Source organism: Conger conger, chromosome 1, assembly GCF_963514075.1.
Source record: "Conger conger chromosome 1, fConCon1.1, whole genome shotgun sequence".
Classification (NCBI taxonomy): domain Eukaryota; kingdom Metazoa; phylum Chordata; class Actinopteri; order Anguilliformes; family Congridae; genus Conger; species Conger conger.
Genome location: NC_083760.1, coordinates 73,550,336 through 73,621,913, shown reverse-complemented (window position 1 = coordinate 73,621,913; position 71,578 = coordinate 73,550,336). Strand labels below are relative to the sequence as shown.

The window sequence follows — 71,578 nt, the reverse complement described above, 5'->3', positions numbered from 1 at the left end:
GAGTTTGTTTTTCTCATTTTCCTTTTATGTGTGCATAAACAGTCATAATTAAATACAGAAAATTAATTTAATCACATCTCATCAAAAAGCAGGTCAGGGCATTACATGTCTTTAACATAATTACCATGTGCGTTGAGATTCAACCGGAAACTGTTCTGTCAGTACTCCACTTCAAAGGTAGACACGACCTGCTGGCACATGCAGTAGACATTGTATAATGCAATGTGCACATGCACACAAACAAACACACACACACAGACACACACTTTGTACATATACAAAGTTTGTTTCAAAATGGGAGCAGCAGGGTACAATATTGTATGAAAGCCCAAATGGATGAGAATCTCCCACACACATCATAAACAGCCATACTATGCATTGTACAGAGATAATAAGTACCAAGGTAATAAGCAAGCCAGTGCGCTATATCCATTTTGTCTCCCCTTGACTATTAACACATGCAGGCACATTTAGATGCAGAGGCAGGGTGTACATCACTTTTCTAATCCCACTGCTTACACTACCCCATACAACGATCACAATAACAATCATTATAAAAGCCCGCATGAAGCCACCTCAGGCTGCAACTCTGGGGGAGGCACGGGTTGGGGGGGAGGGAAAGTTATTAAGCCAGGCTGTTTTTTAATTTAAATGAATGTTTGAATTGCGGGAGGAAGGCAGCGAGCCGAATCGCTTTGTTTGAGGGAGAAACACCCCCAGGGACTCCTCTGCAGAAAGGCCACCCAGCGACACATTAGCAGCCTGTCGATTGTGTGCATCGCCCAAATCTTAAGAGCGTGAAAAATGCAGGAACTGCGAGCGGAGGGCTCCAAGGCTCACTGTAGAAGCGTGTGCGTCAGCGCGTGTACACAGTGAGCACGTTCATATTCTGTGTCTGTGCGTGGGGGCCACATTATAGACATATTTCATAATTAGATTAGACTTTCAAACTGCGTAAGAAATGGGGTTCATTTTCATTCATTTCATAACCTATAAAATGTATTATGGAAATCTTTGTTACGATGTAAGTACGACTCAATAAATAAGTCAGGCCAACGTTCATGCCTGCTATCTCTCCAGTTCTCTCTTAGCTTAGCAATGTATTGTCTACGTCTTCATTTAGAATACTTAATAGCAGAGATGGGGACGTGAATCAACGACTCGAGTCGCACATACACAGACTCCAGACTTGACTCGAACTTGTCCAAAAATGACAATAAGAGTCTGCTACATTGCATCGTGAAAATGACAAAGTAAATAATGTCACAGCCAATTATTATTTTTCAATTATGTACATGAAAGATATTCATTAGTTGAAACACACCTAACGTTGTTTTACGCGCCACACCGTGCGCAACCATTGCAACACCCTACGCTGTATTTCTTGCAGCATACATTTTGGAATGTACTGTAGTTGCATGCGGTTTTTAAATGATTTATAATTTTACTATGCAATAGTGCAATGGCATTCCTTAGGATGACATAGCTCCAGATTTCTTGCATAAACAATATCTATCCTCCAATACTGCACCGTGATTCAAATTTCAACATTGAGACTTGAGACTTGATTCGCACGAACATCTCTACTTCATAGTCTACTGGAGGATTGCATACTGTAGGCTGCATGATTATTCTTTGAAGTGGTCCAGTGTATTATAACACAGGCCTGGTCATAAATTAATAGGTAATGTAAATAATATAGAATAGCTGAACTTCAGTGACAAGTCAAATGCTCCTCAAAATGCCATTCATCATCAGATTCTAGAAACTTTCTCCATGGAGAATAGTGGGGAAATTAAAGTAGCACATCATCCAAAAGAATACAGATTAGATAGAATAGATTCTATTTTTTCTCATAGACTATGTGCTGGACATTCTTTCTTGCTATTAAGATAATTCCATAACAGTCCACCTCTTACTGTAGTTACCTGTAAATGCAGTATAGTTCTCTAGTTGAATCATACAGTGTTTCTTTATTTTTTATTTTATACCGAGTCTTGTTTTGATGTTTGTTTTATGCTTTTGTACATCAATGAGAGACCATGTGCTGGTTTATTGCAGCACTGTGGCCAAGGGGGAAATAGAATAAAGTGGATGCCAGTTAAATAATGCAATATGCTGAAATATCAAAATGCCAAATTAGACAACTGTTGCCAGTTCAGAATATGTCCTTCTCCCCCATTCTTCACAAGCCTCTCCTTCCTATCCAAATGCATGAAAAAGAAACTGCAGTGACAACACCTCAAACAGCATTTGAAAAAAAATCTGCTTAGTAATTACTTTGTATATGCAGAAATGCAGAAGCATTTAACACTTTGGTTTTTTTTTTTTCTGGTTTTTTTCGGCAAGAAAATAAGATGATACTTGCAATTTGACTTTGTTTTTGAGCTGTGTATGGAACTTTCATTTCTTTTGCCTACCTAGTAATTATCATTGACAAAATAAGTCATTTTCATTGCACAATGTATCCTCACAGCCTTATTGTATCATATACTTTATTGAGTTATTGTAACACATGATGGGAATCTCCATTAACATTCAATACTTGGACTGAACTTTTAAATTAGTTCAAACTAAATGAACTATGCAATAAAATAGCTTGCTGACAGTTTTTAATGCACTGGAATGGTGATGTGCAAGAATCAATTATACAAATGAATCATTTAGTAAATAGAGAGCGGCACATCTAGATAGCGACAACAACAAAAAACATGTAATTATGGAGTAATTCAGTTATGGTAGTGATTTATGTTACCTACCTACAATACTGATATTTACAAAGTAATTTCCTGAGGAGTCACTCTTCGGCAATGAGATTATGCTCAGCTCAGCCCAAACTTCCTCTGGCAGCACTATTCTCTCTGTACGCATGATCAGTATCCGATACCAAGTAATGCATTTGGAAATCTATCCTTCAAATCCAAACACATTTCCGTTGTTTTCATCCCACCTTAGCAGAAGTTATCCTTATTGAAGTGAATTATTGTACAACAGCAATTGCAGTATAAATCAATCAATATATAAATGTATGAGATATCCCCTTCCACAGTACTCACCCACCATTCTGCTCTTTGCTGATTCCACACCTTTCAAGGGCTTGAATTAGTGAATTCAGTAATGGATAGTTATGTGGCTAGTTATAGCAAATTAAACATATTCCTCTATTACAATAGTGTTAACTGTTGTTAAGGGTTTGGGTACTCAACATCCTGGCCAAATGATTTCACTTTTGGAATCTCAAACCAAAACAAACATTACTATGTATTATGAGTGTTGCTATATTGGATAAAAAAGTAACTCACATGTAATTTATCCCATGGGTCCAAGAAAAGAAGTGAACTCCAAACACCTTTTCATTGCAACACCTTTCTTGTATTGCACCCTTTTTCTGTGACTTTTCTGTAATACCACTAGAAAGATAAGTCCAAGACACATTTACATACAGTAGCAGTCAGTGCCCACATTAACATTTTGTAGATTAGATGTGATTAGATATGCCCAACTCAACAAAGTGGATGTCCATTCTTCTCCAGTGAGGTGGGACATTTTCTTTTGGCAATATGTCTATAACATGCTGAAGAGGGCTGTGTGTCCAATCTGCTGCAAATCTGATTCATATGAAGGCTACAAGAATATATGTGTATTCATGTACATGTGTGTGCAGAGGTGTGAGGGCAACTTAGAGATAAAGGTAGTGTGACAAGAAGACCCCTGGTTCATATTTACAATGACCTGTCACTTTTCACCCTCTCATTGCTGACCCTCTCATTGGATCAGGGACGTTTCAGGTTAAAAAATAATTTCCAGTATCACTTTTCCTTTAATGAAAATTAAACCAAAACTCTGCATGAAGGTAGATACATAGGAAATGCAATAGAATCCATTTTTTGATCGTATACATTTTAAATGAGCATAATTTCCCCCAGAATTAACAATGTGCTTTATTGTCTGAAGTAATGGAGCTGATATGTTGTGTTGATAATAATGATCTTGCAATAGATAATGGAACTTCAACAGGAGATCATGTTCAATGTAATATCATATGAGTTGTTTTACTGATCATGTGCTTGGATTTTCTTGAAAACTAGATATGCATGTTTTATTCTATATCTCACCCAGACACCCGGTTGATTGAAGTTGATTTTCAGATTGTCCCAGATATGTGGAAACCCAACCTACATCTCCACACAGTTTTAAAATGGACACACTGTAGGTGGTATATGGCAAGCCAGACAAGTATAAAATGTTGGCAATCATTATAACTGAGCAGACAGTGACTACAAACTTAGTTGCTATGGCAGCACCAGCCATTTATGTTATGCTCTATTGCTTCTTTTGCCAGAGAGATTTTTTAAGGCTTGATTGATGGGAAACTTTCAAATTACAATATGAGAACAAGGGAACAACGGTTCATCCAAAGTGGATCTCCTGGTGACAGCTTTAACAGAGGACCTTACTTGGACAAATACAAAACTATAATTTTTATTAAATGTAATTTTTGTTAAATGTTAGGAAGTATATTTTTAATATAATACTTATTCGTCATTTCAAAAAATGCACGAAGAGAGAGAGAGAGAGAGAGAGAGAGAGAGAGAGAGAGAGAGAGATACAAGAATAATGATATGATAACAAAGGAATTAACCTGCAGTCTATTACAGTTTTAAGTGGAGAAATTGCTTAAGTGTTTCTTACAGACAAGTATACTGTACATCTGTCTTTGCCTGCATTTAAAATAAGTAACAAACAGCAAGTATCCGCTGTTTTACTTTTTTTTATCAAGCACAGAATAACAAAGCATTGCTTTGTCTGTGGCAGCACATTTGTGTGGTGATAATTGTTTCATCATATTGCCTGCCCACCCCTGCTTTAGCCACCACACTACTGAATATAGGGCAGCACTGGCTGGGCAAGGAACTGAAACCACCTTTTCAAGTCACAAAGTCACTCTTTGAATTTTTTTCCCCTACACACCATGGTTTGAAGTTCACACATGCCTCAGAACAGAGAGTAATAACCATTTCCCCTCCGTTTTTGGAGTCGGAGGTGCTCTCTGACAGAGAGAGAGAATATGATATGAGAATGATGGGTTACAGAAAAGGAACGAAGAGAAAAATAAACATTTATAAATAAATAAAAAATATAAAATACAAATGTCTTCCAGTCACAGGCTTAATTTAAGGTTTCAAAAACACAATTAAAACAAATTTTAAAAACAAAATGCAATTTTCACAAAGGTTTGGCAAAGATGATTTTGTTTCTTTTCATCTTTCAAAGCTGGTACAGTGAAAATTGCTTTCCCTCTGTTTTTTTGTTCTTTGCCGTTAAAGCCTTTTTCAGATCAAATATGAATGTATCATGTTAGGTGGGAAACACTTTGATGGGAAAGATTAAAACTCCATTTTAATTTGTGTCTGTGAATGTTGTATTTGAGGATGAACCCCTGACTGCTGCTCCCTCTGTGTGTCTCCTCCTTGAAGCTCTATTGACATTAAAGTATGAAGGCAAAGCTTGAGACAGATTGTGATTTTACTGTTTTGCTTCCTTTTCTCATATCTACAGTTTGTGCAGAGTTCAGTGTATTGGACACTGAACTCTGAATGTATTGGCTTTTCAGATCCGGCACAGAAATAAAAAAGTCCACACTCAGAAGAGGCTTGAGCAGCTATTAGAATAACGAATAAATGTAGGCAAGCAAGGTATTGGGCAGAGGTGAACACAGACACAGGTTGCCAGTGTATCTTAGTAATGACTGAGCATGTTTGTTTTATAATATTTCCAAAGTGAAAATCCTGCATAGCATGCCTTCAATGTAAGACTTTTGTTGATTCCATTGAATCATTCATATAGCATACTACTTTACACAAGTTGGGGAAAAATTTACGTCAATGCCTGTGTTATATTTATCAAGGGTGCCAATAATTCTGGAGCCCACTGTATGTTCAGTCTCAGCGGTTTCCATTAAAGTTGTCATCGCAAAGCCGTTGCAGCACATTCCCTGAGTTAGGAGGAAGTTGTTTTTCAGTTTATTTCACAGACAACTGCCTACTGATTTTGCAAATATAACCTCAGCAGGATTTGACCACCACTGCCACAGAAACCAGGTGTTTATAATGGACAGTAATTCTGTAACTCATTCATCTGCGAAAGCAGCTTTCACAACCCATCAGTAAAGCATGGTGACTCATGAAAGTGGCTATGTTGTGCCAGCACTGAGCTTACCTACGAATCGTGAATTGTGGCCAGGTTCACTAAGGGTACTACAAAATTGCTCAGGGACCAAGGGGAGCACCAGCATGTTTGACAAGTTAATGTGAAAATTACTCTAGGGACAGCATTGGGTATGAGGTTCTGAGACTTGAATCTAGCAAAACATTATGATCATCATGCACTGTTACAGAATGTGCTTTAGGATCCACATTTTGAGGGTCATTGCATAGAGGTTTGGTGTAGAGAGAGCCACATTTATGGGGTCACACTGTAATTGTTTCTCGTAGCCTGCCCAAAAGCGTTCAACAAGTAGGACTAATTGCATGAACTGCAAACATATTGAGGAATTCAGAAAGTTCATTCTTTCAATTTATCCTATCTTAATCCAGCAGTTCTCAATTTGATATTTCTTACAATATTCTGTGGTAACGTTAGGCATTACGTTGAGACAGAAAAAGACAAATTTTTGTACTTTACTCTTCATGGGTTCAGCAAGGTTTTGCATGTTTGGTTGTCCAACTTTTTACCAAATCATTCATATATCAATAACAAAAAGTCTGAGCATTCAAAATCTAAGTTGCACATTTGAATGAAAAGCAGAAACCTTTGCTCAGAAATAATTATTTTGTTGATTTTCTATTGACAATGAACATTTACAGTCATTGTAAGGTCTGCACATTGTGTATGCCTTACTGTAGCCTGCACTTTGTGTATGTTTCACTGTAGTCTGCACATTGTGTATGCCTCACTGTAGTCTGCACATTGTGTATGCTTCACTGTAGTTTGCACATTGTGTATGCCTCACTGTAGTCTGCACATTGTGTATGCTTCACTGTAGTTTGCATTACATTACATTACATTACATTACGTGGCATTTAGCAGATGCTCTTATCCAGAGCGATGTACAACAAAGTGCAAATCAAACACAAGAACACGGGAAAAAGTGGACCTGAGAGGACAGTACAGTTCCGAGTCCTAGTGTAAACATACAGAAATTCAGAACCCTTGAAGAGTACAATCAACTTTCAAACTAGCATACCACAGTTGGCAGCTAGAATACAACAATACAACAGCCAATAAAAACAACAATACCTATACAAGTGACGATATCTATACATAAGTGCCATTATGGTCTAAGGCTAATCACAGTGATTGTGAGTTAGGGAGAGAAAGGTGTAGCCTGAAGAGATGAGTCTTCAGTCTGCGTTTGAAGGAGGTCAGAGACTCTGCCATTCTGACATCCACCAGGAGGTCATTCCACCACCATGGGACCAGGTCAGACAGCAGTCGTGAGCGTGAGCATTTGCACATTGTGTATGCTTCACTGTAGTCTGCACATTGTGTATGCCTCACTGTAGTCTGCACATTGTGTATGCTTCACTGTAGTCTGCACTTTGTGTATGCTTCACTGTAGTCTGCACATTGTGTATGCTTCACTGTAGTCTGCACTTTGTGTATAGGGCGGCCTGTAGCGTAGTGGTTAATGTAAATGACTGGGACATGCAAGGTCGGTGGTTCTAATCCCGGTGTTGCCACAATAAGATCCTCACAGCAGTTGGGCCCTTGAGCAAGGCCCTTAACCCTGCATTGCTTCAGGGGTGGATTGTCTCCTGCTTAGTCTAATCAACTGTACGTCGCTCTGGATAAGAGCGTCTGCCAAATTTCAGTAATGTAATGTAATGTGTATGCTTCACTGTAGTCTGCACATTGTGTATGCTTCACTGTAGTCTACAATGTGAAAGAAGCAATGGGCAGCACCACGTGTTTCAGAGGAGAACTACAGATGTCCCCACTCTCGGCAGTGGTGTGCATGCATGAACGCAGCTGTGGTTTCATATAATTCGGCATTTGAAATTAGCTTGGGAATTGGGCATGCTGAGCCACGTGTTGGACAGTTGAACACCAGATTGCAGGTGTATTGATGTATAGGCAGCAATGTGCTTGATTTATTAAAGGCAAATATAGCAGCCAAATCAGCAGATTTAAGATGAAAAATCAATATGATCCAGGACAGAACCCACATTTCCACTTCACTCAAACATTTCAGGCAAGTGTGCCAAAAGTAACAGATTTTATGTTCAACAACACTGGTACTACAAGTAACAGAAATTGCCGGTGTATTAATTAATGACTGATGAAAACAAGTGATAAACACATTTTCATCAAGAAATTCCGAAGCGTCTTTTTGTAATTATTCATCTGAACAGTCACAGTTCACAGTTTAAAGGAAGCCCCGTACTAATGCAATACTGCATTCATTTTTGGATAAATACTATGCTAGCCACACCAAATGTCAATGTCAAAGTCAATGTCAAAAATAAAAGGACCCTTCAGTGCTTTCAGCCTTCAGCTCTGTACCATACACAAACTCATCAGCCCAGATAAATCGGACTCTTTTAAATCTCATTTCCATTGTTTCAGCTGGAAAATGATAACCAAACAGTGAAATGCAGAAGTCTTTGAAATTACCTGGCCCTGTCCCATTCAATGACTAATTTAATCATTCCTGGAGACAGAAATCAATGTACACATGAAGATTCAAGAAACGGCTCTTGCAACAGACGCTCAATGTTTCAAGAAACATTAGGAGCCCTGATTACAAATGAATGTGTTTCCAAACTGCTGGTCTAGACAGCTATAAAAGCCCTTTCCACATATCTAATTTAAATTTTTACATTGCCACAAATGTAAAATGTTCAATACAATTGACTCCATTATGTGAAAAATATGCTAAATATTTTCTTAAGAGCTTTAGCACAAAACATTTTTTTCTGCATTCAATACATTTGAATTATTGTATGGGAGCATATATTATAGGGCCATTCAGTTTCATTTTTACAGTATGCAATAGTTCTGTTGTGTGTTGAATGGCCAATTGGATACACAGTTGGCACTATTTTATCCAATAACACACCAGGAGGTTACATAACTGAGGTCAGGTCTTGGATTGGTTTTAGGGGAAGAAACACAAGCAATTCTAAGGCTTGGCTGTGCTGGCCATCCTTTGACTTTGAAGTCATCTTTTGAGGCTTGTTCCGTTTGTGGGATACAAGAACAAGATCACTGCCATTGGTACCATGTACTGTAGCATTTATGGCAGGAAAAGAGCTCATTCTGTGCATTACAGCCATGACTACATTTGAAGTAGAACTCAAAAAATGTATTGACTGTCCTCCTGGGGAAGGCATAATTCTGCGTTCAGTATTAAAGTGATTATTGCTTTTATAAGCCCATGTACATAATATCTGCTTATACATACTATACTATACAGTATAATGTGCACGTTCCAGTTATATGGCAAATAAACAATACAAGTGGTAACAACACAGAAGCAATTTATCACAATGTGATTAGTCACAGTGTATTAAATGGGTTGCAGTCTCTCTACGTGGGAATTCATTCAAGGGTTCGGGTTGAGAAAATGCTGGCACGTTTAACCAGGCGATTGTGATATCGACAGCAATTTGGCACATTATAACAGCTAAATTATTTCACCCTGGACAGCCTCATTTGTTCTGTTGAATAATGGTGCCCTGTGGGACCACTAGTGTGATAAAGTGAAAGATTCAGATCCAAGCAGTTTGTCAAGTGAATGCTTTTAATCAACTCAAGTGCATCCATTCCTGAATAACCCACAGCCTCTTGGTTCTGTGCTCTAAGACAGTGGACTCTTCTGATATTGTTTTTCTACTGTATTATTAGTATAATCCCATTACAACATGCATTTCAATGTTTTTTGATAAGTATAAATCTGAAGAAAAAAAAGCAGTGATAATATGCAAAAATATCTTGGTGGAAATTACATACAACTGGAAGCATCAAACATCAAACAAATTTTTAAAATCTATGTTTAGGAACCACAAGTCAATTGCCAATGAAAAGCAGGAAGTCTAATAAATCCTCTTAGTTTAAAAAAACAAGCACATCACCAAAACTGGACATGGTTTCATAACAAGTTAAACAATTTGTGGAAATAATTTATTGAGTAGCATAACACCAGTATACTCTAGCCGTGGTTGTGGTACATACATTTTAAATAACATGTACTGTGTACTGTAAGTGGCAATGCAAGTAGATGCTAGCGCTGACATAAATGAATGTGTTCGTAGATCTGTCTGGAGGTGGTCAGGTGCTGCGGCCAGTGCTGCGCTTCGGAGAGGGTGTTCAGACAGGCAGCAGGCTGTGAAATTGCTCATGAGTGCCAGTCGTAGTAGATGTGACAAGGTGCTGATGTAATGGAGGGCCCCGGGTAATGTGGGAGAAGATGGGGGTGGGGGGCTGTTGGTGAGGAGTCAGTATACATAACAACATTACAGCTGTCACACGTAGCAGCTAAATGGGATTAGTGTCACCCTTGATAAGGGGAAGGGCAGAAAAGGGAAGGGGGACATTTTTGAAAAAATAAACTGCCTCTCTTTTTCCCCTATTAATAATTTCATTCAGAATCAACCGATGGAATGCATAAATGGACTGTAACAGAGCTCTGAAAAGTTAATGGAAAATGTATTTTGTTCATCACCTTTTTCATTGTCATTTCCTTTTTTTCTTGTGGTACTCTGTGTTTCTTCATTGTTCTCATGATTACCGTTGTTGTGATTTTACAGAATGGCACTTGTCCATGTCCCCTGGAGCTTGAGAGCTTCTGAGCCTACTGTGGAAACAGCTGCTGGGATGAGGTGAGAGGAAGCCATTGTATGACGAGAGTTGTTACGGTTTCACTGGCACTGGCACTTTCTAACTGATAGAAGCCTGTGAACACAGATAAATCCAATAGTGTAACATATTACTTTCTAACTGTTAGAGAGGAAAACAGGATGATACCATGATGCAATGACCATTCAGACAGTGTGCTGCTGCTGGAAGCTGAAACCAATAAGGGTATCATGGGTTTCAGAAACAGAAATGTGGCTAATTGATGTATGGGGAGACTGAAGGAGATGGGGAAAGGATTATGTAGGTATTCTGTTGAGAGACAGTATGAGGAACCTTAACATGTTGTTGATATGGCATTATAACACAGTAAATTATCAAGTGCCTCGTATTACAATATATGCTACAAACAAATACAAATTAACAAAATAAATGCTATGTAAAGTTTGCAAAACCTTATTTCTGCAGATTAAAGGATAAGATGTATGTGTTCACTAAGTGACCACTTTATTAGGTTAACCTACTGTATACACCAGGGGTGCGTTTCCCGATAACGGTGTCTCTTAGCGCTTTACCAAGACTGTCTAAGGTATACCTTACTAAAGTTGTTTACTTTTCTACGTGTGTTCCCCGAAGTTCCACGTGCGAAGTTACTAGGCCCAACGACTCGCTCTAAGATTGATTATGCACTCCATGCAACTACTGTTTGACTGCGTTATGAGAGGACGTAGTGTTATTTATTAATAAAACACTGCATTAATCACGACTGGTGGGAACGTATTAATAGAATTAAAAACTTACTAACTAAATTATCCAACTGTATATATAATTCTCGCCAAATTATATATACGGTTAGTGATAGGGTTTATGGCTACGCCATCTAGCAATACGCATTCTTTGGCATGTCATGTTTTATTTACATTATTTTAATATCTTTGCCGTAGTGCCTTAAATGACTTTGCAATCAGCGTTGATTTGGCAGGAGCACCATCACATTACTGGTGTAATTCACTATTTTCTCTAATCAGCGGACGTTTTCAATAAAAGCGCACCTACACGATTAAAAATATATTTACATAAGATACGGCGAAAAAAAAAAAAAAAATGCGGTCCCACAGCTTCACAGCAACCGAAATGGAGATAAGGTTAGACGTGGCGCTGTATAAAGAAACATTAATTTCCAGTTTTAGGACTACGGTGTCCAACAAGACCAAGAAAAAAAACTATGGTTAAAGATCGCTCCAACACACAGAGAGAGTGGGAAATCATTAGTTTATGAATATGATTTAAAGGACAATTAGGCAACATGTTCAATAAAGTGCAAAATGCAACATTCGTAATTTACAATTTTATTATTTGCATGAAAACAGTGCCATTAAAGTGGTATTTTAGTAATATTATTAGCCAACTACAACTGTAGAATTATTAGTGTACATATTGCTTAACAGATGAGATGTAACTGCTGATTTCACAGGCTTGCGGTCGTAACAGTGGTGGCCACTAGCGGAGTGAGCTGACAACATCGCTAAGGTATAGCTAAGAGTGGTCCAGACCAACCATACGAAAGTACGACGTACAGAAGGTATACTTAGCTAAGAACGTTTCGGGAAACACGCTGAAACGTTAAGGTACAGCTTAAGGTACAACTTACGAACGACGTACCGTTAAGAAGGCTTCGGGAAACGCACCCCAGATTGTTAATGCAAATATTTAATCAGGCAGCAACTCAATTCATAAAAGCATGCAGACATGGACAAGATATTTAGTTTCCCAGAATAGATAAGAAATATAAGTCTAAGTGACTTTGAACGTGGAATGTTGGTGCCAGATGGGGTGGTTTGAATATTTCAGAAACTACTGATCGCCTGGGATCTTCATGTGCAATAGTCTCTAAAATTTACATAGAATGGTGTGAAAAACAAAAACAGTGAGTGGCAACAACGCCTTGTTAGTGAGAGAAGTCAGAGGAGAATGGTAACACTGCTTCAAACTGACAGGACGGTGACAGTAACTCATGTAATCATGCATTATGACAGTGCGGATACAGAAGAGCCTCTCTGAACATACAACAAGTCGAACCCTGAAGTGGATGGGCTACAGCAGCAGAAGACCAGTAAGTCACCAGTAAGTGAGTGTATGCAGATACTGCAGAACTAGGTATCCATGTATGACATTCAACATACCTTGTATAGATAAAAGTTAAATACAATATTTTTATATGAGTATTTAGACCAAAATAGCAAGAAATAAGCAAAGAAACATGGAGAGGACAGGGAATCTGATCTAGGGAATATAATGAATGGAATTGACAGGACCTTAAAAACAGGTGTTCATACTTCAATGCAAAAAAGAAAGCTAAGCACAGTAACAGGATGAACATTACTGCCATTTATATATATATATTTTTTTTAATGCAGCTGTTCTGAAACATCCCCTCTCCATAGAAATAAAAAAAATAATGCTATGTGGTACAGACTGGTAGGAATGATGATTCACATAGACAGCCCAGAACTTTATGCTAAAAACTGTGGTTGGCACCATCAGCAAATTCTGCCTGTTATGTCACTCCATTTTTCTGCTTGATATTAAGTATCACACTTCCTGTACCACAATAACCTTTACTATGAATTATGCAGAACACCAATAATAGGGCCACAAAACTTGGTAGCATGAAATCAGCAGCCTGGGAGTAAGGAGCCAATGGCACAACTTCCAACAGGAAACCCAATAGATGATCATAATTATGCTCAACATGCTCAGCACGCAAAATACAGTAGATGGCTAATGCTCACTTTACATCCAATATTGGTATGCCTGCAGTAGGGGAGACAATTGTAACACGGTTTGCTCCAACATGTATAACTCAATGAGTGTTTATGATTGAGCTCTCAAACTTGATATATGCTGTCCAAATTGCTCTGTTACAAATGCTAGTCATTTAGACACCATTTACAAAATGTGTGGGTTAATGTGGAGTGCCGCTGTTACAACCTACCCCACTAATTGCTTGAATCAGACCTGTACTATTACATTTACACAAGAACTAGTACATCGGCCAAAAGTACATTCTTTTCAATAAAACAAATGAAACGTAAGTTTAAAAACACTTTAAAAAACTTGAATATATAATCGGTTATTTCTAATGTCTAATTAAAAAATATATATCTTTTCAAATAACATAAATTATGCTTTTTAGTCTTTAAAGCAGCTTTATTTCTAAAAATGTCTTTCCAAAGCAATAAACGGTAACAGTATGTTTGTGTGTGTGTATATGCAGGTGGGTGAGCGAATATGTCAGTTGACTAACCAGTGTGCTTTATGTGTCTACTGGGACAGCCCTGTCTGTTTTCCTCTCCCAATGCTTAGGCATGCTGAGGAATAAATAAATGCCATAAACAATGAGTTTTAATTGGAAATAAGTGTCACAACCATCTCCAACCCAGGCAGGCTTTACATAGCCTGTTATTTTGGCATGTGGGTTTGAAGCTAGCATGAATGTGATGCATCACATTTGACCAGAGAAACTGCTTATTACTGTGATGGAAATGAACCCATTTTACCTACAATATTATGACTGATGAGACCATAATTATTACTTTTGTATCTCAAAGTTTTTTTGTTTTGGCTTGAAATGCCCAATATTTAATATAGGGTCGTCAAACGTCTCCTGTGAGCTCAAAGGGGAATATGGTCTGGACAAAAGTGATCACATTACTACAACTAACCCATTGTTTCCCAGTCTCCCCTACATAAGTGCATGGAGAACATGGAATAGCATAATTTTAGGTGAGGTGCTGAATCACAGTGTCTCACCCACATATTGCATTTAGCCATCACTCAAAAACATAGTGATTGTTCATTCTCCACTGTGCAATACTGTGAAATGTACAAACACATCAGTATTCTTAAGTACACACACACAGCATTCATGTTAATATTGTGTTGAATAACTGATGCCCCAAAGGTACTGTATGGTTTCATGCCCACAGCACTTTTTATAGGCTATCAGCACACAGCCACTGCCAAATAACTGTCACATGTTTGGAAAGAGTAATGTGCATCAGGCTTTATTAGGCAGTTGGCCTTTGCCAGGCTGAATGTCCTCTTTATTCACTCCAGTGTTGAAGTGCAGTTTCTAACACCCTCTTTAATTATTTCTGAATGATTATAAAACAATATGACAACCAACTCTTGATCAAGGCCCTGCAATATAAAGATTTTAAAGACACTTAGATATTGGCTGTGGTATCCATTTGAAATATTATGCTGCAGAACATTGTTCAGTAGAGGTGTGACCGCATATGAATAAATTCAATCCTCCAGCATAAAAGGTTACCACATTTTCATTTAGTTGCAGTGGAAGGAAATGTCTAACTATCATTTTGCAATGTAATTACATTTCAGATATTGCAGAAAGGCCTTTGAACATGGTGTGAAAGTAACTATTAATGCATATTGCAATTTGAGAGAAGAATGAATGAGACTTTTATTTTATGTGGGGATTATGTGAAGTCAAGTCAAATTTATTTGAAATGTATTCATCTACATGGGTCTTAAAACACTTTGCAATAAAACAAAAAAATACACAAAATAACATGAATGCGAAAACACGTGTACAAACACATACTGTACACATAAGTGCAAGTGAAAGCTAGAACAGTATGCACTGTGTAATACTGTAATTAATAAGTGTAAGACAGCCATAATCAGGCACTTCCACAAATCAATGCTATTTCATTACTGTTGTTAGTCCAACCAGTAAAGCCTAGGCAAGCTGTAAAATCATGAGAAATATTGCTTTTTAATCTTGACTTAAAAATAGCAACCGTGTCTGTTTCTCTAAGACATGCAGAAAAGTCATTCAGGACATGAGGAGCGCAGTGAGCAAATACTTGGTTTTGACACGGCGTTCTATTAACCCCTTCACCGACCAATCTTTGCCTATTTACAGTGCTGTGTAAAAGTATTTGCACTCCTCTATTATTGCATGGTTTCCTCTATTATTGCATATTTATCACATGGAATGATTTCAGATCTTTAGACATGTAAAATGATAAGTGTTTTATGCAAAAGTATCAAACACCCATATTACCCATGTGAAAATGTAAGTGCTCCCTTAAACTTAATAACTGGTTGCACCAACCTATAGCAACAAATGCCTCCTAGAGTTTGATATCAGTCTTTCACATCACTGTTTTATCTCATTCGTCTTTGCAAAACTGCTTTAAGACAAATTGGTAGGTTTTTGAGCATGAACTGTTTGTTTCAGGAGTTAGATTGGCTAATTAGTCTATCTGTCCAAAATCAGACCGCTGTTCATTTTGATAGTGGAGAGATGAAATTGTAATTTTGATGCCTTTGAGGAGGTGTTTAGATTTAGTTCTCCACATGGAGATAGCAGAGAAAGAAACTGAAAGAAAGCATTTTTTGGACACTGACACTGGTAAATCCATCCTGATCTCAGTATCTGTAGGCTCAAATCATAGGGGGAAATAATAATAAATTGATCAGGCTGACACAAACCATGTTATTACATTTCTAATTAAGACGCAGCAGAGTGGATTGGTTGAGCTGGCATGTAGGGCTGAATGATGTCCTGTAGGAAGGAAGGAGCTGTCCTGTTGGCTACAATATAGGCCAGAGTCAGGACTTGTGGGGTGACCTCAGGAAGGGAGTGACGTGTGAGAACTTTGGTAGATTGAAGATGACCTAAAAGTTTTGTTTCTATGGATGGCTGACTGAGCATTGAGTTCTTATTTACAGCAACAGCCTCAGGAAGGAAAGCAGGTAGGGAATGTCGGGGATTTTGTAGCCAGTCAGCTGTAAGGTGAACAGATTGAGAGTCAGTTTGGGAATTGGTCCGGACAGCAGGGCTTAATACCCATTCTCTGTCGATAGGTGCCTTGGGATCTACGAACCGCTGAGGCAGGACCTTGGTTTAACATCTCATTCCAAAGAGAAGAAGTCCTGCTATTTTTGGACTGTCAGTGGTAATGACATGCTCTCAATGTTGAGGGATGAGTAAAAATGTGTGACAATTTTAATGATTTTGTCAGGGAACTACTAATTCCTCATTCACCATGTGGCCATGGGCCTCCTCACAGTGTTCAGCAGATAAGAAAAGGAGTAAAAATGGGGTCAGTTCTTTGGGGTGTTTCTATTCAATTTTGGGGATTCTAGATCAGCCCATACCAGAATAAAGCGGAAGCCAGAGTGTCACTGCTGTCTTCATAACTTGATGTAATCACTGGCTGATCTAGTCTCTCCATATAGAGGTCACAAACATTTAATTAATGGCCATAGCTGTCACTCCCATAAGTGGTCCTTAATATTCAATGTCACATATTCATAATGCTCACTATGAAATGGTTAATTTGCCTAAAACCTTAAAAAGGAATGTGTTGTATGCAATAGATACACTCACCGAGCACTTTAATAGGAACATTTTTACTTCATTACACCTACTTATTTATGTGATTGTCTAATCAGCCAATTGTGTGGCAGCAGTGCAATGCATACATTCATGTAGATATGGGTCAGGATATGGAAAAAAAGTGATTTATTGACATTGACCATGGAATGATTGTTGATGGCAGTCAGGGTGATTTGAGTATCTCAGAAACTGCTCATCTCCTGGGATTTTCACATACACTAGCCTCTAGAGTTTGCAAAGAATGGTGGAAAAAATGAGCAGCAGTTCTGCAGACAGAAATGGCTTGTTAATGAGAGACGTCAGAGGAGAATGGCCAGACTGGTCAAAGCTGACAGGAAGGTGACAGTAACGCAAATAACCACACATTACAACAGTGGTATGCAGAAGAGCATCTCGGGACACACAACGCATCATAACTGTAAGGGGATAGGCTACAGCAGTAGAATTCTAAACAATAAGTCTAATAAATACCTAATAAAGTGCTCACTGAGTGTATATAAAACATGTAGCAAGCAAAAAGTACAGACCCAGCAGATAGTTGAGAAGCAGCTACTACAGGCAACCTTTTCCCCTCTGCTTATTAATAGCTGAGATGGGATGAAAATAATTAAACATTTAAATTGTCTTCAGCTTGAGTTTGCTTTATTCTCCAGCTGTTTACACTCTCCAAAGGGACCTGGACCTGTTCCAGCCTCCTGCTGGTTCGGCACAAGGAAAACAGAAAAGAAAATGACCTTTATGGAAATTAACATATTCAAGTCCCGTAGACTGAAACACAACCTGGGTGTTTGGGGTAGACTTCATTTGCAGCCATCGGAGAGAGATTAGCATATTGGCAGGATGGGGGCAGAACTGTTGTTCTTCTTATATATTTGGCTCGAGAGGACCTGCAAGCTGTATGCAATCTGGCAAGGGAGACAGGTGTATTCACTTTCAAGCCAAGTCAGTTTGTTTCATGATGCTTTTGTGAAACCAAACTAACCTTGGGATATCAGAAAACTTGCCACTTTTGAAGCAAAATCATAACCATTGTAATATATGCAGATGTTTACAAGGATACACTTGATGCAAAAAAACCCCTGAAGAAACTACATTTTAAGTAGAGTAGCAGCACAAGAACGAAAATTGAAATAGCGAATCTGGCTGAAATTTTTTTTTTTTTACTGAAGTTTAGTTTCTACTATAAGGTGGAAAACAAACTCAATAATACTGCTCTTCCTTTCTATAGTAAAATGTATCAAAAACAAATAACTTTTGAAATATGTGCTGACACCAGTTGTGAAAAAAACAGAAGGACCATAGCGAGTTAATGCATCAAAACGTATTTGGCACACTTATGTGACAAGACCTATTTGACATATATGCTCTATAAATCCATCCTTGCCATGGATTTATGAACTGTGTTACCCATGTTCTACATAAATCTAATATAGTCGCATGGGTTATTGCATCAAAACAACATGAATTACTCTGCAACTGTACAAGATTGCATTGAAATGAGCATTGCATCTCGCTTTAAACTGTTTTAAAATGACCTCACATATTTTAAGTCGCAATACAATATTTATTGTTATTAATCAGTGCACTGTCACTATTTGCATTATAAAAATGTATCTTGCAGCTTCTTTTCCTTATTAGTCTTCTTTAGTTCTCCATCCTGCAGCATAACTACTATCCTAAAAAGATCTTTTAAAATTTCCATACATTCACATGTAGAATCCTCCTTCTTAATTGATCCTTCCTGAGATGTGAATACTATAAATGTGGACTAATAGTTCTAGGAGGCTATTTAGGCTAATTAGGTTAAAATCTACTGTTTGTACATATTTCTAAATAAAATCTGTTTTTATTTGGAAACATAAAACTTAATGGTAGTAAGATGAACCTGCATAAAAATGTATATCATCTACAGTACATGTTTAAGGTGACCTTTCCATAATGTTACATTTTAAGTGCAATTAACACAGGGGCCTTTTTAAATGTCAAAACAGGTCACGACTGAACTATGTATGCGGAGGATTAATATAAGCACATCAACCTGGACATAAGTCCACATCTGGACCAGCTAACACCCCACCTCAGATCCCTCCTGCATGTGAGTGCATGTGGCTAACATCTCTATGGCCTCTGGATTTCTTATCTTATCCAACCAGCTAATGTTTTCATTTAGGTAGAAATTATTTATCCTGAGAGTAAGTTTGCCCCAGATTTTTTCACAAACCAGCAGTTTACTCAAAAGGACCACATAATGGCTTGTTAAATGATATAGCCTACTAAATTATTTCTATATTATCACCAATATATTTCCAGGTGCCTTTTGCCAAATTGTCTACAAGGAGACATCGATCACTTGGATTCATGGAGCTAATTACAGAAAGCTGAATGCCTGGCATTCAGCAGCTGCTGCTGTGTTTGAAAGAAAACTTAAAAACTTTAATAATATTTTCTGTTGAATAAAAAATATTTGAAGCCATTATACATAAGCATTACATGACTGCAAATGACTGAGCATTTTTAGTGACTGTAAAAAGCAGTTTGGCTATCATTCTCCACCACATCCAAATGTCAAGGGTTTACAGAAAGGGCATCTGTTACAAAGCATAAGAGCACAAGAGTGTTGCAACAGTGTCCCCTAGTGATTCTACAGCATTCCATGACAATGTGTTTCTCAGACTCTTATTAAAGAGAACTAAAGGTCTATGGAAGATGCATTCTTTTATGCATAGCTTTTTATGAGCTGTCTATAACCGTGTATGTATTTTGCTTGGAATAACCATACAAATATGTCCATAAACTTATATTGACACTAATGTCTTTTGGAAATGACATGGATTATGGCTTTGGGTAGAATTTGTGATTTGGGCCAGATATGCAGTTTTGCATCACCATTCGAAGAAGATAAAGGGAAGATAAAAGCAGAATTTAAATGCATATGATCCCACAAATAATATTCTCTGTATCCTCTCACAATATATCCATTACATGACCATTAATAAACAACTATTGACATTCACTTCATCTTACCTTGTTCCATTAATTTCTTTGAATATTAGGTGCATACTGGCAAAATAAATGAGGTATGCTGTAGCTAATGCCAAAATAGAATGTGATGCATATCTGATTACATCTGCAGTCTGCATACTGTGCAGTTACAGATCTAAGTATAATCTAATTGATTTATTATTTAATTTACATGTTTTATGTAATAGAGATGCCAGGAATAGTGTAAACAACCAGCTCCATACAGTATGCACATTGTTCATCACAAGCATTCCTTGTGGCAGACTAGAATTATGTAGATACATAATTTCAGAGATTTAAATCTCTATCATATCATATCAAATCAAATCTCTATTATAACGTACATGTTTTATCTGGAATACACTTAAGTTAATTTAATTATTAGCATCATGACAATCACATTTTCTGAAATGTCACATATCTAATCAAATTAAAGGAAACAAAACTTGTCAATATAGACCTTCTTATGAGCAGGGTCGATGACTCAATATATCCTCTAACAGTATTAATCCAAGTCCAAGTCCAATTCTATGACTTTGTTTGTCATTCTTAGCCAATTCTCACTTTGGGACAATGGTTATACCATTAAAGAATAAGTCTAAATAGACAAGTAAAACCATTCACACAAACACAATCTTTTGTCAGGGCATATCCCCTAAATCTTTTCCCTTTTAATTTGCTACAAATATAAATGTATTAACATAATTCATGGCAGATAAAATAGCTGTCAAAGAGCAGTATTGCATTGCTGAATTAATATTTAAAAAAAGTATCTCCCTGTAATTGAATGGCCACCACTGTGAATAATCTCAGATCTAAATATTTATCAGATGGACAAAAAAAATAAAAAATCTGTATTGCTTGATGATTTCCAGGCATGCCACAGCATTGTCAGTATTTCAAAAGAAGAAGTTACATTTATCCAATCCTGTTTATTCATGGAAAACGAGGGTGTTTTTCCACAAGACCCAGCAGCTGCAAATGACTGGAATCAAGATTGGGTTGAATCATTCAGATTGTGATGTAATTATGGTTCCCATAGCACTTTTACAATGGACCTGGGCAGAAATGCACATTTCATCTCATAGTTTTTAAGCACATTACTTCTGATTTAAACAGGTTATTCGTCATGCCATATTGTAGCCCAATGATTGGATGCCAAAAAGCATGTTAAATAATGCAGTAAGGTACTCGCTCACAAAGAAACACAATTATCCACACTCAACCAACCAATATTTGCTAACAAAGGCTAAATTACATATATCTTATCAACGACCAGTTAGTTCAAATTATTTTTCTATCACTGATTTCTGTCTTCTGATTAAGCATGCAAAATAAATGAATGGACTGTGTGAATATTCTAAAAATTTTTGGATTTTAATTAACAATTGTGAATAGTTGTGTACTGAATTTCAACACAATATTGGATAGGACAATAATGACATTAATGTTACTGCTCTGTACTTTGATACCTGCCAGAAACATGCTTTGGCCCTTCTATTTTAGCCGTCGCATCCATTGTCCTGACAAAGAAATATCTCAAGAGGCAGAGGTGCCAAAAACAGGTGTCAGGCCACAGCAAGGAACAACATTCTGCCATAGGGTCAGTCAGTTGGCCATTTGGATTACACAGGATTGAAAGATTGCAGGTAAGTGAAAAACACTTTTTATGCCTACCTTTAGCTTTTATTTTTAATTTGAAGATGATATGGATAGATTCCAGTCTGCATGCGTGATATTCATTGTCCCAATCCACAGTTAAGTTTAAGACATTGTTTTGTTTTGAGACAATCACTATTACTAGTTTGGTAGTCAATTTTATACAGGCAAATGCTGAAAAGGGCTAGAACTGGAACTGAAACAGGAGTAGCTCCTAGTATGGGTGCAGGGCACCAATTTATATAGGTCTGTTGAACCAACAGATATTCAGAATTCATTGTTTCTGTGTCATACTGTAGAGTTTGTAGTCTTGTTTTGGGAGAATGTGTTAATGATCCCGTACCCCTGCCTGTTTTTTATGAAGCAAACAGGTGATAAATACTGTACACAGCATGTTATCCGGTTCTCCACTGTGCAGACTGTAACACGGAGCACAGTCGGAGCTAGACCTCATTGTAACATTGGCAGTTGGAGGACTACTTTTTTATACACCCAAAAATGTGGTGTTGCAGCTGCTTCTTCTTCTAAAAAGCCCCTCGATTGTTCTTAAATATGATAGAATGTTTGTCATTCACTGTCGTTTGTCTATGTGCATTACCATAGCGATCATAATGAAAACTCTAGCAGAGTCCAGTTTTTTTTACTTTTATCTTTGGATAAAAGCATCAGCCAAATGACATATATCTGCATCAGAAACCGACTGCAGCATCTTATTGACATTCACACTGATCTCTACCTCCCCCTCTATCACTTTGTCACTCGCTCCTTTCCAACCTTAGTTTAGCGCAGCGGTTAACCCAGCCAGAAATCGTGGAGGTTCCCAACCCCCTGAAGATGTACGGCCTGTACCTGGAAGCAGTGAATGACTACATCAACGAGTCATATGGGGAGGATGTATGGAGACTGATTGAGGCACGGGCCGAGATCCCACATCTTAAGTTTGTTCGGCACCAGATGTACAAGTACGTATCATTTCCTGCACTCAAAGCTCAATTCAACTGATTCTCTGAGAGGCATCTGATGGAATAAACTGAGCTGGTATGATAATCCCCTAAGTAATGGCACTGGAGCATTCTCTTGTCCAAGAAAATAGATTTCCTTTTTTATTTTATTTTGGAAATCATGAAAAGACAATGGTCTTTTTTGAGTACAGGAGTACTGGAAGTGGGCGACACCACTGAGGTAAAGACAGCATAGATGACTTAGCTCCATTTCCAAAACAAGTGTGCCAAAAAATTTAAGCAACAATTAGATCTCCATGGAAACAGGCTGTATTTCCTCAATCAGTGGGAGCAACAGCCACTGTCACTTAAGCAAAATGGAGGAGCAATTTACAAAACAGCCCCCTGAAGTTGAAAAGGGGGTCATCATCTGCAATTACTCCTCTGTTATAATAAGTTCCGTGCTGTCTCTAACAGCTTCTCTAGGCTGAGGTAGTGATGAGCCTCAGTTTTATAATGTTCCAGTGTATGACACAACATAGATTTGGAAGTGATTTGTGACAAGGGTAAAGTGAGGTTTCACAATCTACGCATTGGTTACACTAGCCTATCAAAGACTTCAATTTAAACCAATCGTGTTTTATAATGAAGAGCAAGATCATTGAATTATTTCATGAGTCCATGGTTGTGTATGGTAGATCACTCCAACCACAAAGCCCCATATTTTATTGTTAATAAGGTGTGAGAGCTGTATTCAGAGCCTGTCAGGAATAGGTCCTTAACAGAAACTCGCCCCCACCACAGTGACAATCTGATCCTGCGCTTGGCCAAGGCAGCTGGAGAGGTCCTGGGTAAGACCCATGATGAGCTGATGTATGCCTTTGGTGTCTACATGGTGAAGAGGATTGGCAATTATGGCTATGAAAGAATTTTAAAGGTGACCCAAGTTAATCTCTTTGGCCTTTGTGATCCACTGCATTGTTTTTGTTTTTTAATGTCCATCGAAATGATATATTACATCACACACAATGACAAATAATGATCTGTCATGTCTACTACAAATATGGGTTGGTGTGTTTGTCTTTTTTTATCTGTATCAGGTGCTTGGGCGAAATGTGCGAGACTTCATCAATGAGCTGGACAACCTGCACGAGTACTTTCGCTTCTCCTTCCCCAAAGTACAGCCACCCAGTTTTTGCGTGGAGGAGGAGTGTGAGACTAGCCTGACTCTGCACTACCGCAGCACCAGGAAGGGCTTCACCCAGTTTGTGAAAGGCAAGCAGTCATCTTAGCTGACCATGGTTGTCATTTAAAGTTCTTGAAAAATATCCTTATTCTTATGTCTTCTTGTGTCCATGTTCACTCCTCAGGACAGTTGTCTCAAGTTGGACGACAGTTTTACAACACAGACATTGAAGTGGAGATTCTGTCTAAGGAGGAAACTGAGAAGATGACATATGTGGTGAGTGAGGATAATCATCCCTTCTCTTCTGGCACCGCCTTATATGCAGTATATAAGGAATAAACCATGGCTTTGTTCTCTCGATGCCTGGGCTGAAAATGCTGCTACAGGCTGAAAGCCAAGTGCCATTGCCCACTCCAGAAGTGCCTGTATATCCAGAGACGGGTGCCTGTCCAGAGATGGGTTGGAATTGTTTATTCTGCTCATGTCATGACTGCTTACCATAAAATGCAAATGCACAAACAATTGTAATTGTTCTGTGCATTCTACACAAAACTATTGCTAAAAGCATGTTATCTCACCTCAAGATTAGCTGAAACTATCAAGAGTAACATAAAAATAGATCCACTCTTGCAATCATAGAAAGGTGAATACTTTCTGCTTTTACAAACTCCCGCATGGAAACTGAATCCTCTATATTGACATATAGTATGCATATCCATATGGAATTTGCTTTAGCATGGATTTAAGGAACGGTAGAAACATTAATCCCAAATAATAACTTAATCCTGCTATACATTGAATGACACACTTTTAATCAATAACAATTTCTAAGATGGGAACTCGCCAACTGTGTGGGCAAGCAGAAGTTTCCAAAGTGTACCAGTATTTTTGGGGAGAGTGTCCATGTCTTCTTCATTGTCCGGCAGTGCGAGCAAAAGGAGTTCCTATATTGAAGGTTACATTTTCATTTAGAATTTAGACCATTGAAAGAACCAGAACAGTTAATAGTGCACAGGTGATTACATCGCCAGTGAACCCCCCTTTTGCTACAGGTCTACAAGATGAATTTTGACAACGCCGCTTTTAAGCACCGCATGCCCCAGCAGAAGACCGCTCCAGGGTACGAGAAGCTGCCCATGAAACGAGGCATCTTTTTTGACATGTTCCCCTTCAGCGTCATATTCCGCCGGGACATGACCATGTATCGCATTGGGGACGGTCTCAAGGAGGTCTTCTCAGACTTGCAAGGGAAGAAGGTCAATGAAGAGTTCACCCTAGTGCGCCCCATGCTGGAGTTCAGCTGGGATAACGTGAGTACAGGCGGCACTCACAATAAACAATACAATATTCATTTTTTTAACAAACCTTACTCTTCTATTTAGAATTGTAACACAACTTTTCTGCATTGGCTTGGCACAATAATCAAGATACAGAGTGTGACTTTCTTTTCAAGTTGCTTATGTCTCGAAACCAAATAGTCCAACCGCTCCCTCATTATATAATCAGACAAAATCATGTGATTTCATTATGATATGTGATACGTAAATATGTATGTGCTTCTTGCTATGCAATACTGCCATATTGCTGAAATTTAAATACAATAGTAAGAAAACAAATCTTTATTTTTCAGGATTACATAACCCCATTTATGCAGGACAGCAGTGTATATACTTTAGGTTTTTGATGTTACACGGCCCATAATGTATCAAAGCAGTTGATTATAATTGGCTAATTTCAACTGGCTCCTGGCATCTAAATTTGTTGCTAATTTTAATGTGAGTATAAAAATGAGTATATCCTGCTGCTCACCAGGGCAAGTGTTGGCCACCACTAATCTATAATATCTAGATTTTGAACAGGTATTCCTCTCAATTGCCCACAATTTCATTTTGTATCTCGGGGTAACCCAGCAGCAAAGTATTTACTCTCTCCTATTTCCTCAGATCTACACCCACCTGAACAATGTATTTGAGTTGCTGTCAAAGGCTGTTGTGGAGAGCAAGCAAAAGGTGAACATCCCTAAACTGAGCAAAGAGGAGCCAGAGGAAAAGGAAGAGAGTGAGAAACCCAAGGAGGAGAGAGGTACATCCATAGCACAGCACAGATTTACCATGATAAGAACAGACACTATCATCAATTAATTAAATGAATACTATGTGCATTATACATTATGCTATTTAAAATAAAGAACAATAAAGAAACCAGCCATTGTAAATGATAGAATGGCATGAATATGTTGCAATCATTTAATTTAGGTACCTTTTACCAATTTCAGTAAAATATCAGTAAAAACAACTATCATGTAACATCAGCTACCATTCATTGACCTTTCTTATTGTTGGACGCATACAGAGATCAAGGCGATAGAGGAGATGAAGGGGACAGACCAGGAGTACAGCAGTGCTCTGACACAGTACAACAGCTCTGCCAACTCTGGAGGAGAAGACATCGAACTGCTGGCCTTTCAGACCGTCACAGGTCAAACTTCCCCACACAGGATCATTCTTTTCTGCCTGCAGTAATTTATATTGTATATTGCTCAAACTGCATATAAACATTTTGATTCACTGCCTGGGCTACAGAAAACAAAATATGACGAGGTGGCAAGAAGAAGATAGACAGTTGCTGACAAGCGCAGTCGTGAAACTGTATCGTACAATTTTGCTTTGATCAAGCCTCTGACATTAAAAAATTGCATTGCATTGTGCAAGGAAAACATCACATTAATGTGAACAACAGTGTCAGATCTGAATAACAACAGTCCCCGGACCGCAACATTAAGATGTTTCTGGGAGAACTGAATCTTATCCTGTCTCATTATAAGACACCATCTCTGTCTATCCCATCAACATTTCTCTTGGCTTTCATTAGAATAAATGTGCACAGACATATGCTAAGCAATCAGCAGATATTAAAAAGCCTTGCACAAATGGGGAAATAACTGCCATATAAATGGAAACAAACTTATCAATACAGTCAATGTAGATATTTTATGGATACTCAGATACATGTGACCATCCCTTGTCAGATACATTTGACCATCCTACTGCGAAAGGATTAAGTAATGTTCCTTGGTTTTTATATTGATCTTTCGGTTGTAAATGTGCAGTTCTTCTCTCCTACCCCCAGGAAAGTGCAGTGAGACAATATTTGAGGACATGCGAGAGCCACCTAAGAAGCCTCTTCACCTGAAAGGCCAAATGAAGTACGTCCCACAGTGGGACTCCCTCATCTTCCTCGGGACACCAATGTAAGGTTCACTTGGGATAACAGCCCGTTGTGGAAAAACAGGTGTGCCAGATAATGTAAAAACACACTTACAACCACCTACACCCATTCCTTTGCTTGGGTTGGTACTGTAAATGATAATTTACCTATACACATAATGCCTGGATGAATCAAATCTGATTTGTCTTTTCAATTCTTTTCAGCATTGAAACAGTAGAGGATATGATCAAAATGGGCGTGTATGTCAATGACCTGAATCTCCACGATTCCAGCAGAGAGCTAATTTTAGCAGGAACTCAGCAATCAGCAGAACTGCAACTAGCTCTTGACCAGGTATTTTTCAGTGTGAAACATAATGTACTTCCACGCAGGCTTGTGCAGATTAAGGTTGGCAGAGGCCTCACACACAGCTGCAGACACATTAGCATACTCAACTTCAACAGCTAACTTGGTGGCCATCTAGCAATTAGCTGCAAGTCTTTTTGGCTAATGTTATATCGGTAACATTGCTGAGCTTACTAGCTGGTTAAAGCCAGTTCCAAAAGCATATTACCTATGGAAAATGTCTTGCAGCAACCTAAGTAAAAAAGTAATTGCTAAGAAAACTAATTTGTTACTCATTCTTGCGATGGTTCAAATTAGTTTTTCATTGGCAGTTTATCTTAGGATGCTGCTAGAACTCTCCCAGCAGTTACCATGGTAAAGGATACTTTTATTCAACTTTCAGACTGGTAGTCTGCTGTGAGGTAAGTGTTCCACCGAGGTTAAGTCACTGAGGCAATTTTTAAAATGTGTTTCTGGGTGACCCCCTAACATCTCACAATGACCCCCTAAATACTAAACACAGTATGGGGGCAATTCTAAATGAATCATGGATTCATGGATAAAAACTGCAGTGGATAATCATGCAAAACCATCACATAGTCAGTAACATAGTATTTACATGCTTATACACAAACCTCCACCTGATGGTAAGGTAAGGCTGCAACATACATGATGCATGCATGCATAAGCAGAGAGCCAGACATGCACACATCAAGTGAGGAGACAGGGGCCTGACCTCTCGGCTTGTATCTCTCACCCAAGGAGCAACAGAAATACGCCCAGCTGCAGGAGATTATCAAGAAGCTGGATGAGGAGAAGAAGAGGGGAGACTCGCTGTTGTATGCCATGATCCCCAAGGCTGTGGCTGACCGCCTGAGGAAGGGCATCACAGCCCTGGAGACTTGCCAGGTACAAACAGATCACTTTTAACCATTTCACCAATTCACTCTGCTCCTCTAAAGACTCAGTGGCCCCACAAAATGGAATATAAAGATGTTACATTAAGATTTCTTATAACTGACACACACAGGTTATTGTATATATGGTGGCACATATACAGTATGTATATGGAACATAGAAAATATATATTTATTTTAATATTCTTCTCATATTGCTCTGACATATTGATCGTTTTTATAATTTCCAAAGAGGTGCAATATAATGCAGTACTTAAAGGTACAATAGGTAATTTCGGAGTCCTAACGGTCAAGATAGGAATTGCAACAACAAACCTCAAACCACCACAATGTACATGCTTCCCACAGTCTATGAATATAACGCGTAATTTAAAGCCTTATTATACAGTTCAGTGTTCTCCTGCACTGTTTTGGAAAGCCGACTGTGAAAAACTCAACAGAGCGTTTATAAAAATATTTATATTTTTTGTCTTTTAGAAGTTTTCACTTTAGCTAACCAACTATATTGTGAGCAAGCAAGTTGTTTGGCTACTTAACTAGCTGGCTATATAACTAAAATATGATAGTCTACCACAAATGCAACTGTAAATTACAGTTTGAGAGAAATAAAGGTTTAGCTAAACACGGATGATTGAACATGTAAGAGATAAAAGGAATGTGTAGCTGCCCAAATTGTACTCCAGACAAGCGATCACTGAAACTCTGTATACTATTGGTCATCTAGTTATAAAACAATACCTGTTTGCTATCAGTAACAACAAGCAAATTAGCTATTACTAGTTAGCTTCCTGAATTTACAGATATCCACCTGAAGCACAACGCTTGTGCAATCGCTACTATGTTTGTATTGCCTATATTATATCGTATATTATATATTGCCTTATATATAGTATATAAGTGGATATTTGTAAATTTGTCAAGCTAACTATAGCTAATTTGCTTGTTGCTACTGATAACAAACTGGTATTGTTTTATAACTAGATATGCAGTCTTCGCTTGGATAATAAGCAATAGTATACAGAGTTTCAGTGATCGCTTATTTGGAGTGCAATTTTGGCAGCTACACGAACAATCAGAATATGCCATTGGCTGTGTCAGTTAGAACCAATTTTTCAACCAATGAGCTTTTTGTACAGCAGTACAATGTTTTGATACAGAGTGACGGCCCGACAAATGTACACTTTGAACCCTGAATTTATACTATAAACTATAAACACAGGCAGAGGGGGAGTGAACATGTCAGTGAGCCTTTTTCAATGATAGGAAGGGATTTATAATGGTCTTGTAACAATGTGTTAACACAAAATCTTACCTATTGTACCTTTAAGTACATTTGAACTTGTTTAAGTGCAAAGTTGTGTATATATAAATGTTATTTTACTTTGTGGATGTGCCCTAATTTAAAATCGTATAATGCCTTTCTCTCATTGGTTGCAGGTTTTCCCGGATGTGACCATCCTTTTCAGTGATGTGGTGAAGTTCAACGAGATCTGTATCCACATTACACCCATGCAGGTGGTGGACATGCTGAATGAGATCTACATTGTGTTCGATACACTCAGCGAGAAACACAATGTTTACAAGGTGACAGGGCCAAAGCGGGGGATACTGGGAATGTGATCCTTTCCTCTATGACATCTAATGTAAGATGATAATTATGGCTACATTCCACAGCCTGCAAAATTTTCCAAAAGTGAATCTTTGCCAAGAGTGTAATAACACACATTTGTGCCGATTCAAATGTATCTCACTTCCAAAGTGCCACCATATACAAGTGGTTGTATTTTGGTGTGAACGGGAAGTTTAGGTTGAATGCCTTCTCATAATATAACGATTCCAGGTGGAGACCATCAGAGATGCTTACATGGTGGTAGCAGGGGTGCCCAACAAGACCACCTTCCATGCCCACCATATCTGTGACATGGCCCTGGATATGCTGAGCTCCATTGATCATCTCAAAGACCCCTCCACTGGAGACAATATCCAGATACGTGTGGGTAAGTCCATTATCAAAGATCTTTGACTTAAAACAAAGGTATACTGTGCAACTCTTTTTTTATTGTGCCCACAGGCTGGTGAAGTGGGTGTGCAAAATGATCAGAGGTTTATAAAGAGTCTATTCTAAATGCACATAATTAAAATGCTAATTTAGCAAGATAGCAACCTTTTATTGTATTGGGAATTTTGAATTGGAGTAATGTTGAATCTATTGGGTGAGAAAGGAACTCATAACTTTTGAATTACTCAATAAGGTGTCTCAGCATGAGTTAACTTACCCCTTGTGTTGCATGCTGCAGGGATCCACTCCGGCATGGTGGTGGCTGGGGTGGTGGGGCTTAAGATGCCTCGCTACTGCCTGTTTGGGGACACGGTCAACACTGCTTCCCGCATGGAAAGCAATGGGGTGGTGAGTTGGAGCCATGTGTTGGGCAAGAACTTGTGCAATGATTTCTCCATGAGGGCAATGAGTTGGTGCAAAATCTTTCCAGGAAGCTGCTTAAATTTTTTTTTCTGATGTTTGCTGATGCGTGCAGGGAATGCAGATCCACATTAGCCAGACTACAAAGGATCACCTGGAGCATGAACCCTACATCATTGAGGAGAGAGGAAAGATCTTTGTTAAGGTAAGATACCCCTGATGTAACATCCTGATATGCCAGCTTGACCAGCCTGAAGATTGAGCTGGTCAAGCTATATGGCCAACCTAGTCATTAAACTGGTCTAGCTGGGTATGAGCTGGTCAACCAGCTAGTGCTGGCAGCTTGTTTGAGCTGGTAGCTGGTCAACCAACAATCATCTGTTTCAAAACATGGGGCTACCTGTAGCCTAGTAGCTAAGGTTCATGACTGGGACCCGGAAGGTTGATGGCTCAAGCACAGCTGTTGGGCCCTTGAGCAAAGCCCTTAACCCTGTATTACTCCAGGGGGCATTGTCCCTGCTTAGTCTAATTAACTGTAAGTCACCTTGGATAAAAGTGTCAGCTAACTAAAAAATTTATATTACTATTAATACATAGCTTGAGCTGGTCAAATCATGTAAAGCTCGGAGCCGGTTTGAACTGGTCAACTGGCTAAACCACGTCGAGCTGGGAGCTTGTCTGAACCGGTCGACCAGCTACAAGCTATTTAAAAACCTAGCTTGAGCTTTTTTCACCAGTTTTTTCACTGCAAAACTCTTCACTGCCTTTAGTTTGCATCCTCTGACAAACCTAGTACTACTCTAGCGCATAAAGACATTTACATCTATATTCACATGACCAACTGACAACAGCGTGCATATACAATATTTACACTGTTGACATTGTTAGGACTATGTATGTGACCTTGTATCCTCTTTCCATCCTTACCCCCAGGGAAAGGGTTACATGAAGACATACTGGCTCAAGGGGAAGAAGGATCTCTCATTTAAAACCCCAGCAGAGCTGCGATACAGCAGTGAGCAGAAAGATTCAGAGGACAGGAGCTCCAATAGGTGAGTTCTGTAACAAGACATGGTGACCTTATTGTTCCAGCATGGACAGCATATCAAAAATCTGGCATAAATGTCTGTCATAAAAACCACAGGATATTCTTGTTTTCCTCCTGTTACTGTGCTAAGGCGCTGTGCTACTGCCACAGCTTTCAGCTGTTTAGTTCACATTTTCTTTGTCATTTCCTGATTTGCAGCTCCAACTGTAACGATGCCAAACGCTCCACCTCAAATCTCAACATACCAAATGAGGAGCAGGCGGAGGGGAAGCCCACCCCACCTGACCTGCCACCCGATACCCTCCCACCTTTGGAGGGTACAGCAGAGGCCCCCACTTCCTCCATTGAGCCCCAAGATAAAGAGAAGACCAAAAAGACTAAGAACAACAAAGGGGCGAAGCCTGAATCCAGCTCAGGGAATGCGGAGGAGAGGCCTCCTTCTCCTGGAGCCTCTGAGAATGTAGGTCCAAAACTCTATAACAAAAAGCACAACTATAGGCACCAGTACACTCGGTTACCAACTACCCATCCCATGCACAGCACTACCTGCATTGTTCTGTGAGAACAACAGTGGTGCAATATCCCCCCCCCCCGATAATGAACTGGCCTGTATGTACTACAAATGATCCACTGTTATTAACAAAACATATTGAGCAGTCAGTAAGACTGTTTCATGAGGATGTCTTCATAGTAATTATCTTAAGCATAAATAATTCATTACACATGTAATGACACTTGTTTGTAAACATTTTTGTTCATAAGAATTATATGTACAGTCACAAATATTTCATAAAGAAGTAAATTGCATATACTCTTGAGTCATTATATTTGTATGTATATTTATGCTCTTAATGTATTTTATCCAAAGTGAAATCAAAGGGACCTAAAATAATTAAATTCAATTAAATTCAATATGAAATTAAAATCCCCTAAAACAGGGTGATTATGTATAAAAACAGATATCATTCCCACAGGGATCACCCAATATGGATGCAGATACCTTCACATTAAAGGTGACAGTCTCATTTCAAAACCAACAACTTGTATTTATATTGCTGTACTTGGCTGTTTAGGCCTTAATATTGAGACAATATGGCATTAAATTGCATTTTATTTGGCAGCCATTTCAATCCAAAGCGATGTACAGTAAGTACACACTCACCAAGCACTTTATTAGGAACATTACACCTATTCATTAATGCGATTATCAAATCAGCCAATTGTGTGGCAACAGTTCAATGCATACAATCATGTAGATACGGGTCAGCAGCTTCAGTTAATGTTCACATGTGATCTAAAAATGTGATCTAAGTGACCGTGGAAAAATTGGTGGTTTCATTCCAGTCATTCCATTTTCACGCACACTAGTCTCTAGAGTTTGCAAAGAAATCCAGTGAGCAGCAGTTCTGCAGACAGAAACGCCTTGTTAATGAGAGACATCAGAGGAAAATGGCCAGACCGGTCAAAGCTGACAGGAAGGTAACAGTAACGCAAATAACCACACATTACAACAGTGGTATGTAGAAGAGCATCTCTGAACACACAACACATCATAACTCAAAGTGCAAAGTCTAATAAATACCTAATAAAGTGCTTACTGGGTGTATATGAAAGGTTGTAAGCACAAATACAAATGCAAGTCACATTTAATACAATTCCATAAGGTAGCAGCTATCCATAGCCATGAACAACATGAATCAAGTCTAGTTCACACAGAAAAGCTTTGGTTAAAAAGTTATATTATGGCTATGTCTTGAGCTAGAAATGAGAAATTATAGCAAGACATATGATAAAAGAACTATAACATCAAGATGAAGATACAAGTGCAACATGATAATACTAGAAGATCAAGATACAAGTGAAAGTGCTGAAGAAGAGTGTAGTGTTAAAGTTAGTCAATGGAGAGTGTGAAGAGATTTGTATTCAGATCACATTAGAAAATAGGCAGTGACTAGGCAGTTTGTAGAGAAATTGGGAATTTGTTCCATCACTGGGGACCTAGGGTGGAGATGCTCTGCAGTTGGGACAAGCAACAACCATTCACACAGAGGTCACCACATCCTGGATGAGTTAGAGCAGCTGTATGGCACAGGCTAGTAAGCAGGAGTTGCTGTAATCTAGACGTGAGATTACCATGTCCTGGACAAGTGGCTGGGTGGAGTTTGTAGTCAGATACGGTCAAATCCTCCTGATGCTGTACAGGATGAACCTGCAGGGCCATCATGTTGCCGCAATGTTCTCCTTGAAGACCAGGTTTTTGCACAGTGGGAGGCAGCCACCATTGTACCAACATTGATGGCGAGCTCTTGTGTGGCAGCTCCATCTTGTTAAGGTTGAGCTTCAGGTGATGCCTAGTCATCTACGTAGAGCCAGACAGGCAGATATTCTCTCAAAACCTGCGTGGGAGAGGGAGGGAACAAGTAATTAGGTAAACAGCATAGCAGTGGTACTGTAAGAGAAGTTATGTGAAGTAATGAATGATCCAAGAGATTTAGTGCAATGGAGAACACCAGAGGCCCCAGGACAGATTCTTGCAGGTCATCTGGCAGGGCCTGTCTGCTAGACAAGATATATCCCGTGATCAGATTGATGCTCTTAAGAATACTCTCATCAACTAAAATAATAAACTGTATCCCATTCTAGTCACTGAACAAGTTTCCCTGAGCAATTTTTTTTTCCAGTAGTGGTCAGAAGGATATAGGCAAACAGAATATTCAATATAAATTCAACGCCATCTATCATCTACAGCAGGAATAAACATCATTAAAAATCAAGACGGCTCTTTAAAGAGTGGAAGGAGGAAACTATGATGTGGATTTATGGCAACAGGCCAGACTGTGGTTTTGTACAAGATCCAAACACTTTCAACAGACTCGTCAGATAGCAGAGAGCTGATGCTGGAAGTCCATCATTTAAAGGCATATTCAGTTCCTCAACTTGAGTCAGCTTGAGCCAAACTGAAAGTCAAAACACACTTATCAAACTGTTACTTTCTCCACCTAGCCTCAGGTAACCCGGATTACAGCAGTGTACTTCATGCTTGAAGAATATTTCCATTGTTGCTTTTGACACATCTTTCGGAGCAATTGATTTAGATTTTTCATTTATTGTCCAAATAGCGCAATGTATATCTAACAGATTTTCGAAAATTCAACTGTTTTGCTGCATGTTTCTGCCCCTTTTTCAGATTACTGCATATTGCTAGTCCTCCCAAAGTGAATGAGGTAGTTCTATAATGTGTAGTAGTTCATTGAATGTTTATAGTACAATGTTTTTTTGCTGCTTTTTTGCTGCAAGTTACACATTGCTGAAGATGTTACTGAGATGGCAATACCAAAGGAATGTTTGGAAATGTTTTTTATACAAATATTTTAAAATCTGGTGAGATGTGTGACCCAGTCCATCCATATGGACTCTTGGTCCATATGAGTCCCCTGACATGGGCGGAGGTTCAGAAAATATCAAAGCAGTGCGGAATTGAAAAAAAGTGCATATATTGGAATCTGCGATTATTATATCACAACAGAGCTCATATTTGTGCATTAGGACTGGATCTGGACTGGAACTTCAGCCTGGAGGGGGTTAAAAGAGTAGGAACTATCTATCTATGGAAAACTTGTGACACATTCTCTGATTGCTTCCTGTGTTCCATAGGCCAGTCCAGAACTCAAGCAATGTAATATAGACAAGCAGACAGTGTGCTACAGCTATGAACAGTTGTGCCTATCCTTACAAAAAAAAAAAACACTTCAAAAATCACATGTCCATAAAACCACAAGTGAAGAGTACAAATACTAATGAACCCATTTAAATATTATGAGAGTGGGAAAACCTATGCTATTTCCAGTTGCATGTTTTGTTTTCACATGAAAATTGTAGTTCACATTTTTTAAAAATCCAAGCACATGTGCAAATATCCAGTTAACATTTTTCTTCACATGTGAATACTTTACTACACATGTGAAAATGTTAAATTTTGAAAATGAGATTTTTAATATTATTCATATAATATAAGATAATATGAGATTTTCTTGCAAAATGGTGACAAAAAAGAAGTTCAAATTTATGATCAAAGAGAACTCACCCTACTGCATACAAAACCCACCCTACAGTCATTTCCGTGTGAGATGCCATTAGATGATAAAGAAGCAGCGATCATGAAAACCGCTTCAGTTTCACTTCCTGTCTGTTTCCACGGTGACAGGCCTTACTATGCTGTTCCACTTGCTGTCTCACTTGACTTCTCACAGAGAAGAATAACTGCGATAAAGTGTAGTCAGAGCTTATCATTCTGAGCTCGTTTCAATGACATTTGTTCTGGCTGAATACTCCCTTTGTCAGAGTGAACCCTGTGCTGACCTTCCACAGCTGGAACTGTTATTATATGTCAGGGGAGTTCAACAAATAACTTTAAAGGGTGCGGCCCATGCCTTTGTTACAGGCGATTCATTCATAACAGAATTTGCACTGAAATTGCATTGAAGCAGTTTGCTAAAAATGTTGACAAATCTCACACATTATGCTGTCAGTGTTAGCGCCGTTCATACTAATTCAAAATGTGATGCAAAGCCTTTCTTTCTACACATATACAGAAATGTATAAGACACAGTTAATCTTGGACACATTTCTGCACTTGCCAAATATAAACTACGAAACCATATCACGTGACAAAGACCTTGCTATACTATACTATTCCCTTTTTGACCCTGTTTAAAATGGCAAATTTTAAACTGTAATCCTCTCCCATTGCAAAAGCATCTTCTGTAAATTCATAGAGCCCCAAGCCTGTGCCCTGTGGAGCTACTGGCCATGCTGAGCACAGGCACAGTCAGGATCCATTTCCAGACAGTGGAACACATCAGTGCAAGAACACCTACTATTGTAGATGGGAACATCATCTCATAGCACCTCTTTGCAGTATGCTTTGTTTGGGGGTACACTGTCTCAAGAACCAACCAATTATGCCACCTAGTGGTTCAGTGAGAAAGAGAGCTCAAGGCACTCCAGATAAGGAAGGTCACACAGGTTTGAATTCTGTTTACCAAGATGCACGGCAGCATGACTGTAATTATAAATAAGACGTATCATTTACCCTTTCGTAGGGCAAATAACACAGTCGAGACATGTACATATGAAGTGTTAACAAGCATTTTTTGATACTGAGTTCAGTTTTACAGAACTCTTCACAGTTAGCACAACAGCATTCTAGTTTACACAGGACCAAACTGTGTTTTTGACAAAAAATGGTTTCAATGGATACAGTTTCAAAAATCTTGAATTTAATGTTTGCACACTATTTCAAAACTGATGCACTCATGTACAAATCCTAACATTTAGGCTAAAATTCAAGTGAATAGACATTTGTTAAGCCACAAATATTATATTGAAGATAAAACCCTAAACCCAGGAATAAATACAAAAATGGATGAAAGAGGAAGCCATAGATGGCTGGATGATGGAAGAGGAGAGGGAGAGGAGCATAAATGTGTGGTGCCTTTCAACATAGAAGATGGAAGCCAGATGCCGGCATATATCAGGTGATGATTGCCAGGGATGGATCAGGTACAGTCGTATGCAAAAAATTGGGCAGCACTGGTCAAAAAGCCTTTTACAATTAAAATCTTGGTGAATAGAAGCAAACCTGAACTTGCTTTTCTGCTTTTTATTTTCCTATCTACTGTTTAGAAATATTTTTTTTTAAAAGAAAAAGAGTTCCTCTAACACAGTTGCCCAAGGATGTCAGAATGAGGATGATTCATTTCCACCAAGAAGGACAATGCTACAAACTCTCTCAATGTTTCAAACTGCCTATTTCCTCTGTCAGAAACATTATTAGAAAATGGAAGATAAATGGAACAGTTGAAGTCAAGGCAAGGTCTGGAAGACTAAGAAAATGTTCAATGTTCAGCTGTGCACAGGACAACAATACAACATACTTTAAACAGCAAAGACTTAAAAGGCAGATATGCCTTTCCTATGACCTTAACACAAAATTAAGCATCTGAAGTATGCAAAAGAAAACATTGAGAAGCCTGAAGCCTTTTGGAACAATGTGCTTTGGACTGACAAAACCCAAATTGAACTTTTAGGACACCAACAAAGATTGGTTTGCCAAAAAACACCTTGCCAACTGTTAAGCATGGAGGTGAATCCATTATGCTTTGGGGTTGTGTGGCAGCTGGGGATACAGGAAATATTGTGCTAGTGGAAGGAAGAATGGTTTCCACCAAATATTAAGAAATTCCAGTGGCTAATGTTTGAAGGTGAGTCCAGACATTGAATTTGAAGAGAGGTTGGATATTCCAACAAGACAATGATCCCAAGCATACCTAAAAATCAACCACAAAGTACCTCCAGGAAAGATGGATGAAGGTATTAGAATGGCCTGAATATTATTGAAAATCTGTAGGGAGATTATATGCAAGGAGGCCAAATAATATTTCTGAGCTAGAGGTGTTCTGCCTGGAAGAATTGGTGAAAAAAGGCTTTTTGACCAGGGGTGCCCAAATCTTTCCATACGACTGTGTTTCCCCAGTGTATACCATGAGACGACACATGGTATGATGTTGACGAGAACATGTGCCAAAATAAAGCAGACCCTGTAGAAGAAAAGCATTACCTGTGACTTCTAGCATTTCTGGTGCATGTTGGTGCTGTGAGTTGTATGAAGATTTTATTAAAAGTGTAGAAAAGTATTGAAAAATGCTTGTTCAGTACCACAGGAAAAAGTTAGGAGCAATACCTAGCTACTCAGCCATATCTGCCAACCCCACTGGATTTCCTGATTCCTTGTTATTGCTCTAAGAAAGCATAAATTGCTTCCTTGTGCTTGCCTAGGAGGTTCATATGACGGAAATGGTAATGCAGTCTACTGCTGACAGCACCTGCGTTCCTGAAATACTTATCACAAAAAAGGGTTAAGCCACCTCTCTTCACCCCTGGATTATTGCAAAATTCTTTCTGAGGATTGTACTTGTCAGGACAGGCTGAGGCAACCCACAGTGTCAGCAAATAGTGAGTGTGGAGGGGGGAGGAAGGGAGGATGAACAGGAGCAGGAGAGGAATCCAGTCCAGAGAGAGAGAGATAGAGAGAGAGAGAGAGAGAGAGAGAGAGAGAGAGAGAGAGAGAGAGAGAGAGATACATAGGGGTGTGTCTTAACAATTAGTTCTTCAAGGAAGTGCAACACAAAATATCTTGAAGCAGTTTCACAGACAGAGCATAGCAGAGGGAGAGAGAAAACATAGTTGTTTTGTTTCAATTTTACATTGTGAGCCGAGGGGGATCCATGTAAGCTAACTTAATGCTGAACACCTGATCCAAACCCAAAGAGGAACCAGAACTTCAGAGGAGGGAGGGAGACCCACAGACACTCAGGTAAGGACCGCCACAATTTGATCTAGGCTGTCTCATCTCTTTATGCTGGGAGGTGCTGCATGTAGATAACAGATCTGATGTTGGCATTCTAACTTTGTGGCCACACTTCCCCTTCCTCCGCTTCACCAGATATAGCTCACTGTGGTATTTTTTGTTTTGCTTTGTTATTTGCAAAGCATGTATGTAAACTGTAGAGGAGAACTTCCACTACCGCTGGAAAAAATGTAAGCTGTTGGCAGACAGCCTTTGCTTTTCTAATAGCTTGAGGAAGAAGCACATGGTGGAAACGCATGTGGGATGACTTGGCATGTTCATTCTTGATCAGAGGTCAAAGTTGTACAGATAATTTCACTTTGCGTTCTCTATCTTTACACAGATGCTAAGCTTTCATTGAGACATTCCGACTCCTGCTTAGATCAAGCTGCAACAGGTAGTGCTGTGGAAATGTAGCACCATGGTGATATATACAGTGTTTGGTAGTTGATGCATGAGTTGGGTTTATCTGCACAAATATTACGCTTACCCTGATGGTGCTAGTCTAACCAGTCAATGAGCGACCAACTGTTTCAAAACCTAGCTTGAGTTGTTTTTTTCAGTAGGGTAAGCTTGTAGAATCCAGTACTCTTCAAGATCTGTCTGCATAGAACTATGCCATTTGTCACTGGAGATCTGTATAACTGATTAGTTTCACTTCCTTCTTGAATGAACAGAGATGTGTATTCAGTGAAAAACTACAACTGTGTCTCCCTGCGATCACATTCAGTGGCCAATATATATTTTCCATCTTTTGGCTGGTAATTTTTTTACATTATCCTGTATCAGTTTATCATCAGACAGCCATCACTGACAAAGCTTGACTGACTATTTGTCAGAAAATATGGCACATGCAGATATTTTTTTCTGATGTCCGTGGTGTGATGCTGTCACATGAGCATGCACACACAGAGCTGGTGGGGTAGGCTTACATGCTGGTCAATGGAAACTGGAAAATTCTGCCCTTTTGTGGGACACCACTCTTAGAAAAATGGCAGAGCTGACTGGACCAGTCGCCACTGACACATGGTCAGGTGACTGTATAGAACATGGTCCTGGACTACAAAGCTAGGAAAGATTTGATTCAAGCTCTGCAGAGCAGGAAGTCCCCTAGCATGGTGGCAGTCAATAGTGTGTCCTTATCAGCCAAAACCTCAGGAAAGTACAGGGCTTACCTCTGCGGCTGCTGCAGGCTGCAAGCTACACCCATCCTCTGTGGTATGCTAAATATGTACCTAGCCCACTTCATCATGTGATCCTTCTAGCAAGCCTCTTCATTTTGGCTACTTGCAATTCATCTCAACCTGTCCAGCACACATGGAAAAAGAGAAATCAACTGAGGCAGGTACAGCAGCCAGTATTTTTAAATTCCTTTGGCCTGTTTTTACAATGTCTCAGAGTTTCTTTCTGACAAATAGGAAAAATCTAGAAAATAGGCTTGATATATCCAGCTAAAAACTATAGCCCTATAAACTATACTACTACCTGTAGATCAACATGAAAGAAGCGCAAGGAAGGCCATCTGCCAGTGTTCACAATCACGGCAGTTTATCATTCTGTCTTATCTCACAGTTACAGTTGAATTGCTGTGGTCTGCATAAATGTTACAGCAATTAAGAAACTGTCATCATGAACTGGATTCATTTAAGTGGTATTTTCCTTATGAAATAGGTCTTTTTTGAGGCTGAGAAGTATTTTGCTGAATCTGTCACATCTGACAGATATCATCTCCTATATGAAGCCTACTAGTTGCTCCATGGATGTTATTCCTGCTTGTGTCCTTATGGTGCTTTTTGGTCCCAGCATCCTTTCCATTAAGGATTACCTTGCTATATTTCTGAACTCTTTTTCCCCCTTTCCACCTCCAGGTCTTTTTGATACTCTGACAAATTGCTTCACGTTTAAAAACAAAGGGTGATTGTGCCTTTTACTTAGTTATTTTGCAGCTAATTTAACTCTGCATATCACTTTGGTTAACATGCCATTGTTTGGTTAACATGTGCTTTCAAATTAAAGTTGACTTGGCTGAGTCTATCAAACGTAAGAGAAGAATATCACTACTTGAGAGAAAGTTTTAGCAGCAAAATAACTTAGTTCCTATTTGGTGTTGCAAAGCAGTTTATTTTAATCCTGTGTTAAACCTTGCCAAAATGCAGATAACATAACAAGCAATAATACGTGCCTAAATATCTGCGGCACAATGCAACTAATGTAGTACTCTTTCATCAAATTCAGAGAATTATGTATATGGTGAACTCCGTATATCTTGGGACCGACATATTTTTCTGGATTTGGCTTTGTACTCCACAATATATAATCAAACAATTTACATGTAGTTAAAGTACACATTCTCAACTTTTATTTTTTATACATTTTGGTTTCACCATAGACATTACAGCACTTCTTATACAAATACTGTACAGTCCCCCTTCTCTGGTGAAGCCCTGCTGAGCATATACTGCAGCCCACTTCAGCTCCTGCTTTTTGGGGTTGGTTGCCTTCGGTTTTCACTTCAGCATATGGAATGCATGTTCAATTGGATTCAGATCAGATGAATGACTTGGTCAGTCAAGAATTTTGGCTTTGAAACAGTATTTTGCTTTAATAGTATCTATGAGATCATTGCCTTGCTGCCAGTTGAAGCGCCATCCAATGAGTTTGGAGGTATTTCCATGAAGTTCAGCAGATATGATACCTCTGTACCCTGGTGTAAAATCCAGAAATGAGTTTGGGCTGTTTTTTCAGCAGGGTATACTTCAGAAAAAAAGCGTTTCTGTCAGATAGATTTTGAAATGTGTGTCAAACAGTTGATTATGGTAAGCCAAAGGCTTGGGCTATGTCTCTGACTGTTCTTTTCTTATATATCAGCCTGACAGTCTCATAATGATGAATGCCAATAACAAACTCCAATGGAAATCAAAAGCCTAGAATCAAGACTAGATACCAGCTCTCTTTTACCTGTACTAAGGAAGCAATTGAACTCACTGACTAATCAGAAGCACCTGTGATCCCAAACACTGTGGTGCCCTGACATGGGAGGACTGTGTATAAAAAGTGCTGTCATTTCTACATGGATAAACCATAATGTATAATAATACCCTTTAATAAAAGCTGAGAATGTCCACTTTAACCACATGTTAATTGTTTGATCACAGAATTAAAATAGTGGAGTACAGAAATTAATAAAAAATATTTCATGTCTCAGGACATATGGAGCTCACTCTACTATGAGGCCTTTCTGAAGTTTGACTGTCCTGCTTCATTGTGTAGGACCTGTGCAGTATGTAGATTATACTTTTGTCAATAACAATAACAATTATTATATTGTTTTTGATGCTGATGATGTTTTTTATCTACAATGTATATTATTATTTGTATATGTATGTGTATATGCTAATCTCATATGCACTTATATACACAACACGCAAGTGAGTCAAAGGGGAATTGCTTTGTATGGAAATAATGTATTAATTACCTGATATACACTAAGATAGTTACCCTCAATTGTAGTGTTATTGCACAACATTGAGGGAAAGCACTTGGGTAATAAAAGCTGTTTCCAGCTGCAGGCTCTCACGTTCATATTCCTGGAGTGAAAATTAGCTGATTGTCTCTCAAATCCCAATAGGCTTATTGCCATGAAATTAGAATGAGAGTCTCTGAAATAGCTGTTGAGCTATTCCATCTCTATTATCAATTTAATAGGAACTAATCAAATTAATGTTCTCTAATCCCACCAGAGAGAGATAGCTTTGTATTGGAGCTCATCATTAGAGATGCACCACTTGCAGCATTTCAATGCATTGTAGATACTCTGCTATTTTAATAGTTGAAAACCTTGATTGAAAAATCATTGCAGCTTATATCAAAATTATATCAAGAGGGCTCTACAGAAAAAACATGAAATCAAATGTCCTATATGACTACAATGCATATAGGTGCGAATGAGTGTTGCATGGCTTCCTTCATGTTTGCAATTAAAGCATTAACACTCTGATCACTACATAAACAACCTGATCCAGAGAGACATGCTTTTAACCAGTGCTGAAACACAAAACAATTGCATCACACATGCTGGAAGGGAGGGGAGAGGGAAACCTGGCTGGCAGCCAGTCATAGTGGAACCGTATCCCATTGAGAGGCTCGTCTGCTTTAATGATGGGTCAGCGGGCAATGTCTGGTTTGCCACAGAGCTAGGGGGATCCTATCTAGGGCCTGAACGGATGGTTTAGGCATAAATATCAAGGCTTCATCTCTTCAGTGTATTTTCAAAGTAGGCTGGAAGAGAGGGCCTGTAAAAGCCTGTCTGAGCTATGCAGCCCACAAGCCTCGGCCTCCTGCTTGTCTGAGCAGGCAGTTCATTGCTAGTCTGCACTGCTCGACTTCTGGACCAGAGCCCTGGAACTTTTCACAGCAGAACAACAAGACCAGCTGTGTTTCAACAAACCACTGCTGATACAATGCTACAGCTAAAATATTCTGCTATATCTGCTATATTCTTCAGAAATATGACAAAAAAGTACACAACTTAATCCCACCGGTACAATTTTACTTGAAATTGCAGTGAGAACTAAATGACAGGCTTTCACTTGAAAAGTAATGCTTTGAACAAATCACAGAGAGAGCAATTGAGATAGAGAGCAATGTGCAGTACATTCTGCCCTCATATATCAAAAAGACCCGAATTTGACGGACGGGGAGATTATAAAGGGAAGGGAAAGATTAATTTGTCAGATGTAGTATAAATATGCCCATGGGTGGTAGTACAGAGACCTTAGATTAACAGAATAGTCTTGCTGGTGAGTATGATGTCTTGTCTTATTTGTATTGAGACATATTGATCTGATGTCTGCTGCCATGACCACATTTCCCTAATTATGATCTTTACTCAGCTATACTCCTCACAGAGAATCCAAACAGATAATGCAGTGAAACAGAGGTGTTTGTACGAGGTGTTGGCTGTGAGCTCTCTGAGGGGAAAGGGTCTGTTATAGCATGACTGAGGCTTCCATCGCCTCAGCCCCAGAAGAGCCTTTTTTAACGCCTCTTCCCTTAAGTGGAGCGTCTCCGTGATACAGAAAAAACAAACAGGGGGCTTGAGATAAGAATAATAATGATAGACTGATGAGCCATGACTTCAGTTCTGCCTCATTGTGAATGTGCTTTTCAATGCTGGAATAATATAGCATGGTTAAGCTAAGTGCAATGCTCGCCTTGATGAATGATACTGTAAGGTATAGATAAAGCCTGGTAGGTAGAGATAAAGTTTAAGGATTCATATTTTTTGTAGTATGCGAAGAACATAGAAATTGGTATTTATTGGTTGAACCAATAATTTTGATGATTGCTTGCTTGTGAGAAAGATAAAATAAAAGTCCAGCTGCACCAGTTATTTGCATTTGTGTCTGGCAATTTGTTCATGATTTGTACTTTCTATAGAGTAATATGTTGTGGACGTGTTTTTCCTGTATGTGTGTGAAGTATGCACGAGGCACTATGCCTGAGGCAGACCATGCTTACACATGAAAACGGTTTGCATGAGAACTGTGGGTGTGTGTGAGAGCGATAATATGCATATCTTATAATACAATATATCATATAATTCAAGAACAAGTAAGATATAAAGATATGAACTGCAGAATATACACCCACTTTATTTGGAACACCTGTCAGGAGCTTCAGTTAATGTTCACATCAGCCATCAGAATGGGGAAAAAATGGGATCTAAGTGACTTTGACCGTGGAATGATTATTAGTGCCAGACAGGGTGGTTTGAGTATCTCAGAAACTGGGATTTTGACGCACGACAGTCTTTACTCAGAATAGTGTGAAAAACAAAAAAACATCCAGTGAGTGGCAGTTCTGCGGGCAAAAATGTGTTGTTAATGAGAGATCAGAGGAGAAGGGCCAAACTGGTCGAAGCTGACAGGACGCAAATAACCATACATTAGAGCAGTGGTATGCAGAAGAGAATCTCTGAAACACACAACACATCAAACTTTTAAGTGGATAGGCTACTGCAGCAAAAGTAAAAAAATAAGTACTACAAGTAGTAAGTAATAAATACCAAATAAAGTGCACACTGATGGTATGTACACTGCATACCTTGCTGAAAGGCAGTGACTGTGGATACAATATGCTTAGCACGCAAAAATTATTTATGGTTTTACTTAAACACAGCCCCATAAATTAAGTGAAAGATGAACTTGTGATTTGTGATACCTTCACTCTAAGAACACAATATTTCTTTTCACTCAAATAATATTTCCTCATGGTTCCCATAATTCCAGGAGCCATGGTTATCGAAGGTTGAGAAAAATATCCAGTATTAATTTTTTATTACACTTATTTGAGTGTAATATGGGACAGTTGTGCAAACATGTGGCGCCATATTGTGAAGTGCTTAGTCTTGCGCTTGTGTTGTCTCTGTGGAAACATTTTGACTGCTTAAATCTTTGTTTTTCGTTGAGACAAACACAATCCTCTCATTTTCTTGACATATGGAGGTGCCTGACTCAAACATCTGCCAAAACTCAATCCTCATGGCAACACTGTGGATCCCCAAAAACAAACATGCTCAAGCCGGAGCACAATTATTCATTTCCCTGGACTCTTTTCCCAAAGAGGAGCTGGAACCATGACAATACACATAATCTCCCATGTGGAGGTTTGCATATCAAGCACCATGACCTCTCTATGCTATTCATTGTGCTGCCATTTCTGATAATATTACCTGTGTGATTTAATATGTAGGGGTGCTGTAATTAACTGAAATGAAATAAACTTAAAATGAACTATATTATTTCCCTGTCTATGAAATAATGAATTGGTGTGTAGGTACTACACACCATATATATGATATATATATATATATATATATATATATATATATATATATATATATATATATATATATATATCAGTTTAGAATGCACAGTTGTCTACTCATGTTCTATTGAGTGCATTTATTATAATGTCAGGTATTAAAATTCTCATAACAGTTTTATGTAACTCACGTGTATTTATACCTCACACTGCATTCAAATGGACAGGCAATTTTGCCTTCATGAACAGTACAGACTAAACTCCTACTTTGCAATAATTTATTTTATTTGAAATTATTTTAATTTGAAGAAAAATGGATTTTCATATTTTTAAGCATCATTAGGAATATTTGGATTGGGTTTGGTGTGATAGACCTTGGTGTGAAGCAGTATTTGATCTATAATTATTGTTATAATTAATTCTGGTAGCAACAAAATACATATTTTAGTTTCTTTCTTTCGGAGTAAGTAACCTCTGTTAATATGATATTCTTTGCCTTGTCAAAATTATAATTACAATTTGGTATTCAGCAGATAGTCTTATCTAGCACTTACAATGGATAATGCTTGCTTTACCCAGTTAAGTAAAGGGCCTGACAGAGTCTGCTGGCTGTCTTGATATATTTAGGACATTTCCTGTATATTTAAATGCAGAGATGTCTCACCAAAGTTGGTTGAAGTGTCAGACTTCTGACTTCCTCCTTGTCTACCTCATTATATCACTTTCACTTTCACCTTTCACAAAATTAATCAGTCCTGTAACAAACAGAGAATATTATAGTGATTAACAAGCTATAATGATCTTTGAAGTGGCTCTTGATATAAGTATTTGCCAAATAAATAGCTGCGTGGAATAATAAAGAAATTACCTTACCTTACTCCATGGGACATTTCCAGTAAATTCCATAAAATTTCAGTAAAATGTTTAGCAAAAAAAAAAAAAAAGAAGCAGTTTAGCAAAAAACAGTAAACTAAGTTTTAAAGTATATTTTTAGATGATGAAGACATGTTTTTAACCATTTGCAAGCTTGCAAATTGAACATATAATTTACACAAAAAGTTGACCAATGGTTTTCAAATGAGCTTTATTATGTTATTAAAACAGGTGATTTTTCAGCATGGTTGCCTGCAGTACAAGTGAAGCTCTACATTAATGTATGTACTATGTGTTATACTTGTGCTCGGAAAGCTTGATGATTTAATCTGCGGTGGGGAGCTTTTTATGAGTCAAAACATTTTCTTAATCAAGTACAGCCAGCTAGGCATTTGCTTGTTCCTCTTTGAATGGGGGCACTTTTTGAACAATAGTTTCCAATTAGTGAGCAAGCATGATGTCAGATCAAGTGTTCATGCCCATCATTATACTAATCATGATTGTTTAACACTTATCATCAGATTCAGTGAGTACCCTCAACATATGTCACTAGAATATGCCTGCAAATATCTAGTCTGGTAATGCCTGCAAAATAATTTTCACTGGACTGATCTCCATCTCTTCCATCCCAAAGATACGATGGAGGCATTCAACTCCAAGGATATGGCCATGAAGGCACAGAAGAAGATCCTTAGCCACATGGCCAATAAATCCGTCGTTCAGATGTTTATTGATGACACCAGCAGTGAGATTCTGGACGAACTCTACCGGGTCTCCAAGGAGTACACTGGCAACCGCTCAGAGGCCCAGAAAGTGATAAAGAACCTGATCAAGGTGGCCGTCAAGATCGGTGTCCTCTTCCGCCACAATCGTTTCAATGAAGAGGAGATTAAACTGGCCCAGGACTTCAAGAAGAAGTTACATCAGGGTGCCATGACAGCTATCAGCTTCTACGAGGTAAAGTTACCTGTTTGTTTGTTTTTTTCTTTTGTTTTTTTTCATGTCCACAACACTGCACTGCAAAACATCCAGTGAGGCCCAATTAGTAATTAGAAATATTAGTAATATTTCACTGTTGTTCTTGAACTTGTGAAAACAATATACTACTTGAAACAAATGCCGGAAGAGGTAACTTTTATTTCACAAGATATTTCACTAACTGACTTAATGTTTGAATAAATCAATTTCCTAGCAACACACCAAATTACCTCCTAAAGCCCTGAGTCCTCAAAGGAGGGCTTCCCTGAGCTCTATACATAATTTCTCTTAACATAAGGGACATTCAATTAAAATTCAATTTTAAAAAAACATGCTCATGTCATCCAAGACACTTGCATTATGCCAAAAAATTTAAATTCTTTGAGTGGGTGGTTATTCAGAGAGGACATCTGAAGTTTCAGATTACTTTCAAGATGTAACAATCAAATTTAACTCAAGGCCAAATTGTATCCTTCAAAAGTGGCTCATCTGGTCAAACTATCACACTGTGGTGCATGGATGAGCCCCACGGTGCATGGATGAGCCCCAGCAATACCAGACCATGCCAGTCCTGACTGTGGCTGGTAGCTCCATTTGGTACGGGAAGGTTCAGTCAGTTAGGAGTTTGTGTTTCATAGCTAGCAAGTGACACCTACTGGTTGATCAGGTGCCCGTGGACTGCATGTTAAAGCCAAATATGAAAGGTCTTCCTCTGAGCCCACTTTATATGAGCTACAGTAGCTGTAGCCTGTGAAAAGAAGCAGACTTGCAACACCGTGCGTTTTGGAGAGGAACCAAGGTTGTGTACACTCTGCCGAAGCGGCAGTGGGCTTCATGCATTAATGTGGCTATGGTTGTAGACACTGGGCCATTCCAAATTTAGGAACAGCTCAGCTCAATGATGAGTGCCACATTTATTTACTTACTGTATTAAACTTTACTGTATTTTCTTCATTTATTGTTTTTTTTGTTTTGTTTTGGGTTTTTTTTTTTATCAAGGCATTAGTACATGAAACCTTCAAAACAGAGATATAGACAGTGAATTGTTTTGTTTTTTTCTCTTTCTGTCCACTGTCTAGGTGGAATTCACCTTCGACCAGACTGTGATTTCAGAGATCTTGACAGACTGCAGGGATGTGCTACTCAAGCTGGTGGATAAGCATCTTACACCCAAGTCCCATGGGCGCATCAACCATGTTTTTAATCATTACGCTGACCCAGAGCTACTCACCTCCCTCTACAGTGCACAGGGCCCTTTCCGCCCCAACCTCACCAAAATATGTACCGGCCTCAACAAGCTGGTGGAGGAGGACAAGCTATGAGTTGGTTGACTTGCAAGAGACTGAATGCCTGACTGTGGGACACCTGCTCAGAACTGTTTACCAGGAACAAGGAAGCAACATTCTTACCTAAAAAAAGTCTACAACTGGCTTTGAAAAACATCATGCCCAAAACTGACCACATTAGATGTGACACCCATATTAAATTGTCTTCCTGTGGGGCAATTATTCCCATATAGTCTGCTGGAATTGAAGATGAGGTAACCACTCAAAGTGACTTATATGACATATATGCACATTTAGCTAAAGAGTGATTATTTCAGTGTTATATGAAGTGACATCATTTTTTTTTCTTGTTTGTCCAAGGGATTAAAATTCAGTTTTACCGGACACTGAATTCCAAGCAGGTTCTGGACAATTTCAGCTTGTGATTTTTAGGCCAGAATAGAATTCCAATCCTGCATTTGCTGTTCACAAAACCTCTCACTTCCTAGTGTGAATGTGTCCATGTGTGTGACATTCCCCAGGATAAATGATTGAACAAAAATGATAAAAAGTATTATTATTATTATTATTATTATTATTATTATTATTATTATTATTATTATTATTATTATAAACATGGAGTTTTTACTATTCCAGAAAATATTAAGTGTAGAATTGTCATTCCACATTGAATTATTTGCTTTCATTTTACATTAAATATATTATAACGAAAGGAATACTGGATTTGACTACTTAAACATGTGACACGGACATTACACTGCCATCTAGTGGTTTAATATGGCGTGTGCTATAGGAATATTTCAGAGAACAGGATTGTGAAACACTACTGACTATTTATACATATGATCTAAAGTAAATTCATTCCAATTGTTAAATGCACCCACTTCAAATTATACTATAATTGAAGCATTTTTTCCATTGTTGCTCGTGATCTTGTCCTCATGATATACTGTAAATAAAATGACCACATGTAACAATTGTCACTTCACTTGTTCACTCATTTGCTTAAGTTGCTGTGAATATATAAATCTCTTTATTTATTTAATGATGATCATATAAGTTACAACCAGTTGTATCACAGTTAACTGGTGACAAAGAGAATATATATTCATATTTTTATTTACTCTTCCCATAGAATAAATACAATACAATCAACCATTATAATAATAATAATAATGCATTTTATTTGTAGTGCACTTTACATTTGGAGACCAAATCTGTGCTACAGGGTAAAAACAGGGAATAAAACACCCAATGGCATGTATAAAATGTAAAAACTAAGAAAAAGCTTTGGTAAAGAGGTAGGTTTTTAGCCCTCTTTTAAAAGCATCAGTGGTCTGTGGTGCTCTCAGGTAGTCAGGGAGGGCATTCCACAGGCGGGGAGCAGCCGAGCAGAAGGCTCGGTCGCCCATGGTGCAGAGCTTGGTCTTGTGGGGACGGAGGCGGTTGGTGTTGGCAGAGCAAAGGTTTCGAGTATACCCGATAATAGATCTAAGATTGGTCTAAATCTGGTAAAGTAAAACACACAAACAAACAAACATCACCCACTGCCATATTTCACTGTGAGTATGAAGTGAATCAGCTGCAAAAGCATATCCTGCCCTTTAAAATGTAATTAGAAACAATTAATTTAAATCCTGCCTGTAAAGTAGCTCAATGGCCGACTTTGGGGATTAAATAATTGGAAATATTTTAATTTAGTATATTATTGAATTTGGCATTTATAGATGATCTCAACTAGTATGTGCAGCTGAGACTATAAAATGTCACGAATGGCCAGCGGATGAAGGAGTACTTGGAAAGTCTAATGTTTTTTCTCCCTGTATGACACACCCTTGTTTACTTGCCTACAGCTGAGGAAGTTTATCCAGAATTCAACAAATCCTGCATAAGTCTGCAGCTCACATGTGGGTGGATCACTTTAAACAGAACAACCAAACACATAAGAGTCCTGCATTTGCACATAAAAGCACACCAAAGAGGCAAGCACTCACTCGCTTTTAACCAAATGAAAAATATAGCCATGCATAAATGCACATCCTAGATTGATGAGTAGTATACAGGCAGTATACAACAAGGCTTTGCAGAAAATATATTTAACCAAGACATGTTTTCTGGAGGTGAATTAACAAATGCTTCCAGAGATGTCAGGAAGGTTGACTACTACATTTAAAAATATTTTCCCAGCATGCCTATATTTAACATATTTAAAAGTTATTTGCGTATTTTTAATCAATTTGACATGTGCATTGAGCAATCATGATTGTATTTTCCGATCCTGGCCTCAAGAATAATGTAACATCTGTGTTTGACCAAAAAAAAAAAGGCGATGACATTTCTGCAAAAGAAATGTCCTTTCTCAATAAAAAAACAGTTTATCTCTGAATTTTTGCCTGGTTGTACCGTAAATGGATACAAATGGATTCAGTGTTTAGTTTGATGAGAAAAACATTTTAAGGGACTTAAAATGGGTGAAGTTTACCTACTGTGAGCAATGAAAAGGCAATATTTTCTCATGGACATCCTGGTTAAATACAGGTTAAATAAATAAAAAGTGATGTTTGGGAGTGTCCCTTAGCAGACATATTTCAGTTCAAGGTACTCCGATAAGAAGCAACAAAAATGTCTTTACAGTGGCCCAGACATTACCATTGATTTGGAGATAACAGAATGTTCACCTAATACTGGAATTCGGTGCTGGAATGAAACAATGTGATAATGAACAAATGCCACAGACAGTTAATAGACAAAATATTTTTAATATTGGACAAAGGGTACTAGAAATTAGCAGGTTTATCGAATGGAATAAAAATGTTCCATATTCTTTCACATTTTCATAGTCTGCCATTATAATAAAAAAATCTTAAATAATTGACACAAGAACAGGCTCAGACGTACGTGCATGAGTACGCACACACACATGTGCACATACTTATTACCCCATTTCTAACATTTCATCCTTTAATTGAGTTAAAGTGCTACAGGATACCTGCTGGTTTGCTTATATGCCAGTCTAACATCTAAAACTGGCAAATTATGTCAAAGAATTCATATAAACATGAAAACAGTGTTTTGTAAAATGCAGACACACACACATTCACACTTTATTTTTTTCTGCTGGATCCTTGAACTTGATATAATAAATAGTACATAAAATAACATCTATCATAACTGAACAGTGAATTTTTTGCCATTTTTATTAATATCAGTCTATATTAAAAATAAGGCTTTCATCTAAAAAAGTTGCAAAATGTTTGAGGCAAAGTATAGTAAAAATAAAAATAAAATCAAAACAAACCATAACAAGCACACACTGATCCTTAAGTTCTTACCAGTCATGAGCAGTCAATTAAACCATAGCATTGCCAAATCAGGAATAGAGATGATCACAGTTGAAAGATCTCATCCTCCTTGTCCTTCAGTTTCTTAGTGAGCTTGGTGATAGTGATTGGGACAGCCCCCAGCATGGCCTGCTGGTGGACCCTGTTAGAGGCGCTGAAGCTATGGGACTCCATAACTTGACTGACTGAGGCTCTGTGGATGTGGAACTGATCCACACCTGGAAAACTAAAAAGCAAAAAAGGTTAAACTTCTGACCTACAGCAGTAATGGCCAGTCATTTATTCAAAATGACATCAGTCTGACAACATGAAGGCAGCCATTTAAAGGGGGGCTTGCTAACACTCAAGCAAGAAGAAGCTGTGCTCAACTGCACAAGCAATGACCAGATAAAGACAAACAAGCAACACATGCATAAAATGAGATGAAAATGTAAGCAAGGCTAAAGAAAGAACATTCATCAAGCAACTGGTGGGCAGGCTGATGTGGACTTCCTGTGATTTATAAATATACAGTTACCAATTTTCAATCTGAATGAACAGACTAACAAGGATATCTGCTCACCCCCCTGCACAAAACAGAAACCATTTTAGAGAACCATAAAAACACACAGAATTGTGGCTTTCCATAAAATACTGCCTTGCCCTTTGGATTGTGGAGAACTTACCCCTTCTCTCCATCTGCAATTTTCCTAGCAGCAGCCTGTTTGGACTGGTTGATTGAACTATCTATCCTTTTCAGGAAGTCCATTGGTGAGATGTCGGACTGTGTGTCCACCCCACTGGCAAGACCACCATCTGTCCAATTGGCTTCCCCAACATTGTGATTCTGGTCCACTCTGTGGACATTTTCAGCTGATTGGCTGGATACTTGTTCTGCCTGCTCAACTCCATTGCAAGGGTCAGTCAACACTGGGATGGAGAGTGACTTCTTCAGGAAAATAGAGTCATTGGTGTACAGTCTATTCGCCCTTTTAATCTGCTCCATCTGTAAAACAAAAATATATATGCTTTTTGAACAGAGTAAACAGGTCACCCGCTATAGCTTGCGTTTCCTCATTCCCTGCTGTTTACACTCATCTGGCCTTTGTCTGGCCTTCGGTCTTGACTATATGGCAAATCCACCTTGCTCTTCTTTCTGTTGACAATCTTTCCGTTTTTTCTCCCTGATGCTGTGAACTATTTTTTGGCAAACGTAAAAATGACTTGCCTCTTTCTCAATCAGCTTAATTTGGGCAACCATGACCTGTGCAGAAATAATTAACCATAATGAATCTGTATTATCGCTGTATTTATATGCGCTGTAGCCGACCTGAAACATGCAGTTGTATGGACAGGTTGCATGGACAGGTCGTCCCACCCTCTCCTTCTGTTGAATCATAGAGCATACGAGTGCAGAGTACGCTAAGGCTAAGTTAGGTAACATTAGGCGTGTCGCTGAATAGCATGGATAATTATAGTTATTATAGTACTAAGTAAACAAAAACTAAACGTTTAACATTTTACTCACCGATACGCCATACTTTAACGCGAGTCCTTGCAGTGTGTCCCATGATTGCACTTGGTGTTCTATCAACCCCTGTCGCACTGGTGACAGAGGAGAGCGTACCAGACTACCGTAAGACCTGGTTCGATTCCCACGAAGAAGCCCCGTAACGTTACCACCAGCAGGAAAAGGGGTCTGTTCAGAAGACATGGAGGCTGTGGTCGTGCAGCCACCGTTACGCAGTAAAATGTATTTACTAGCTAGCTACCTAACTTTGGCTAGCTCCGAGCTGATCATTGCTACTTCTGTTGTTCTGGCTCAAGTTATGTGAAAAGGCATGTAACATTGGCAAGTAAACCAGTTTAATACCACTGACGTTTCCAGGGTAAATTAGCGGAGTTATGACCGACTACTGCTAGCTAACTAGCTAACTAACGCCCACTGCGAGCTAGCAATCTATTATTGCAGGAGTAGCTTCGATATCTAGCTAGGAAGCTATACGCTAAACACACAAGCTAGCAATTTCATTGGCTAGTGTTATCTATCGAGTTGACACGTCAAGTAATGCCTTTTGTATTTAAATTTAGCTAGCATCACAGGGAACTCGGATAGCTCACTCTAGCTAACGCCTGTTAGCTTTAACGCTAACTGCACGTCCACAGCCGAGTTAGGTAGCTAATGTACAATACTATATACATTAGCTAGCCAGCCCTAGCAAAAATTTTCAGCCATTTTCACATTTAAAACGCGAGCATACAAGTGATGTGGTTCGGCACCAATCTCAAATTGTCTTTCGTTTAAATCGCTTCCTATAATTTCAGAAGACAGAAGGTCAAGCATCATCCCCTTCGTGAACTAAACTAATCAGAAGAGATCCTCACTTCCTTTACTAGGGTTGCCAGGTTTCTCAGTGAGCACTTTATTAGGTATTTATTAAGACTTTGTTTTTAGACTTATTGGTGTTGTACTGCTGTAGCCTATCCACTTAGAGGTTTTGACACATGAGTTCAGAGATGCTCTTCTGCATAGGACTGCTGTATGGTTATTTGCATGACTGTCAACTTCTCAACTGCACGAACAATGACCAGATAAAGACAAATTAGTAGAAAATACATTAAATGCAAGGCTAATGCAATCAGACACACCGCGCTGACATTGTCTATCGTTTAAATCACGTCATAATTTCAGAAGGCAGCAGGCCAAGCAAATTGAGTTCCTTACTTCCAACCATAGACTGTATAAAAAATAGCTTCCAACCCTACTAGGGTTGCCAGATTTCTGGGTATCCAATTAAAAATGGCCAATTGGCTATAACTCTGGTACAATGCATCTCATGACCATCACATGGTCACACGGTCCCTATATCGATTCCACATAAGCGAGCTGGAATTGCGCTCAATCTTATTAGACTCTAAGTAAAGTTTGAAGTTCTTTAGTACGTTTTAGTATGTCTTGCACCCTGCAGGGCTAACGTTTTGTCAAGAGAGGAAGCTTCCTTGATTAGCATAATTGCCTTGCTTACAATCATGCAACCAGCACTATTTATTTATTTAAACGCTAAATTGAAGGCCTGAAATCTCCAGTTATGTACAATAATCCATATAGACAGTAGCAACAAACGACTACATGTACACTCCTGTACACTAGGTGGCGGTAACTGTAAACTGTTGGTTTAGAAAATTAAACAAAGAAGAAGAAAACCAAGCCCGTGGAATTGAAATTATTGCTAGCTAGCAGCTGAAGGTCTCGACATAATGTCATTTAAAAGGGAAGGAGATGACTCCAGTCAATTAAACATTCTTAAGGTAAGCAGTGTTATCACGACGCTAACGTCAATGTTAACTTCTATAAATTCCAAAAGATGGTTAACTTGTTATGTGAATTCACGACACCATGATGAGCTTTTCTACAGCAACATGGTTTAGCTTATATCCTATGTTTCTTTCTCAGAAACGACGTGTTGCAGATCTCCTGTCAAACTTCATACCTGAAGATGAAGCTGCCTTGATGAAAAATGGAAGGTAAGGTAAATGGCAACTTGACGTTGGTTATTTATTTGATTGCAAGGCTCTCACTATCCCGAAAGTTTTAGAGCGAGGCAACTAGCAAAATAATAATGAAAAATTTCTCTTAAATAGAACATGTGCGTACAATTATTTGACATTATGTACTGTCCAATGTAGATTTAAGATTAAGGTTATTTTTTTAATAGCTACCGACCTTTCTACATTCAGGTACACCTGCTTAGTGTGCTCTTACCGTCCTGTATTTGACACTGTTGACATGCTGACGGTCCACAGAAAAGGAAAGAGGCATCTTGAAGGTATGGCCATACCTTATTATGTTTGTTTTATTGTTTGTCCATCCACTGGACCAGCTGTCACTGACTTTCCTAAATAACGCACTGATTTTCAGGACTGAAGTGGTTTTATGGAAAGAAGACAACGTTACATAATGAAATTGAGAAACGTAGGCATCAGAATTATGTTCAAGCTGAAGAAGGAAAGCAGGTATGATGTTTAATTTAATTAGTTAGTTTACTTCATTCTTTTTCCACAGCCCCTCCAAAAATTCTCAAACAGAGCATCCAGAGTAATAATGTGCCTGTGGTATTTGTTGCATTTCTCATGTTGTGTTACTCATTGCTCTATAACATCCACCACAGAATCTTTCTCAGGAAGAAGGGAAAGCTGCTCCTTTACTCACACAGACCCGTAATATTACCCATCATGCCCTGCTGAAGTCCATACCCTATAGCAGCTGCCACAAGAAAATTAGGTAAGGACCAAGAACAGCTATTTTCCCCCCTTTGTTCCCAGCATCTTTTATGTGCATTCTTCCGTTGGTTCTGTGGAACAAAGTGGCCTACATCCTGCATACCAAAACAAATTTAATGTAATTCATTGTTGAGTCATCACTGATATTGTTATTACAACAAATAAATATTGTGCTTTTTCTGTTTTGATGGCAAAGGCCATATCTTGATACCATCCATTAGCAGTTATTTTCATGGGTTACAATCTGTCTTAGTCATTGGAGTTATTTGATTCTCTTCAACTTTGACCTATATCAGATTAGAGACAATCTGTTTCTAATTGTTTGTTTTTTTTTTACTCACATTTTAAGCTTGAAGTTTGAAAAAGGCTCTACTAGCTCTGGTCTGCATTGTCAAACTGTCATCCCTCCCACCAACAAATCTTCACCACTGAACCAGATATCATGTCCTGAGGTGGTGGGTGCTGTAATTAAGGAAACCAGATCAGTCCCGTCTTATTGTAGCAGTACAAAAGGTACAGTCTTATGCATTTGTTAAAATGCGCATTGATGTTCAGTGTGATGTGATTTTTTTTAAACATGAATATGTAGCTATACCCTATAGAGTGGTAAAGTCACTGGGTCTCGGAAGTGGTTTAATACGATGCAAAATCCCATGGAGAAAAACTAACAATTGTGTCTTCTCTCGAGAACCATTACATAACCTTTATCTCCAAACAACATGTTTTGCTGATCAGTTGATTGTAAGCAAATGTATATTTTAAATTGTATTATTAGATTTACAATATTGTTCATCTAGATGTTTGGAGAAGGAGGTTGTGTACAGTAATTGTTTGCTCATGAGAAGATATATATTTTTTGGGTATTTCTCAATGGGAATCCCCATTGTTTTAAACCACTTCCTATGTCCAGTCACATTTTTTGCAGTGGGCAGGACTTTGAAAGTGCATATGACTTCACTTGAATTTTTCACTGTCCAATCAGGCCATCAGACACACCCACAAGCCCTGAAAAAACAGGAAGCAGTCAAGAAAAAGTCAAGGCCCACAATTACCTTGGACCCAGAACCCATATCAGCAGAGAGACGTAGAGAGCTGGATCACTATCTCAAACTGAAAAGGTAATTCTGCGTTGAAAGCAGTTCATATTATTTCAAAATTATATTAGTATTTTAGTAAATATAGTTTTTATTCTTTTGAAAATGAAACTTTATCGATGATATTTTCATCCAACTCCTGGTCAATAGAATACAATCTGCTGAAATAATTTGAAGTAAGGGCTCAGAGGTGTTAGACAAGGTTTATGGGTCTCTTACTACATACTTGGTCATAATTTTTAATTATGCATTGAATCATTTGGGGGGACGGGGTGCACGGATGGGTAGCGCTGCCGCCTCACAGCAAGGAGGTCCTGGGTTTGAATCGCCGTCAGCCGGGGCCTCTCTGTGCGGAGTTTGCATGTTCTCCCCGTGCCTGCGTGAGTTTCCTCCGGGTACTCCGGTTTCCTCCCACAGTCCAAAGACATGCAGGTTAGGCTGATTGGAGAGTCTAAATTGCCCATAGGTATGAGTGTGTGAGTGAATGGTGTGTGTGCCCTGTGATGGACTGGCGACCTGTCCAGGGTGTATTCCTGCCTTTCAACCAATGTATGCTGGGATAGGCTCCAGCCCCCTTGTGACCCTGTTCAGGATAAGCGAGAAGCGAGAATTAAGTATAATGAATACGTTTATGTTCTGAATCCAGCGTTTCCAACAAACAATATCCTTGTTAAGATATTCAGCACTCTGAATACTGAACACAAGTGGTTTTGCTTCCTAGAACCCCTCACTTAACATTTGTACATATAAAATCTATTTTATGTGATTTAAATGAATAATTATTATGAAGAATGACAATTTTAAGTGGGGGAAATCCTGGTAAGGCCCTGCCCTGATTCTAGTGTATCTTCTGTGACAAACTCTTGAGGTCAGGCCCATAGATTGCAGGCCTGGATTAGGGTATCAGCGTGACTGATGTCAGAGGACATCAGCATTCTTAGACGCAATATAATAATATAATAATTCCCCATCCAGTTCTTCTCTCTAAGGCCATAATCTAAACACCACATATCTTACAGGGTCAGCAGCTTGTGTATAGCAGAATCTTGTGTTTGACAATGGAAGCCTGCAATTCTGCTCACCCCGCTCTTGAGTGTTGCTGAGATGTGGATCTCATGATTTTCCTTTACTGTGTGTGTGTTCCTCTCAGCTCTGGATGGCTGCAGGACAGAAGCGGCGGTTGGGTAAAGGATGAGAACGTGGAATTTGACTCTGATGAGGACCAGCCCTCTCCCCTCCCCCCTCTTCCCCACAACACTGAGTCAACAGACGTCCCAGAGCAGGATCAGCGCTCTCCCATGACCCCTCATCCCAAAAGCACAGAGCCTGCCTTTTCCCAACCTGGCAGCCTCCCAGAGGACAGGTGCAAGCGCTGAAGAGAATCCATCACCAGATCTCCGTTTGCTGTTGCCACCTGGAGGAAGGACCACGAGGATGCTATTTTCAGCACCCTGTGTTGTTCTTACGCCCCGAGTTAGTTTGCTTTAAATACCTTCCATTAGAACTAAGCCCAGGCCAGCTTATTCTAAATCAACAGCAGATATTCTACTATTAGTGCTAATCTTGACGAGAGCTGCCACTGGTTATTCACGGTATGGTCATTCATACTCCCACAACTGTCCCCTTTGAACAAATCTAATTTCCCCAAGGTTTAAAGGGAGTGAGAGGGCTATATTTAGAGTGGCTAGTTGAGTCCTAGAAATTGGATCTATGTTTAGCCTAGATTGCAGCATGGTGGCATGGATTCTGAGTTGCTGCGAAGAGTTTGTCTGGGAGGATAGTGCCAGTGTTTTCTGTTCAAAGTTCATTTTGTATTATGAAGTGCCTATAGAAACTATTTCTGAAACGGTACATGTATTGATATGTGGAGATGTTTAATGTTCATTGGTTGAATTTGATTTGATGACCGCAGGATGATGGATTATAAAATTCTTCACATGATCCTCAGGGCTCAGAATTGCAAATATCGAAGTGATTACTTGAAGGATGTTTTATGTACTTATTTATGCAAATGGTTGTTTATTTATCTTCAGCAGGTTTCTGTCTTGTTTTTTGTATATGCATAATAGTCATGCTTAAATGAGGGACTGCTTTTATATATATATATATATATATATATATATATACATGGACCAAATTTGCAGAGGTGTATCTAAGATATCAGGATACAGCACTTAATGGGAATGTGGGCAATTATTATTCCAAACACTTTCGCTACCAATCATTTGTGCCATCAGTAATAACCATTAAAATAATGTCCATAAGCATTGCTTATGATTTCTGGGTGAAGATTTAATCTTTCGCTATACAGTATGACCTGGGAAACTGATCAATGACAGATCAAAGATGTGTACAGAGTTACCCGGTCTCTGCAGTTTCAGTCTTCCCAACATATTTATTACAGCATAATAAAACCTGTATCATCTGTTGTGAATTATGCTTTTGGTTGAAAACAATGTGGGGGCCACTGTGCTAGCATTGTGTTTGAAGCTGGAAGTCCTGCAGTGTCCTTCAAATTGGAATCACCCATCAGTTTAGCTATAACTGCCTGTGTGGGAAACAAAACCCTTTCTTGTGGCCAGTATGCAAAGGAATTCTGAGTGGGTGAGATGTCATTGAACATACTGTGCATGTAATTCTATTTTTGTCTATTTATCCAATTGTTGATGAAAGCCAGAAGGGAAAAATATGGTGTGTGCCAACACCAGCTGTAGGTCTGGTTCAGCTGAATGTCATGATGGTGTCTGCAGGAGCAGCTCCCCTGGCGCATTCTGAGGTTGATCATTAGAGGAAATCCACACCATGCTACGCAGAACAGCGCACTGCTTACAGCTGGTAGGCCCGACTTTCCACTGTAGCTCCAACTCAGTTTTACTTACTGAGTTGAGCTTCAGTTTGATCCAAAATGCATAGATGGCACACAGTAAGATTTATTTGATAAGGTGAAAGTCCCGAAAGGTTAGCAGCTGTTCTGGAGAGATCTGTAAATCTCCAATTTAGCTTTTCTGGATGCGGCCTCCTCCACCCGCCTTATAAAAGCCAGAGTATTTTGAGCACTTGTAACCCAACCCCCACTGAGTTGGTTTCTTCCGCTGTTTACCCTCCAAGCTGTTGGTATAAATAGGCCAGGTGAAGAAGGGGTCTGACATACCCTTCGTCGTCATTGTATATTTGTGCAGAAAGTGTTTAAGTCACCTAGAGGCACAGATCTATATACAGTTAGCGGTGTAGCATGTGCCCCATTTTGGCTGCGTTTATTTTTCATCTGTCACCCAGTGTGTCCTGTACTGCACTCTATGACCAGACCAATGTAACCTCAAAATATTCCACATTTTCTTTAGTATAAGAAATGGCAATTATTGAATATGATCCAAACAGTTTGCATTTCACAATTCTGAGTTGATTAAACAAGACTGCATAAACCATGAAGAATTGAAGCATTTTATTAAAATTATTTACAGAAAAATGATTGATTGACTGAAATGTATGATTAGTACAGATTTGAAATTTAGTGCAAATGTAGGGATATTTTGGTGAAATTTGGTTTTCCATTCTCCTTTTTGTTAGTCTCGCATACTACATAATATCAAGATTTTCCACCCTTCAATCAATAACTCCTAGTACAGATCCCTTCATTCCAGATTCAAACAAAAACCATGACCGATAGAATCAGTATATTGTTGAATGGAAATCTTTGGCCTGGAAAGGATAACACTGGACCATGTGAGGATAGAAAAACATTATATTAATTGGCACAAAGGGTAACTGGGTTCATCGTAGTCCTCTGGCAGAGCTGGTGTTGATTGAGGTTTCAGGCATGGAGGCATAATGTGTTGGATCTCCAGAGAGCACGGGCTTGGCAGCTCTAAGATCATATGGGCTTCTTTCATCTTACTCTCTGTTGGCGAACTGGAAGAAACAATTCTAGACTAAATGGATACATCAGGCATGCACAATAGCTTGTCCTTTTGTCTTTCTATCAATCACAGATTATAAATATAACTACAATTCACTGGTCAATAAAATCCACCAAATACTAATTAGATGAGTCATTTAATACAATGCATGTGTCTTTAAGATAAATATTTGGAAGCCCTGATGAATCCACTATTTAAGTCTCTGAAAAACTACTCTTGTCTCTTTTCCATTTAGGCAATGAATGACATTGAATTCACTCAGAAGTGATTGGATTGTGCTGTAATTAGCAGAAAACAGGACAGGCGGTGCCCAGACAGATGGGCACGGACATACGGATGTCGGTGTTTCTGGTGATGGCCATGGTTGCCCTGGCGCGGGGGCCCTGCTGGCTGAAGTGGTACCCAATTCTCACGATGGCCGGGTTGTTCTCCAGCATGCTAGCGATCTCCATTTCCACAGAGTCTCCTAACTGCTGTCTCTGCAGGCAGATGAAGGACAGAACCGTGATAAAACCAGACCTTCTGTGAGACAGGGATATAATTTTTTTAAAAATAAATACATATTAAATAAAGCTAAAAAGTGTCTCTCAAAAGTCGGGCATTTTTATATTGTGATACATGGGTAAAGGAAGACATGTCTGAATTCTCTGAATACAAGCCCTCAAAATTCCTTTCCAAAATTTGTACATACAAATGGTAGCAAAATATTGTTTGGAAATATGTGACGTTTCAGGCAAGAGATTGCAAATCTCTTGTCAAACAGGCCAACAGTCTGGGTAGGGAAGTTGAATTAGGTAGGTGAAAGCTTGTATTCTCACTCTCCAAAGCCAGTCAACAGATTTAAAACATGAAGATAGCCATGAACAGCTTGTATGAACGGGGAGATGATGTAATACTTGTAGTTAGACATTTTCTGTAGTCTTAGGAATAGTAACTTCATGTATGTTGATATTTTATTGACCCACCCGCCACCGCATCTCTGACCTGATTGCCGATCTTGATTTCAGTCAGCGTTGTGTTAGCAGCCAGGGCCCTGACAATAGCCTTCATCCCATTCCCAGTGATGAAGTTAGACTCAATGTTAAGAATCTGCAGACTCTTGTTGGCCTGCAACATTTCAGCCACAACCTGTGAAACAGGGGAAGCATTAAGCACACAAACAACTACAGGAAATGAGAAACCACTGTCACAACACCAGCAGGCAAGCACCTGCACCACAAATGGCTTGGATCCAGGAGTGAAGTAATTTGCTGAACAGAAATGAATATGTGCTGACTTTAGAACATTGAGTAAAGAGAAGAGAACTCACAAAAGCCACAGGGTCACTGCAGCGAGTCGCCGCTATACTCAATGTCCTCACATTGGAGTTAGTCTTCATGGCCTGGAGGATTTCTTTCAGTGTTTGGACAGGAAGGTCCTGCAGACATTGAAATTGCTTCATTTGCTAATTTAACCAGGATACATATTATCATTGTGGTAAATTCAGTGGTAAATCAGTCACCTGGTTGATTTAAATTGTGAAGATTGATTTCATTTTTGTTTGTAGTTTGTAGTCTTTGACATGTCTTACCTTGATGTTGTTGAGGTTGACTTGGGTGAGACTGTTGTCATTTGTCTGGATCTTTTGAAGCGTGTCCTCAACATTTGTGGGGTTGGGGGGCTCATCTGGGTAGATTTTGTATTGGTCTGGCTTCACCACACCTAAATGTACATACAACTGTAGTCTCCATATGCTTACTGCCTTCTGGCATCAGGAAACAACCACCTTTTTATCTGGATCAATGGTGGGCAATTCTAGATTAATGAATCATAACAAACTTCACACCAAGAGCTTTATCATCTTCATCATCACTTTCATCTGCGTAGAGTTCATACTTTACCTTACAGTCCTGAATGTAAAGATTGTACTCACTGTTGATGCCCTCTGTGTTGGCAATGATGCCAGTGCAGCCCAAAGCATCATAATACTGCTTGTTGCTCATCAGTGTGTACATTCCCAAGATAGCTGCAGACACCATGGAACATAATGATGAACCATGAACAAATGATGTTGGTTGTGTACATTACATTAGTAAGGGGATTAGGGAAGAAACACTTTACCTTACTTTCATCACTGAATGAAAATAATAATATGCACATTATCAAGCCTGGGATCATATGATTAACAAACTGCGCTACAAACTATTGCAGTGAAGTACCAACTATTAGCAACAGGGGGCAACATTGTCCATGACACTTTCCTTCAACCCAATATAATTGTATCACACCAGCTGCTTTGAGAGCAGCTGAACAGCCACAGGCAAGGGAAGCCTTTTGGGGAGAGAGGGAGAGAGATTGGAGGGAAATTAAAGAGAGAGAAAGAGAGTGGGGGGGAGGAAAAGAGATAGAGAGAAAAGCTTCCAAGCTGGCCAATCGGCATCAAACCAGCCTACCACACCTAGCTTTAGGAACATTCTTATAGTACATGTAATTCATAGTACAGTACATGTAATAAAATCATATACAATCATGTACGTCCATGCTTACGCTTCATTTTTTTCGCAAAAACATGCAAAGAATACAGTAGAATCAAACAAAAAAACACCAAAAACTGAGTTCTCCATCTGGGACCCAATCCAATGCTATTATTACATTAATATAACAACAAGCTTTAAAGTCTTTTAAGTGTGTGAGATACAGAGACACATACCTATTGCAATGAAATCCCCATAACTCCTATGATGTAGCCCAATTCTATGGTATTGTTATACTGTATGTTATGCTGCCATTCTCTACTGAAGAATAAATAGTATGGGGCCACCTATGATGTGTCTGGCTAAAGTAAGAGGTCCAGAATAAAATACCAGAATAGAATCTATTCCGGACAGACAATCCTAAATGTCCCATTGCTGACAGCAATGTCTGATGGGAGACGTGAAATTGGTAGCGTTATAAATGAGATGTTCACCTGAACTGCAGAACTCGTAGTGCTGTTGTACATTAGAGAAGGACCAGGAAATAAACTCTACCCCCTTCTCTCTGTCTGTCTCTCTCACCTCTGTCATTTTAACCCTATGGCCCAGTGCCAGGTCTTTTTGTGTTACTGGGCACTAGGATTAGGGAACCCCTTGCTTGTGTGTCAGAGCTTGTAAATGCTAGACTGCACAGAACAGTATCACCATTAAAGGCATTCACTGTACTAAACTGCCAGTCTGTCCCTAAATGCCTGTGAGTTTATAATATTCATATAATTCATATAATATATTCATATATTCATAAAATAAGTCAACTCTGATAGAGTGCTTTAGACCACTGGACTTTAATCTTCATAGATTATGATGATTCTCTGATAACTGCGCAAGATAATAGTTTTCTTCATGCTGTAAGCAGTCTTCACAAATACGTGTCCAGCCCTGGAGAGGAATGATACTGAAGCTCTTACCTGCAATGTCACACATTTCAGCATCAGTGGCATTCTTTAGAGCTTCCTCTAGCTCTGGTTCCAGGTTAATCTGCTCATTGATGGGGATTTGACCATAGCCAGGCTTGGGTAAGAATACCTTGCCTTGAGAGATGACAAAGAAGGGAAGACTAACTGAGAGGCTGGGTTAGCAATTTAAACTGGAACTACAAGGGTCTGCCTGCAGCCTACTGGCAAAGGCACATGACTGGGTTTGTGGTTCAAGTCCTGGTGTAGCCACGATAAGCTCCACACAGCTGTTGAGCCCTTGAACAAGGTCCTTAACCCAATCTGAGGGGGATCGTCCCCTTCTCTGTCTAATCAAAAATAAAAGCTTCAGCTGAATAATACATTATTTTGTACAACGCTTCTGATATTCATGACAGTAAGGGCTTCTCTGTGTTCTTACATGAGCAATGTCTCTGTGAAAGAGAGACTACTATATATGGTCATCTACAGTTATATTAATATGAAAAAATAAGGTTGCTTCTGCAGATTATTTACAGCAACTTTTTTTTTTTTAAAGTTAATTGGCCTAGCCTGACTAAAGACACAAATTTCCCATTTATGGTCTTGCCTCCAACCATGCATGAATGTTATATTATGCTATTTATATCCTTATTGATTTGGCTGAAAAAGGATCTGGAGCCAAGTCAAACATTGTGGAATAAAGGAATCTATGTAATACAATACCTCCCATAGAGGCATGGCAACAAAATGTAAATCATCCAGTACTCTTTCCAGGCAATACACCCAATAGTGATCACACCATCCAAGATCACTGTAATGGTACCTTGAATCAGTCACAACACTGATGAAACTCAAAGTTCACTGTCTTCCTCTCTCAGTGCACTCATACCTTTCATTCCATGTACTACTTTTCTGCAATTTCTTTGCATGAAACTGCAGTGCAGATGATGGGAAGCACTATGTGTCAATGAAAGTGACAATGTACCAATAGTGAGGAGAAATTAAAAAGATAAGATTCATTAAGAACACTGTGTACCAGGCCTATATGGTGTAACTTGGAGAAAGCTGAAAACATCATTATTGAGCCCAAAATAAATAGATATTAATAGATATTATGGGATACAAAATCATGTTGCTCCTATCTTCCCAAGACAGTCCAATATATAGAGACCTGGACTACTTCTACTCTTGCAGACTCCCCTAGAAGGGAAATGCCAGAGCTGTTTTCCTGCCAGGCTATGCTTAATTTCAGAATGATGCACTGCTCAGAAATAGGGGGTCTGTTAATTCCATCCCACTATTATCATGGCAAGGCTAATGCAACAAAAAGGAATAAAGAGGGAAGCATACTAAACCTCTGTAACCTTTTATATTACCACATTTATACATTTTAGGCTTACGCTGTGTCAGAACTGAATACTGAATCCTGAATGCATATAAATCATATAATGGAAATGCACTCAAGTGATGCACTTAAGCTTTTATACAAGAGTATAATGCAGATTACAGGGGTCATGGGACAAAATATCTGGTTTGTGTTCTCTGAAGGTTCCACTCTTCTGTACTGTGGCTGTTGTCTGCAGTCATACCTTTCTTCTCTCTGGTGAAGGGAAGCAGGTCATTCCGGTCCTGGTATTCCAGAGCCTGCTTCCTTAGGTGCTTCACCAGGGCTTCCCGATCAAAGGGCCCTGTTGGGCTCTTCTTTGTCTGGTCGCGCTGACGGAACCCAGCTGGCAGAATGGCATTCTGGAAAATAAACTGCACTGGTTCAAGAAAAGCTGCATTTTGAGGGACTGAGAAGTATCCCTCCTTACCAAGCTATTTAAATGGAAAACAATATAAATACTGTCGTCACTAAGAACTACGTAATCCTGAACTATTTTATTTATTACTGTATGTAAGCTACTGTAAAGCCCAGCGGGTTTAGAAGTGATATATATGGTTGAACATATAACAGTGCTTTCATCAAACAATAATTTTGTTTCAGAAGCAAACATATTGTATATATTCGCATTACATTGTGTTTGCTTTTCTCTCATTCTCTCATAAATCAAGGTACAGTATGTTGTTAAACTGTAGTGTTAAGTTGATCATGGGATATGACCTTGTTTGCACCTTGGCTGGAAGGACCCAATGTTTCCTACCTCTGGATCCAGCTCCTGCAGCTCTTCCTCCAGGCGATCCAGCTCCTCAGGGCTCATGCCCTTGAGGATGGCATCCTCATCAATGTCCCGGGGGTCCTCCTTCTTGGACATTTAGGCTAACTCGCAGGACTCCTATGGTACACCCAACCCCCTGGGCGGGGGGCGAGGGACACTGAGCACACAGGAACCAAGATACTGGGATATGAAGTGGCTTTCTGAACATACCCCTGTCCATATCTTACACAAAATCACAACACAAACTCACACTGAGCACAGGGCAGCCGATAATATGGAACCCTGCAATACACAGGGTACAATACACATTGTGTACATTGGAAACTGAAACACTAAGTGGGGGAAAAAAGAGAGAGTGGGGGGGGGTGAAGAGAAAGACAGAGACAGACTTTGCTATTCTTAGCCACATAATGGCATGATGGGGTTTAGAGTTTCAAAAAAGAGAAAAGAGAGCAGCATACATGCTGTGCCTATCATGGACAAGTCACCCTAAGAAAGCATTCATTCATATAGCCAGGAGATCTGAGTGATTTCAACATGCTCGTTTGTTTCCCGGTGATCTTTGGGAAGATCAGCAGTTTCCAAAAGGACATCGGGAAACAAACAAGCATGTTGACGTCCTTCACTGAACTGAAATATGGGAACTTTCTGTCAGTGCTGTACCAAACATCTGCAAGCCACTGAGATCAAGTTACAGAAGTATAATTCATCCTGAGCGTGTCCTCTGCGTGAACGTTAACTTTCCCTGCATTGTTTGCAACAGTCACCCAATCTGCCTGAACATTTAAAACTACAAAAATCTCAGTGATGAGGATAGCTCCAACAAAGCAAAGCATAAATGATTATAAACAGCAAATTTAAATCTCCAGTTTCTGCCGCAGTTAGAGATGGATATCTTATCTTAAAATGTCAGCAAGAAATAGGTTAGCCCTAGATAGCAACTAGACCTGAAATGCAAGATGCCATAATACATGAACTATATAGGAGTATGTCCTAGGGAGGATTCTGTTGTGATGCCTTTAAATATGGTAAATAATTTCCAAATATCACTGGCTGTAAAACAAGCAGTAGTGTGGTTCGAAGGGATTTAGACTTGTCACCATGTAGTTGTAGGTTTTATTCCAGGGTAAGGTACTGCTGTAACCTTTTGCGTAAGTAAATATCCAGAGTATCCAGAGTAATGACCCAGGGCACCTCTTTTGAGCCCCACCCTAAATAGTTTTAATCTGTGAAAGTGGAGCAGAGGGCTGAAGTAGAATGATTCACAGGGTGGTCTCAGGCAGTGGGCAGGGAGCACACACACACACACACACACACACACAGTGGTGCCTGATCTGCAGAGTACAGCAAAGCCAGGGACACAAACAAGCTCAACAGCAGCTCTCAAGCCTATGCAATTCTCTGCTTTCTACTTGTTTGTATCGAGCAATAGGACCTGCTAAATTGCAAATGTAAATGTTCAAATTACAATTTTACTTGGTCACATTAATAGTTTATTACTGATTTCATAGTGATACAAAAATAGTGGAGGGTATTCAATGATTCTCATTCATATGTCAAATTCTTTGAATTCCCTTAAAGTGCAGAATTTTGCCTATTTGTAATTTTCCGGATTGTTAAGTCCTGGGCAGATACATTCTGCCCTACTTGTGTCAAATATTGACCATATTCAGCCAGTGCTAGAGCAAATGTGCTGCAGGTGAATAGCACCTGCTATTTATAATACATTTTGACACATGTTCTGGTGCATATTTTTTGCCAAGATGTATTACAATTGTATACAGTAAGTAACACTCTTCTCTTAGCATAGATCCCATGGATCAAAATAAATCTACAAATGAAATGGTAGGTGTTCTAATAAAACACAATGCTAGTGTTTATGGTGTTGTGTGCAGACAAACTGGTGCACTAACATTGAAGGCATAACTTGGCAACAGATCAGGATTCTGTGGACCAATAGTCGCCGTTAGATTAGCTTCAGGTTGTCTAAAATCCCAGCTCAGGTGTCAGTTACTCTGAAGGTGGATGGTCATCAAGACTGACATTTAGTATGTTCTCAGAGTACAATGTATTCCAAGTAACTGATTTGGTCTCTGGTATCACAAATGTGGGAACAGCTGACACATTTGAAAATTAATACACAATATAAAGTGTAGTGCCACAGCATTGAGTGTTTGTCACGTCTCTGATTGATTGGGGAGAAGTTTTCACACCTTCCATGGGTCAGCCCTTTCCGGTCTGACCACATCAGCACAAAACTCCTAATCAGTTGGGCCATACAGATTATAACAGTCACTTCCAATTTACTGGTCTGAATTAAAGTACTTATTCATTTAATTTAAAAAGAAAGCGGACAATCTTCCCGCGTTTCATATTTTTCCCATTATATTCCGACAGGGGAAAAGCAGGGAAGGTTAAAGATAGAGATGAGATCATGGGAGAGAAAGTGGCATGGCAGGAAATGAAAGCCCATTGAGGGATTCATATATGGGTCGAGAGTTGGCCACCCTACAGACAGTGTCTCCCCTCCCCTCAATGTCATTTTTAAATGCATTCCATATGTGTGAAGTAAAATTTCTTGCAATGTACACAGAAAATATGTTTTATAACACCTGTAAAAACATTAAAATATTAAAAGGTAATGACTGATCTTTACCTTTTGAAGTTACTGTATATCGTTGAGTCAAAGTGATCAAATAACACAAGGCATGCTGAAAAATATTAAAAGCCACGCAAGCAACACATTATTACAACCATTGAATGTTTCATTCAAACAACATAGTTAATGCATTGTTATTCATTCCAAGTCCACTGGGACAAAAAAAAACTAAAAACATATTCAGAGTACACTAGACTAGTTTGGTCAAAAAAGAGTTCAGTACAAAATCCAAATGTGCCCTGTTATATACTGTATATGCTGAATGAATATCTGACAAATATGGAACTGCAAAAACGAGCACAAATGACAGCAATATCCAAATTAAGAAGCTCTCATCAGAAACTGTCAACACAGTCGCAGGAGAATGGACCCATGAGGATATCATATTGGCTTCTGAAATGACAGCTCAAATACAAACCCCAAAGGGAGAGAAGGACCTCTAATCTTCTTCCTACTCTACTCAGTAACACACCAGCAGTGACACTGAAATCCCAGCCCTTCAGTCCCCAAGACCAATTTCACTTCATAGTAGAGAGAAGCTTCATCCCACCTACCTTTAGCCAGTATGAGTGCTGTAGTCCTTCACAAGGTAATGCCGGTGACTGGAACTGGAGAATTGTCTTTATTTATTTTTCTTAGTCCCTTGTCCCTCCCCCCGCCCGTCACTGGCTTTCTTAACTATGCTGAGACAAGGAGATGCTGGGCACTTTGTGAGGCCAGCATTTTATTACTTTGGCTCTGAAATAGTCTTTGGCTATCAGAGAGAGAGAGAGAGAAACAGAGATTGTGTGTGAGAGAGAGGGAGAGAGGGAGGGATTGCTGTTGCATATGATTGTCAGTTGCTTAATTAAATTAGGACAGATGAGAAGAATGAGGTGGAAAACAGTGACATCTATTGAGTACTATAATTTGGTGACTGTGAAAGCCAATGTGAGAAGGAACGTGAGACAACTGAGAAATGGTTGGACTTCAGAACGCTTTTCACTCAGAGATGGAAGCAAATTATGGAGTAATGATGAATCCATCTGTCTGAGTCCAGTCTTTACCTTAGATTTCCTTCATCTCTTTTAAGACACAAATAATAATTCCCAGCTCTTAGTAGCTAAATCATTCCTACCTCTAAGAAGAAAACTAAATAAGTATTTAATTACATGCTAAAACTGAAAATCGGGTTGTGGGTATTTTGATATCATCCCTCGATCAATGCAATTTTAAGTTATAACTGGAATAATGATCCAGAAATAGACGTGGCAGATTCAATTTGTTTGATACTGAGAATTGTGCCCAAGCCATCAATTTATAATTTCACACAAAAATGTTTTCTTTTTTCGAACAC

The 71,578-nt window shown here is 38.9% G+C and overlaps 5 protein-coding genes across 8 annotated transcripts; 3 read left to right on the top strand and 2 right to left on the bottom strand.

The window, feature by feature from the left end:
- Positions 1-21,900: 21,900 nt before the first annotated feature.
- Positions 21,901-32,595, top strand: LOC133132054 (soluble guanylate cyclase 88E-like). The gene is made up of 17 exons (XM_061247246.1): positions 21,901-21,960; positions 22,750-22,932; positions 23,716-23,848; positions 24,012-24,186; positions 24,282-24,373; positions 25,150-25,407; positions 26,041-26,179; positions 26,450-26,575; positions 27,227-27,347; positions 27,529-27,658; positions 28,412-28,558; positions 30,004-30,150; positions 30,407-30,563; positions 30,864-30,973; positions 31,101-31,190; positions 31,919-32,037; positions 32,232-32,595. The coding sequence occupies exons 2-17, from the start codon at positions 22,805-22,807 to the stop codon at positions 32,593-32,595; spliced, it is 2,436 nt and encodes an 811-aa protein (XP_061103230.1). The 5' UTR covers positions 21,901-21,960; positions 22,750-22,804.
- Positions 32,596-39,219: 6,624 nt separating this feature from the next.
- Positions 39,220-50,382, top strand: LOC133137593 (tumor necrosis factor alpha-induced protein 8-like protein 2). The gene is made up of 3 exons (XM_061255939.1): positions 39,220-39,408; positions 47,774-48,096; positions 49,197-50,382. The coding sequence occupies exons 2-3, from the start codon at positions 47,779-47,781 to the stop codon at positions 49,437-49,439; spliced, it is 561 nt and encodes a 186-aa protein (XP_061111923.1). The 5' UTR covers positions 39,220-39,408; positions 47,774-47,778; the 3' UTR covers positions 49,440-50,382.
- A 1,760-nt stretch (positions 50,383-52,142) lies between these two features.
- lysmd1 (LysM, putative peptidoglycan-binding, domain containing 1) lies at positions 52,143-55,070 on the bottom strand. Its single transcript, XM_061254664.1, has 3 exons — positions 54,252-55,070; positions 53,410-53,729; positions 52,143-52,970 (listed from the first exon to the last, which is right to left on the bottom strand). Exons 1-3 carry the CDS (start codon positions 54,435-54,437, stop codon positions 52,790-52,792), a joined length of 687 nt encoding a protein of 228 aa, XP_061110648.1. The 5' UTR covers positions 54,438-55,070; the 3' UTR covers positions 52,143-52,789.
- A 516-nt stretch (positions 55,071-55,586) lies between these two features.
- scnm1 (sodium channel modifier 1) lies at positions 55,587-62,543 on the top strand. Of its 2 annotated transcripts, XR_009710010.1 has the most exons (9): positions 55,587-56,032; positions 56,178-56,248; positions 56,462-56,550; positions 56,643-56,737; positions 56,893-57,005; positions 57,354-57,517; positions 57,987-58,122; positions 59,249-60,933; positions 62,251-62,543. XR_009710010.1 is itself a non-coding variant. In XM_061260304.1 (8 exons), exons 1-8 carry the CDS (start codon positions 55,982-55,984, stop codon positions 59,472-59,474), a joined length of 945 nt encoding a protein of 314 aa, XP_061116288.1. In that variant the 5' UTR covers positions 55,587-55,981; the 3' UTR covers positions 59,475-62,543. The 2 variants fall into 2 exon arrangements, 1 of the variants encoding a protein (XP_061116288.1); XM_061260304.1 differs by having other exon boundaries at positions 59,249-62,543.
- On the bottom strand, positions 61,526-70,916 carry LOC133140367 (tropomodulin-4-like). 3 transcript variants are annotated; one of them, XM_061260275.1, is made up of 10 exons: positions 70,797-70,916; positions 67,569-67,740; positions 67,014-67,170; positions 65,437-65,559; positions 63,928-64,020; positions 63,586-63,716; positions 63,325-63,432; positions 63,000-63,143; positions 62,350-62,494; positions 61,526-62,007 (listed from the first exon to the last, which is right to left on the bottom strand). In XM_061260275.1, the coding sequence occupies exons 2-10, from the start codon at positions 67,677-67,679 to the stop codon at positions 61,985-61,987; spliced, it is 1,035 nt and encodes a 344-aa protein (XP_061116259.1). In that variant the 5' UTR covers positions 67,680-67,740; positions 70,797-70,916; the 3' UTR covers positions 61,526-61,984. The 3 variants fall into 3 exon arrangements, with proteins under 3 accessions (XP_061116259.1, XP_061116267.1, XP_061116274.1); XM_061260283.1 differs by having other exon boundaries at positions 67,569-67,719; positions 70,797-70,900; XM_061260290.1 differs by having other exon boundaries at positions 67,569-67,700; positions 70,797-70,898.
- Positions 70,917-71,578: the final 662 nt, after the last annotated feature.

Excerpts from the sequence above, each read along its gene's own strand:
- LOC133137593 (XM_061255939.1), top strand. The coding sequence starts at position 47,779 with ATGGAGGCATTCAACTCCAAGGATATGGCCATGAAGGCACAGAAGAAG. Across the intron at positions 48,097-49,196 it reads CAGCTATCAGCTTCTACGAG|GTGGAATTCACCTTCGACCA; the intron begins GTAAAGTTACCT and ends TCCACTGTCTAG.
- LOC133140367 (XM_061260275.1), bottom strand. The coding sequence starts at position 67,679 with ATGTCCAAGAAGGAGGACCCCCGGGACATTGATGAGGATGCCATCCTC. Across the intron at positions 63,433-63,585 it reads TCAACCTCAACAACATCAAG|GACCTTCCTGTCCAAACACT; the intron begins GTAAGACATGTC and ends CAATGTCTGCAG. Across the intron at positions 62,495-62,999 it reads AAATCAAGATCGGCAATCAG|AGACAGCAGTTAGGAGACTC; the intron begins GTCAGAGATGCG and ends ATCTGCCTGCAG.
- LOC133132054 (XM_061247246.1), top strand. The coding sequence starts at position 22,805 with ATGTACGGCCTGTACCTGGAAGCAGTGAATGACTACATCAACGAGTCA. Across the intron at positions 30,564-30,863 it reads CAATATCCAGATACGTGTGG|GGATCCACTCCGGCATGGTG; the intron begins GTAAGTCCATTA and ends TGCATGCTGCAG. Across the intron at positions 30,974-31,100 it reads GCATGGAAAGCAATGGGGTG|GGAATGCAGATCCACATTAG; the intron begins GTGAGTTGGAGC and ends TGATGCGTGCAG.
- scnm1 (XM_061260304.1), top strand. The coding sequence starts at position 55,982 with ATGTCATTTAAAAGGGAAGGAGATGACTCCAGTCAATTAAACATTCTT. Across the intron at positions 56,738-56,892 it reads AAGCTGAAGAAGGAAAGCAG|AATCTTTCTCAGGAAGAAGG; the intron begins GTATGATGTTTA and ends CATCCACCACAG. Across the intron at positions 57,518-57,986 it reads TTATTGTAGCAGTACAAAAG|GCCATCAGACACACCCACAA; the intron begins GTACAGTCTTAT and ends CTGTCCAATCAG.
- lysmd1 (XM_061254664.1), bottom strand. The coding sequence starts at position 54,437 with ATGTCTTCTGAACAGACCCCTTTTCCTGCTGGTGGTAACGTTACGGGG. Across the intron at positions 53,730-54,251 it reads CGTTAAAGTATGGCGTATCG|ATGGAGCAGATTAAAAGGGC; the intron begins GTGAGTAAAATG and ends TTTGTTTTACAG. Across the intron at positions 52,971-53,409 it reads ATTGCAGATGGAGAGAAGGG|TTTTCCAGGTGTGGATCAGT; the intron begins GTAAGTTCTCCA and ends TTTGCTTTTTAG.